The sequence below is a fragment of the Pelecanus crispus genome, chromosome Z (assembly GCF_030463565.1).
Source record: "Pelecanus crispus isolate bPelCri1 chromosome Z, bPelCri1.pri, whole genome shotgun sequence".
Lineage (NCBI taxonomy): Eukaryota > Metazoa > Chordata > Aves > Pelecaniformes > Pelecanidae > Pelecanus > Pelecanus crispus.
In genome coordinates this window covers 31,235,212-31,307,300 of record NC_134676.1, presented here as the reverse complement: position 1 = coordinate 31,307,300, position 72,089 = coordinate 31,235,212, and the positions used below count along the sequence as shown (strand labels likewise).

Genomic DNA, 72,089 nt, shown 5'->3' with positions numbered 1-72,089 from the left:
GTGGACTGAACATCGAAGAACAGGGACGATGATGAAGAAGCACCAAACCCCCTTCCTCACCAAAGAACCCAAGGCAATACAAAAAGCAACGTGGTTAATCCAAAATTAATTAAAATTGGAGATTACAGCAAGAGGTGAGGTAGGTAATGCACACATGGGAGAAGGCTTACAGTGGGAGTGAGACAGTTGTGATCCCTATGATAAGCAGTAGCCACAGCTCATCAGTTACCTCATATTTGCTGGTACTGTGGTGGGTTTTGTAGGCCTTGGGAAGAAAGCTTAATTTTAACAGGATGGGAGATGTTTAAACAGAGAGTTGCTCTCTGAACTGTTTTCCCAGTCTTTTTTTCTGAACCTTCATAGAGGTGGCTTCCAGAGCCTTTATTCTCTGTCCTGGCTCTTTCTCCATGTCTCCCCGTTGAGATAAACCAACGTGTTCACAGAGTCTGTTGGAAGCAGGACAATGCATACTAGTCATAAAGCATGCACGGCAGCTCTAAACTTGCTGCACATGCACTGGAGTGACACACTTGACTTCAAATAAAGTATTTTTCTTAGACTTAGATCACTGTTTGGCACTGTGGAGGCTCTAGCAGTTCAGATGTTCCCACTACTTTGCCACATGCTCATCATCTTGCTGCTGTCTGTCACTGGTGGCCACAGCCTCTCCCAAAGCCTGTGATGCTCCATTACAAACAGCGACTTGCATACCTTTGGGGGGACATAGGTTACCACTTGGCTACACTGGAGAATAGGAGGGAACCTGGACATACATTACAGTGTCCTGGCTTGCTGTTTTCCTTGTGCTCGGAGTTATGAACTGCAGTTTGTTTTGTTTTGCTATGAACTATGCTTCAAGGTCACCGAGGCAAAGGGCTCCAGAGCGGGTGCTCATGCCGGGGGGCACCCTTGCTAAGGTGGCAAAAAGCGCAGGGAGAAAGCTGGCAGCCCAGCCCCACACCTAGACCTGGAAAGAGTGGAAAAGGGCGAGCTGCTGACATGAGGCAGCTCTGATGCAGCGTGGGCGGGGACAGGAGTGACGGGCGGCTAAACCACCACCCCCACCCCCACCCCCCGCCAAAACCTATAAAAGCAGCCCCCAGGGAGTGCGAGCGACCAGGACCGTGTCAACCAGGATGGGCAAGCAGGGCGTGGTGCGTCAGGAGGGCACGGTGCATCAGTTTGTGCGGCAGTTCATGCAAGCAGGGTGTGCGGGGAAGGCCGAGTCCCCCTCCTAGCTCAAGAGGTAGGTTCGGCAAGTTCAGCTGGTGAGAGGGATCCTAGGCATGGCCATGGTACCCACCCGGCAGAAGGCTGTATCCTCTGCACTACCCAGAAAGGATGTATCAACCCAGACTGAGCTCCCAGGGAAACACACAGCCGTCCAGGTCTCCGGCTGCAGGGAGTGCCACCAGCTTGCACTGGGAACAGATGGCAGCGGAGTGAACAGCTGTGTGCGCTGTGACCAAGTGGATTATCTACTCGGCCTGGTGGCAGAGCTAAGGGAGGAAGTAGACAGGCTACGGAGCATCAGGGAGCCTGAGCAAGAGAGAGACTGGTGGAACTACGCTCTGAGCTCCCGGAAACCTGACCAGGGACAGCCTCCAGAAAAAGGCTGTGACCAAAGGGAGCCAGTATCCTCCCCCACCAGGATGTAGGCAGGGTCTTAGAGGGAAGCAGTGAGTGGTAATAAGTCCACAATCGGGGCAGCAAGCGAACCCTTTCCTTGCCCACCGTGACCCCCCAGGTGCCTCTGCACAATAGGTATGAGGCTCTAGATGTGGAGGACCAGTCAGTGGACAATGTGGGTGTCGATCCATCTACACCAGAGGAGTCACCAAGACCACAAAGACCTACCCCCCATATTACTACCACCTCCACAAGGAAGAAAAGATGGGTCATAGCTGTAGGAGAATTCCTCCTGAGGGGAACAGAGGGTCCAATATGCCGGGTGGACCCTCCCCATAGGGAAGTCTGCTGCCTCCCAGGAGCCCGGGTCAGAGATATCACCAGGAGACTTCCCAGCCTGGTATGGCCCTCGAACTACTGCCCCTTACTGCTCTTCCATGTGGGTGGTGACGAAGTTGCAGTGCACAGCCCAAGGGTGATTAAAAGAGACTTCAGGGCCTTGGGATGGTTAGTGAGGGAATCGGGGGCACAGGTTATCTTTTCCTCCCTCCTTCCAGTTGTGGGAGGTGACATTGATAGGAACAGGTGGATCCAATCTCTTAATACATGGCTCCATGGCTGGTGCCACCATCACAGCTTTGGGTTTTTTGAAAATGGGACGGCCTACATGGCACCAGGCTTGCTAGCATCAAATGGGAGCCACCTTTCTCAAAGGGGAAGGAGGGTCTTTGTTCAGGAGCTTGCAGGGCTCATTGACAGGGCTTTAAACTAGATGTGAAGGGGGAAGGGAAGTATATTAGGCTTGCCTGTGCCAAGCTGTGGGATGGTACGCAACAGTTAGAGGGACAGGGTGCTACTGTGAGCCCTCAACCTGTTGCCCAGAGGCATGATGGAGACGCTGCAGCACAGTTGAAGTCTTGCAGAGATGAGCTGGGGGCTCCTGAGATAGCTAGAGCTCACAAGGAAACCTTTGTGAAACACCCCAAGGGAAACAAGGGATATTCCACTAAGAAGGCGACACGGCCAACAGTGCAGATGAAATGCCTCTACACGAACGCACACAGCATGGGGAACAAACAGGAAGAGTTGGAAGCTACCATGCTGCTAGAAGGGTGCGACCTGATTGCCATAACTGAAACTTGGTGAGATGAATCCCATGACTGGAATGTGGCCATCGATGGCTACAGGCTGTTCAGAAGTGATAGGTGAGGAAGGAGGGGCAGAGACGTTGCCCTCTACGTAAAGAAATCAATACAGTGTGAAGAGCTGTCCCTGAAGAACAGCCACGAGGTCGAAAGTTTATGGGTAAGAATCAGAGACAGAGGCAACAAAGGGAACCTGGTGGCTGGTGTCTACTACAGGCTGCCTGATCAAGGGGAGCCTACTGACAAAGCCTTCTTCCTCCAGCTGCAGGAGGCTTCGTGCTTGCAGACTCCCGTCCTGCTGGGGGACTTCAACCACCCTGACATTTGCTGGAAAAGCAACACGGCGAGCTGTAGGCAATCCAGGAGATTCCTGGAATGCATAGACGACAACTTCCTAAGCCAGGTAATAGACACACCTACCTGAGGGGACGTGATACTTGATCTGATGGTCAGCAATGCAAGTGAGCTTATCGGTGATGTCAAGACTGGAGGCAGCCTGGGCTGCAGTGATCACGCATTGGTGGAGTTCACGCTCCTGAGGGATATGGAAAAAGTGAAGAGTACAGTCAGGACCCTAAATTTTAGAAAAACAAACTTCCAGCTCTTCAAGGAGTTAGTCAGAAAGACCCCCTGGGAGATGGTCCTCAGGGACAGAGGAACGGAACAGAGCTGGCAGATCTTGAAGGACGTCTTCCATAGAGCACAAGAGCTCTCAGTCCCCAGGTGTAAGAAATCAAGCAAGGAAGGCCAAGGTGAGGATGGAGCTGAATTTGGCAAGGGCCGTAAAGAATAACAGGAAGGGCTTCTACAGGTATATCAACCAGAAAAGGAAGGTTAAAGAAAATGTACCCCCCCGATGAACAAGAATGGAGACCTTGTATCAATGGATGAGGAGAAGGCTGATGTACTCAACAACTTTTTTGCCTTAGTCTTCACCGGCAACCTCTCTCCTCACCCCTCCCAAATCGATGGACCAAAAGATGGGGACCAGGGGGGTAAAGCCCCTCCCACTGTAAGGGAAGATCAGGTTTGAGACCACCTGAAGAACCTCAATGTACACAAGTCCATGGGACCTGATGAGATGCACCCCAGAGTCCTGAGAGAATTGGCTGATGTAGTTGTCAAGTCACTCTCCATGATATTTGAAAAGTCATGGCGGTCAGGTGAAGTCCCTGCTGACTGGAAGAAGGGAAATGTTGTGCCCTTTTTTAAAAAGGGAAGAAAGGAGCACCCTGGGAACTACCGACCTGTCAGCCTCACCTCTGTGCCTGGGAAGATCCTGGAGCATATCCTCCTAGAAGCTATGCTCAAGCACATGGAGGACAGGGAGGTGATTCGAGACAGCCAGCACGGCTTCACCAAGGGCAAGTCCTGCCTGACCAACCAAGGAATTGGCTGGATGGTCGCATCCAGAGGGTCATGGTCAATGACTCGATGTCCACATGGAGACCGGTGACAAGTGGAGTCCCTCAGGGGTCCATACTGGGACCAGTACTGTTTAATGTCTTCATCAGTGATATAGACAGTGGGATCGAGTGTGCCCTGAGCAAGTTTGCAGATGACACCAAGCTGAGTGGTGCAGTTGACATGCCAGGAGGACGAAATGTCATCCAAAGGGACCTGGACAAGCTGGAGAGGTGGGCCTGTGTGAACCTCATGAGGTTCAACAAGGCCAAGTCCAAGGTCCTGCACCTGGGATGAGGCAATCCCCAATATCAATACAGGCTGGGGGATGAAGAAATTGAGAACAGCCCTGCAGAGAAGGACTTGGAGGTACTGGTAGATGAAAAGCTGGACATGAGCCGCCAATGTGCGCTTGCAGCCCAGAAAGCCAAGTGAATCCTGGGCTGCATCAAAAGAAGGGTGGCCAGTAGGTCGAGGGAGGTGATTCTGCCCCTCTACTCTGCTGTGGTGAGACCTCACCTGGAGTACTGTGTCCAGCTCTGGGGTCCTCAGCACAAGAAGGACATGGAACTGTTGGAGCAGGTCCAGAGGAGGGCCACAAAAACGATCTGAGGGTTGGAGCACCTCTCCTATGAGGCCAGGCTGAGAGAGTTGGGGTTGTTCAGCCTGGAGAAGAGAAGGCTGCGAGGAGACCTTATTGTGGCCTTCCAGTATCTAAAGGGGGCTGACAGGAAAGATGGGGACAATCTTTTTAGCAAGGCCTGTTGTGACAGAACAAGGAATAATGGATTTAAACTAAAGAAGAATAGATTTAGACTAGCCATAAGAAAGAAATGTTTTACAATGAGGGTGGTCAAGTACTAGAACAGGTTGCCCAGAGAGGTAGTGGAGGCCCCATCCCTGGCAACATTCCAGGTCAGGTTGGACAGGGCTCTGAGCAACCTGATCTGGTTCAAGCTGTCCCTGCTCACTGCAGGGGGGTTGGGCTAGATGACCTCTAAACGTCCCTTCCAACCCAAAGCATTCTACAATTCTATGACTCTGTGATAAGGTAAATCTTGATCTTAAATTAACCCAGCAATACACTATTAGTGCAGGGAGTCCTTGCGCTTTCTTTTTTTTATTCTTTTTTTCTGCTTTTTTTCTCCTCAGATATGAGTAATTGAATACCCATCCTAAGCTGGCATAAGTCCAGAGGGACTAAACTGTAATGATTGCAGAAAAGACATTATAGCCAATTTGGTAAGTGAAGCAGCATACAAGGAATACCATTTACTTGACTGCAGCCTAACAGAAATTAAAGCAGCACACACATACATATAATACATTTAACAACAGATGGCATAATCAGTCCACTTAATTTAAGTGTCCAAGTTACAAGGCACTAGGGAGGGAGTTCAGAGTGCCAGGGCCTGCAGGGGCAAACAGAGGGGAACCTGCCTCCTCAGCTGCACCACTACATCCATCTCTCTCCAGCAGCAACAGCACGGGACCTGCAGCCTTCCGCTCCCCAGGGTGCAGAACCATCACGGCCCCAACCTGCACCCTGCCAGACCGCCACTCTCAGGTGTCTCTGGGAGACTGGCACCAAGTTTGGGTGGCTGTCCCTGTATCCCTGAGTACCCCTCAAGGTGGACAGAGGTAGCTCAGTCCCTAACCCAGGGTGCAAGGGGAGGACCAGCAAGCAATATGAGCCAGGTAAGCATGGGGGGAGCCAGCTAATTAATTTAGGTGCTGTGTTAGATAGTAATGGAAAGCAAGTGAGTTAGACTTGCCCTGAGCCTCAGCTGAAATTTAAGCACATAGAGTCCATCCTTGGCTAGATTTAGGCAAGCTAACACTGCTCCCCACACTCAGCTGTGGTAGAAGAAGCAAATCTTCTGCAAGCTAGATCCTCTGTCCAAATAAACTAATCTAAATCAATATGATATTGTGCATACTAGAACAGAATGCAGCTTTAGTTGCAGCTCTAATAAGTTATACTGATGGAGAATCTGGGATGATGGATTTTTAGTTCATTTAAGATGAACTGATGCCTTGATACTCAGACAGTGTAAGACATGTAGTAATAGATGTTAATAGGTCACTGATAGACAAATCCCTTTTTAGCCTTTTGCCTGCACAAGTTCCCAATGGAGTTCCACCTTAAAACCCAATGATAACAACAAAAATCCAGTGGAGGAAGGATTTAAGGATTCAGCATTGCATGTTCCCATAGCATTCTCCTTGGGAAGCTGGCAGCTCATGGCTTGGATGGGCGTACTCTTCGCTGGGTGAAAAACTGGTTGGGTGGCCAAGCCCAGAGAGTAGTGGTGAATGGAGTTAAGTCCAGTTGGTGGCTGGTCACAAGCAGTGTTCCCCAGGGCTCCATTTTGGGGCCAGCCTTGTTTAATATCTTTATCAATGATCCGGATGAGGGGATTGAGTGCACCCTCAGTAAGTTTGCAGATGACACCAAAGTGGTGTCAATCTGCTTGAGGTGTCAATCAGAGTGTCAATCTGCTTGAGGGTAGGAAGACCCTGCAGAGGGACCTGGGCAGGCTGGACCCATGGGCCGAGGCCAACTGTATGAGGTTTAACAAGGCCAAGTGCTGGGTCCTGCACTTGGGTCACAAAAACCCCATGCAATGCTACAGGCTTGGGGAAGAGTGGCTGGAAAGCTGCCTGGCAGAAAAGGACCTGGGGGTGTTGGTTGACAGCCAGCTGAACATGAGCCAGCAGTGTGCCCAGGGGGCCAAGAAGGCCAACAGCATCCTGGCTTGTATGAGGAATAGTGTGGCCAGCAGGAGCAGGGAGGTGATTGTCCCCCTGTACTTGGCACTGGTGAGGCCGCACCTGGAATACTGTGTCCAGTTTTGGGCCCCTCAATACAAGAAAGACATTGAGGTGCTGGAGTGTGCCCAGAGAAGAGCAACAAAGCTGGTGAAGGGTCTGGAGCACAGGTCTTATGAGGAGCGGCTGAGGGAACTGGGGTTGTTTAGTGTGGAGAAGAGGAGGCTGAGGGAGACGTTATTGCTCTCTACAACTACCTGAAAGGAGGTTGTAGTGAGGTGGGTGTTGTGCTCTTCTCCCATGTAGTTAGCGATAGGATGAGGGGAAATGGACTGAAGCTGCGCCAAGGAAGGTTTAGATTTGCTATTAGGAAAACTTTCTTTATGGAAAGCGTAGTCAAGCATTGGAACAGGCTGCCCAGAGAGGTGGTGGAGTCACCATCCTTGGAAGTGTTCAAAAAATGGGCAGACGTGGCACTTTGGGACATGGTTTAGTCTAATCTACCCTTAATTGGTTTAATGTGGACTTGGTAATGTTAGGTTAATGGTTGGACTGGATGATCTTAAAGGTCTTTTCCAACCTAAATGACTCTATGATTCTATGTTGTCTCCAGTATGAAGTGAGTACTATGCATTCAGACTGCAGATGCAGCACCATGGGAGCTGTAGAGGTTACTTGCATGAGCAATGCAAACAGGATCCAATGGCCTATGCATGCTGATAATGATGACTGACAAACCAAGAAGTGGTTTTTTTGTTTTTTTCCCGTTGTTTTGACTGGATGCCATGGTGATTGGAGGTATAAATAGGCAGATGGTTTAGATGGATAGAAAAGTTGGCTCGTTATGGCATAAACTGTCAGTTCAGCTGAAGAATTCTCTGCACTTCAGCATAAAGTTTGCACAGCACATTTATCTACCCGTGAGATCAGAATTTTATTTTTAATGAACCAGACTTGGTCTCCTGAGCAGGAGCAATACCTTGTGGTTTTTATAGCATTTCCAGGGACAACCCCATAATGTCAAAACCGCAATATATTTTAGGAGGGAAGGAGCTCCTAATAAGAGTCTTGAAAGAGAGAATCTCCCTCAGAGCAGTTTGGAACTGCAAGGTTTGGGGATTTGCTGACAGAATCTCAGCAAAGTGCTAGATAGAAATATTACACTTGTCATTTTTCATCAGTAATGCCCTAAAGGGAAATTCCATTTATCAGGCCTGTTCACAGGAGAGTTTATGTCCTGTGTAATGAACTGAAAAAATAGATTTGTTTCTGTGTTTTAATTTGTTGTGTTAGCTGTAAAGTTAAATTATATTAATTGTTTACCATATTTCTGAGAGCTCAAGTACTTTAGGTAATTAATCACCCTGGAGTTATTGCTGCTTTCTGTGTGATAAGTGTAATATTTAGTATGTTTATGACACCAGACACAGTCTTGCTCCCTGCCTTAGCGAATTCAGCAAGATGGTTAAAAAGTAAGACCTTGCAGTTTCCCCAGCTGCAAGCGGTATGTGAAAACACGAGTGTAAATGTGGATAGGTAGGAAACAGCCAGCTTTGGACATGACTTGGCATGGCTGAATTGCAGGGCAGGTCTGCATCTTGGCAATGTGGATGAACAAAGGCTGAGTCAGGTCACAGGGTGTGAGGCTGAGGGTGACCTGGCATATCGAGCTGAGAAATTCAAATTGCTAATCCCCTTCTCTCAGCTTCCGTGGAGAAATTCACTTCAGTGCCAGACTCCACTAAAAGCCCTGCTCACATCTGACCATAAACCCCTGTTGTCCATTGAGTGCTGATGCAGCTCTGGATTGTGCTGCCAGTCATCATGGATAGGCTAGATGGGAATGGTCTTGCTCCTGCCCACAGCTGTTGTCACCTGCCCTGCATGTTATCCCTGGGAGATAATCTGCCCTGAATGTAAGGTCCAGCCTCCTGTTCTCTTTGTGGAGCAGCTCCTTCCCACCACACATACAACAGCATGCACGCACACCCGTGTATATGTCTGTAATGGATGGGGACAGACAGACCTGATGGTTCACGCATGCCCTAACTGAGAATCTGTGCAGGCCTGAAGCAAATGAGCCTAACATTCCCCAGGCTGTTTAAATCTGGGAAGAGGCAGCTGATGTGATCTCATGTGGACCATATTGTCCACATGAAGGAATTCTGCATTTCTTGTTCCTTAGGAGTGGCTAAATTGGCAATGGCTCCCAGCCTGAGGAGGAGATGGCTGAGGTGGTGGGGTGATGGCAAGATTGTGCAAGGTGCAATGATGGTAAGTGTGGGATGCTCAGAGATTTTTTCCAGAGTTATGAGTGACAAATGACACTGCAGATGTTCGCCTTTGCACAACAGCTTGCAAGGCTGTGAAGCCCCTCACCCAAAGATGCTGCGGATGCTAAAATTTTCATGGCTTACAAAGGGAACTAGATGAATTCTTAGAAGAAAACATGAAGGACCATTGTAAAGGAAGACACTGCATTTAAGTGAGAAAGTCTTTGACCTAGCAATCATTAAAGATTGGTTGAGTATTCCGACAAAGTATTGCTATATGATGTCCTTAAATTCTCCCTAGGCACCCACAGATGGCCACTGCCAGGGACCAGACAGTGGGTTAGATGGAGCTCTGATGTGCCCTGGCACAACTGATATTTTCTCCTCGTGTGATGACCTTGTCCATCTGCTATATCTGTTGTCTGTAATCTGCCCATAGACATGAACATATGAGTGCAGAAACAGCCTTGCTGCTCTGTATTAATAAATCAAGTGGAGTGGGGTAAATGTGTGGGGTTCCTAGGTATGAGACAATACAAATAACAATGTTCAGAGAAATGGTAAGTAGCTAAGTATTGCAGCGCATGTGTTCTTCTGTAGTTGGTACTTGTGCAATGATGCCAGCTCCATTTCTGTCTTACTGACTTTCGAATGTATAGTATGCTGTGATCCCATACTCAGCAACAGTGTCTTTTTAAGGGTTATAGTTAGTGTAAACAGAAAGCGGAGCATATTTCTCTGTTAAGGAAACATTTTATAGCCTGTACAACTTAAAATTGTCCTAAGGCTGGTAGCCTGCAGCTGCTACTGGTTGAGAAATAAGAAGGTAAGGGAAGCCCTTTGCCTTTTGCCTTTTGCCTTTTGCCTTTGCCTTTGCCTGGTAAAGCTGGTTTATGCCTGAGGATTGCTCCCTGGGTCAGAAGGGATGTTTTACAGGCATGTCTGGAATGAGAACTACAGAATGTAATTGTGAGAATGCAACTTGGCCTTTTTATGGCATTTTTCACTTGTTGCACTGAGAACACAGTTCTCCCAAATGGTTTTAAAACACTTACATGATTAGGTAAAACATCTGCAGGTGTGTAAAACCTAAGCCATGCAGCAGTCCCGAAAAATGAAATGCAATGTCTTGCATTATTGTAGTGTGCCATCTTGTCAGTTACTGTGTGTACTGCTGATTCAACAGCCAGGATGAAGTACTCTCATAGGAGCTGGCTATCATGAGACTCCAGATGGCCCTTCCTCCTTCTTGCAGCACATAACCTAATTATGTAACAACTCATTCACCATCACACTGAGAATCTGTTACTAGAATGACACAATGAAATGAACTGCTGGAGAAACAAAAGACAGTTTGGGGAGTTTTGCATAATGTTCCCCTCTGAATATCAGGCTTTAAAAAAAAAAGTGTTTTACTTCAGCATGCCTCATGGTATGAAATAAGTATTTCACAGAACGATGTGCCTTGCTCTCTCTACACCTGAAAAATAACAGAGGCCATTGTCCATGAACAAAGTTTGCTCTTGAGCAAAGAACCAGCTTATCAGCCCACACTCCCACCATAAAGTCATCTTTATCCACCTAACTCTATTCAAATTATGGCTTAAAGAGCAAAATAAGCTTCAGATTTTTTTGGCTGGTGAGATATGGGAAAAAAGGCAAAAGATATTTCAAAAAGCAAAACTGAAAAAAGTAGAGTGATCAGTGCCTCAGGGTAAGAGGGAATCAGAAGTGCTTTTGATTTACCATATTTGATTTTGCTTCTGAGAGTAACAATCTGTTCAGGGACTCAAACTGTGATGGTGGAATTATGTCTGATTTTGGTTTTGTATTCATGAAGGATTTGGAGAAAAGAACAATACAATACTCACCCTAGCAGTCTACTCACAACATCCTGCTACATCTGGTTGGCACAGGATTGCAAATGCAGTAATATTGAGGTATAATGTTTCCCAATCGTAACTCATGTCTGCTTAGGCCAAAATGTGAAATTCCTCAATGTAATTTGGAATCAGGAGAGTGAATACTGACAGGACATGTAGGGCATAAAATAACCTGAAGAACCTTTATGGCTGGTAAACAATCTTCGGATAAACTGTTAACAGCTAATAATAAACTGGTTGAAGAGGATAACGATTCCAGTAAATGTTGATGTATCAGCTGGAGGAGCTCAGCTGACATCTTTTCCTCAACTCTCCTGTCCTCCAAGAAAGGAATTTTTTGGCTGTGAATAGTGTGATGGAAAGTCTTTGAATGTGTGTACATTTTTTTTTACCTCCATTGAGAACTGGATAGATGTGCAGAATTTGACATTACCAGGCTTTCTTCACTTGCAGCATCCAAGTTTGAATCAACAGTTCCATAGACAAGATGTTAGTACAGGAATTACGGCACACTTTATAACCCTTTTTCTCTCAGGGCAGCTAAATGCCTGTGAGTCGCTCAGATCTGGTTTCTGTGAAGTATAAAAATATGATGCCATTAGACCTCATTAATGAACTGCTGAGAGCCACACTCCACAGTAACCAACATCTCAGGTTTTCCAGGGAGTAAATCAGAATTACTCTGTTAAGTTTAATGGGCTCAAGCTAATTTTCACCAACTGAGGATATCATCCGGTAGACTCAGGCTCCCACAGTGCATGGATTGCTTCATTCATCACAGAATCACAGCTGTCTCCAGCTGGCAGAAAGCACCTATCCAGCTCCTTAACACTGTACAATAAAGTAGAGTAAAGCAGGAAATGAATAAGAACGTGAGGCCCTTGTGGGACTGTATAGTGCATGTACATTTTCTGAACACCATATGGAGTTTGGCCAGGGTGCTTGTGATTCAGCTTCTGCTCTTGGGGATGGGGCAAAACAGTCTAAAATCTCTGTAGGATCTTAAGTTATATATAATGCAATGGTATATCTAACATAATTATAGGACAACATAGGTACTGAGTTAGTCCAGTTGTGCAGTCTTTGAAATCTGACAGAAATTTAGCATAGAATATAAGAGATTTTAAAATGTATTATTGCAACTTTTCTGCCAGTTATAAACCTGAAATGAAGGATAATGTTAAAACTCCAGCCAAATGAGGCAGGCATTTGTCACTGGGCTTTTTGTTCGCTTGTAGCTTTTTCAGTTTTCTTAGTGGTGACTGTAATTCAGTAATATTCAGAAGAGAAACAAGGAGAAGTACAAAATTCATATAAATAGCAATTATTTCTACTGAATTAGGGTATTTCTACCTTAGATAGTATATATTTCTACTTCTCAACTACTGCCTACTAGGCAGTTCTTGGGTCAAAGAATGAAGAGGTGGAGCAGCTGGTACCTACAAAATCAAGCTTGTCAAAGGAGGGTCTAAAAGAACTTTACAGACAATAGTAGCAGGGTAGACAGAAAAGCTATAAGGAATAATACAATAAAAATAATCCAGTAAGAAAATACTATGTGGCATACAGCATCTATGACCTTAGTATATCCCCAGAAAGCTTAACAACAAATCTTAAGTTCTTAAGTCTAAGTAACACCAGTAGGTGGCCAGTCCTCAAGGGGCAAATCTATTCTAAGCTCTAGAGACTCCATCACGAATGGGAAGAGAGGATCTTGCTGCACCTGCAGGTAGGACTCTCAGCTTAAACAGCAGATCATTGTGAGACACATTCTCAAACAAGTACCCAGCCTTAGCTTATTACCAGTTCTGCTCATTAAAATACAGCTGCATCAATCCAAATATGATAAATCTGTTCTATGATTGTGCTCTGGACTTATTTGGCCTGGAGCTGAAAAATGCTTTTCCAACTTTTGTTTCTGATGCTTCCTTCTATACCATGACTGCTTTGGTTCCTGTTTTCCCTGTTACATTTTGACCAAACATATGTTAACTTATGCCTGTGTACTCTTTAAAAATTACCAGAAGTCTGCAAAACTTCAGGGGTGCTATAGTCATCATCACATTTTTTTGAAGGAAGGCAGGTTGGAGAAATCCTAACACAGATATGCAGCTCTCCCCCTCTCCCTCTCTTTTGGGAGGAAGTCTTTTAGTACTGCTCAGGGCTCTGGTTTTTGGAATGATGTCTGAAGGTTTAGTTCTGTGGCTCTAAGGATTGTGATATGCAGTCCAGTTAATAGATCTAGTCCTGAATATGGACAGCATGGTTGTTATGATAATAAAACAAGCATTTTCTTCAAGAGTGTTATGATTGTATATTTTGCCTGAATGTTATTTATGACATTACACTTGGTTCCCAATGGACTGGAACTTGTTTAGGGTAGAAATATTTTTCATGTTCCTATCCATTATTTAGTACAGTGCAGCCCTTAGTTTTATGGCAGCTTTGGGCTATGCTAAAATACCAATAACATCAAAATAAAGATTACATTCTTTTATTTACTTTTCCTGCTAATGTGCAATAGGTACCATGTTGTCAACCTGTCCTAAATACCTAATTGCCATTTCTGCATTGAAGAGAGCCCCTTCAAATTTATAGGCTTCAGATGTGCCTCAAATAAAATCATACAGTGGCCACACAGCAACATTAAAGCGACAGGATGTGCCTACAGCCAATTAAATAACAATCATTTTTATTGAGGAGGATTGTAACAATTAATGCTGAATTGCATAGGAAAAGCATCTGTGCCCTGCTACAAAGTGCACAGGGATATAACTATATAACTTCATTTTCTATGAACAGGAATTCCAGTGTGATTCTCAGCTTGGACTGAAATTTCCTCTACTTGCTGTGGGCGTAAAAGTTTAATTCTGACCCTGGTCACTGGGACAGGAGTTCCCTGCCGACTTGCCTTCTGCATGCCTTTCTCAAACATGAACTACTGATGTGAGATCTCCCATTCAGGGGCTGTTTGGACACATTATTGAACCTAATTAAAGCATAAAAGTACTGGCAGGACAGGGAAATGAAAGAGAGGAAAAAGTACATCCTCTGTTTTCCAGTTTCTGTTAGTTGGCAGTGGGAATGCAAATGGCCACCTGCTGCTCAGTGACGAGCCCATACCCCAAACAAACAGATTTTACAGCCCACAAGTTCTGTTTTAGGTTGTATCACCAAAGCAGATCTAGCCTGGACTCATGACATCAGCACCTAAAATTTCATGCAGCCACTGGTGCTCAGATTCTCACTGCTGTTTCCACCAGTTCGAACCACAGCAGTTCAACCACCACTCCTGTCCCCAGCTCTACTGCCCTTTGCAGACAGCCACCAGTGTGTGAAGACACTGGGCCTTGCCTCTCCAAGGCTACATGTGCTGGAGATGTGGCACAGATTTCCAGTCATTATTTGTTATTATTTTTACACAGCAGCAAAAGGCTGAACTCACAATGCTACACAAGAAGCCCAATAGAAATACAGATAAGTTGGATTGATTTTGGCAGGAAAGATAGGTATGGACCTCAGTAGCTATATAAGTATGTGGTAAGCAAAACTGCTCAACAACTTTAAAAATAGGTCTATACAAATGCTGTATAGTATTTCTTTGCTTTCTTTGGCAGCCACAGGCTGTGACCTTATGCTAAGAGTCAACCATAACATTCATTGGGACCCTAGATGGCCTTGCAGGTGATGCATCCATAAAACTATGTTTCAAGATCAGAACAGTTATTATTCATCACCTTTTATACCATGGTAGCACCTAGAAGAAACTCAGCTAAGGAATAGGGGCTCACTGTGCTTTCTTAACATTGATAAATCTTTAACTAGGGTTGTATCAACACATTTCAATTCCATACACAAATAGCTGTAAAATTATGATCTGCAAAGGAGGATGAACAGTTTAGAGTACTCATAAGCTTTGGAAATCTCTGGATTTTCCTTTTTTTCTGCTCTAGTTTTCACTATGGTCTATATATATATATATTTATATTTAAAATACTATTATTGCTACTATTGTGGTTTGGCCATCACTGTGAAAAACAAGTTAGCACTCTCATTTATTTTATTTATGAATGTGCTTTAACACTCCGGTGTTCATCAGAAGGCACAGTAATGGGCAGTCACAGCACAGACCCCAAAGGTCTGTCTGCCAAATCCCATCATTGGAACAATGAGATGAAGTTTGCAACAGAGGAAGTTACTAGTTTTTACAGCTACCACTTGGTTTTTTTTACCAGCCTTAAATTCCCTTCTAAGGAAAATGTCTTTTTAGACAAGAAATTATAGCCTGCAGAAAATGTCTGTTCATAAGTTGATTAATTAAAGACTACATTCCCTGAAAGCAACTGTTGTGTCAGTCAGACTGGAAATGAGAGAATATGGAAAGTATGGGTGAAAGGCTGGGGGAGAGTAGAAGTAATTAATGGTAGTAAATGTTTCTGAAAGGCCTGGACTTAAATGGACAAGCCATGGTTTAGCAATAGGCTGAAAAAGTCAGAGGCTCATCATTCTTAGTAACCTGAGGAAGTTTAATTCATTAAGACACAACCACCTTAAAAGCTGTCCTGGGTGTACAAGCATGTCAGACTTGGTGTAATTTTCCCCAGCTGACTACCTGCCAGACAGAAAGACAGAAGACCAAAGAGCCACTGAGAGCAGGTTTATTACTTCCCTGCCTGCTAAGTGGTCCTTGGGTCTAACTGAAAGAGCCATGGCAGAGGTTTTAAATCTTGCCACTTGCACTATGCTTTCTCAGGTAACCCCTGGGGACCTCTGGTTTTCCCTGAGCAGCCATAGGAAACAGAAATGCCTCTCCCAGGTCCCTTGCCTGCAGGTGGAAACAGCATGGAGAGCTCTAAGCCCTGCAGGTGCGCCTGCAGGGGAGTCACCCAGGTGGTGGCATCTCCTGCCTCTGCCTAGTGGTGTGCCAAGCTCCAAAAGCCCTTCACAGCATCTCTGTGACTTTCCAGGGTCATTTTGAAGGAACCTAATGAAGTCACCTGAAATTACATTTGCTGTGTGAAGTCAGTCATGGGAATCTATGCTTCACACCCTGTTGGGCACCACATCACTGAATGTGATGCTAACACAACCAGCGCTGCCATCATGTTTGTGTCTTTAATGGCATGCTTGGCTGGTTGTTCAGGAATTGGTCTTTTTCACCAGGTATATTAGTAAGTAAAAAATAATAATGCTGGAAGATTTATGGCTCATGCAGTTGCTAATAGTTGCAATCACTGGTTCAGACATTTCCCATCCCAGGCTGCTGCTGAAGAGCTGAGGGTCACTGAAGCCCTGAAGCTGAGGTCGTGTGTAGCCGTACTGTGATGAGCCAAAGATCTACATGTTCTCTCTAACCTTTCCCTCATGATGGCTTTATTTGGTTCTTTCTGTCTGTAGTGGAATTAGATGGATAGATCAGTCTGGACACATGTATTTCAGGTTTAAATCAGGCTTATTTTGGTTGAACCTAATTACTAGTTCAGCCTGTTTGGGGCAGGTTTAAGCACAACCAAAATAAATACCAACACCAGGGACCACAAATAGTTTTGCACCAGTTTAGCTGAACTGGCATGTTTTGTATGTGCAAACACTTCCCCACCTGCCAGGGGCCACCCACCCTGCTCCGTGAGGAGGAGAGCACAGCCACAGCCTACCTGAGGGATTCAGCTCTGCAGCAGTAGAACAGCTCATAGACTTTCTGCTTCAATGTCCTACTTGCCATCTTTGAATTATTTGAACAGGACACTTCCTGGAGAGGCTGTTATTTATTCAACATTGTGGCATGGTGTTTGGCCTCAGTCAGGACCCAAAAACTTTGTTAAACAAGTAGAATCTCAGTTTAGTGACATGACCACCTTTCAACTTGTCTAAGACAGACACATAATCACAAGAGAATTGTGATGGTACAGAATGAGAACTTGGATAAAAATCTACAAGTATAGGAACAATGGTCCTATTCTAATTAGATAAAACTATCATTTAATGCCTTTAAAACATAGTCTATAATTGAAATAGTAGAAAGTGAAATACGATTACCTCCTTATTGCAATTAGCTCTTGGAGATTCCTATGCCATAGAAACAGAGAAACAATATATAGGGAAAGAAACCCTATATATTAATTTCTTTATAGATAAAATATTTTTGAACACATGGTCGATGGTGGAAAAGGAGTTGAAAATAAACTAATAAGGATCTAGCTTCTGATGCAGAATTAAGCCTACAGCTTAATACTCAAGTGTAAGAGCTAGTTGCTCAGACAAATTATTGTAGGCTGCCCCATAGCATAAGGTGCAGCCGTGAGCCTGGGAAAAGTCATTAACATGAAAGACAATGGAAATGCTAAACTGGGAACATATTATCTCCTGATTTTCTTTCCCCTCTTTCTTAAAGAGCAAAAGAGGACATTAATTCAGTACAGAAGAACAAATTAAAATGGCACAGACTGAGAAAAACCTAGTTTGAGCTGGTCTAACAATACTAATTCACTCACTTGTATATTTGGCTCACCTTAAATGGAAAACTCAGCATTACTTCTGAGCATGACGCAACCACTCTGTGTGTGTGTGTGTCTGTGTGTGCACATGGAGAGGGTGCATAGTTAACATTTTGGAAGCAGCATCAAACAGCAATTTCTTGAATTTTTTGGCAGCTGGAACAAAACATTGCCTTTTAAGTAGATTTTCTGGCATTTAATTTGTTGGATTAACATAACTAAAATGGTGGTCATGGGCCAGAAAAAACATTGTCTCTCCGTCTTTATTTCTTTATTGGCTTGCCCTCTGAAAATATTATATTTCACTGTCTGACAGCTGGGTGACAGACTGCCTTATTGACCTTTATCGTGTTGCCCTCTGTGGTGCACACAATGACGTTTCTTAAGCAAAGCATCCCTGATGTCGTAGTTTTAGGCTCTGGTGGATGTATGGCACAGAAAATAAAAGCTGTAAACCAGTTATTTGTCTGTGCAAATTTCATTGCTCCTGCTGGTGGCTGACATTCTTATATTTATTATTTTTCTCCCATTAAATGTTTATACTCTGTTACATAACAAAAATTAATTCACATCTTTATCTTAAACCAATCACATGCTCTTCTGTTTCATGGGTCTTGATATTCAGGCATAGGGGTTTTTCTGAAGCCCTGAACTAACATTCTTTCTGCTTATTTAGCTGATATATCCTCAAAATCAGCTCATGTCTCACAATAAGACTGGATGGACAACAGTGTGTCTGAATACATCACAAGAGAAAAAGTTGCTCCCAATGACTTTTTTGATTTTTTTTTCTTTAAAGTAACATGGATGATTCTACCCAAATATTTAAAACTAGAAAGATGTCCTCTTTCACTCAAGGCAGGCTGAATCTTAGAATGCCATTATTTAAATGTCATATGTGTTTTCTTTGCATAATTGCAAAGTAAGAGAATCCCTTCTGGCATTCAATACCATGTGCTAACAGTAGATTGCTCAGCACAAAAAACAGAGGAAAACTTTTTTTTGTTTCTTAAAGGCAGATCAAAATTTCCCTCGAAGCTGAGGGATATTCTGAACTCAGGGTGTGACCTTAAAGCTTCACGGGTTTCTTAAGCTGATATAATTGTGGCAAAGCCCATCAAATCAAGAAAATTAAATTGTTATGCAATAAATACACACTCCAGAGCTTTACAGCATCTTAGACATTTCCCACTTGTGCAAAGGTGGTGGTGTATCCTGCACAGAGCACTCAACAAGCTACCTGGCAATTAAGTAAGATGGAAAATTTTGCTGTAAACTTTAACCAATTCATCTTAATAATCTCTTCATTACCATTACCATTTAAGCTATTCTGATCCTGGAGACCTCTATTCAGTACAATGTGTCCTCCTGAACTTAGCTGACTGTTACTTTCAGTCTATTGCTGTAGCTGTAAATCTGCTACTTTGAGGAAACCAGGTTCCAGCCCCAGGGTTCCAGGTTTTCTGTGAATGTCTGAGGAATCGCTGTGCTCCAGACTCTGGGCAAACATATCACACGGGTAGGGTCTCAGGCACGGAAAATGCTATACTTACGCTGTTATGGCAACATAATGGAAATGACATCTAACTCTGAAGTAGGATCCATACAAAAAAAATATTCTTAATACATTATATTTCTTTTTGTAATCTGTGACATTCCATTTTCCCCTTTATCCAGAGCAAATGACTTCACTTTGATTTTGTTAAAAACAGGGCAAGCTTTCATGAACATTCAGAAAAAAATTTTTTGTTCCACCTAAAGAGTGCACAATGCTACACACAATGATGATTGTTATGCCTGGGTACAATCATGCATATATCTTAGTGTATGTCTCTCCTTTTTTAGTTGCATGAAGTGAATTTTAATTAATTGTAGCTAGGATGGAAATGACAACAATATGGCAAAATCTGCAGCTTGTTTTACATCATGCAAGCTATTCTGTTTTGCCTCTTGTACAATCACTTGTCCGTACACGAAAGATAGAGGTTGGTCAGAGTTTAGTACTGTTTGACTACCATTTGGCTTGCCCATTAAATTACTGCACAAAACAGACAACAATGCAGATTCAAGCCCTTAGTCCTGTGTTAACTTGGCTGCATAAATGGGTCTCCAAGTTTAAAAACAGTTGAACAAAAGAGCCACCATGGAGTGATTAAGATTTATTTGGGTGCTGAAGTGCACAGCTGCTGCAGAGAGGAGGGAGGGAGACGGCACACATCCTCAGGGCTCGCCTGTGCTTGGCACAGCTCCCAGCTGTGAGGAAAGGAACTGAGCAACTGTACAACCTTTGTGCTTCTCTGCTTCCTCAGGGCTGGCCTAATCCCCCAGCACAAACTGGATCAGTCCCACAGAAGTACCACTCATCACAGGGTTTGCCAAGCTGCAGCAGCACTCTGATTAAGTGCCATCTCCTGCCCCACCACCCTCCAAATTTGTTCAGTTCTGCTGTAGGCAGATCTGTGGTCCTTTTGTGTTACTGCAGCAGGGCAAGGGGGCAGAGGTTAGGCAAGGAGTGGACTCCCAGCTTTCCGGTGAGTTTTATTTCTTCACCACAACAACTTGAATGCTCAGCACTGTTTTCCAAAGTGAAAAAAAGCCTTTGACTGCTTTGCTATTGTCAACAATACAGGGGTGACCTAGCCTCCAGCAGACGGCTGTCTCTTGCTTCCTACATTACTGATTATCCCAGACTGCTCATGTTTGCTAATGACCTAAGAAGCCTGTTGAGATGGCAGAGTAGAACTGGAGAAATTAAAAACGAAAGCATCATAAGGGCAATATTAAAACAGAAGCAAAACACTTCATTGTGACTGTTTTAAAAATGACCAATTGTGGCGGAAATGTGCCTACTCTCAGGGAGTGGGCAGTGCAGGGTTTGAATTACGATAGGCAGAATGAAAACAATTATCTTCCAAGTCAGGGAGCCATTCATATGTTCAATAGTACAGCTCTAGCACTTTTTTTAATGCCATCAGACAGTTTTCTAAGAGCAGATTTTATTCAATTGTCCACTTTTAATGCAGCAACAGATGAGCAGGCTGGTACAGTACATCCAGCTTCTACACCAGCATCCTTCGTCCTTAAGACAAAAATGGTATAGTGATACAAGTTGTGTTAATTTTATATTTGCTTTTTGTCTTTGGGGTGAATAAGCTAATTGGAACAAGACAGTTCCTTTTTTTCTCCTTCAACTTGCTCTTTTGATAAAACCTCTGCTCCTTTGGGACAAAGATGGTTTGCACTATAATAATGTGAAGGTCACAATCACAGCAATGTATCAGGATTCTGTTAAATTTAAGAGGAATCTTGATTTTTAAAAATGTTCTTACTGGCATAGTCTTACAAAACTGAATAGAAGCATCTGAAGGTCAACAACGCTACACCCTTAAGGCCTTTGCTCATTCTATTAGCTTGCTGCTTTTGAAAATGTACTTATGCCAACTATGTTAATGCATGAGAAATGCAGTAGGCATGTATATGAGACTTCAAAACAACATAGAGCAAATCCAGATTATTCTTGAACTTACCATGCAACCTGAGCAGATGAACAGATCAGTCTCGGAGCTACTGGCTGAGGCTGTGAGTTAACAGAAAACTTAAGTCTTAAGCATGTAAACATACACTCTCAAAAGCCTCACTGAGCCAGGTTCTGAAGTATATTTACTTTTATTAAAAGCATTATGTTGGTTGTGCCAAAGAATAGTATTTTCTTACTCACTTTGGTGGCTGACATTTGCATTTGGGTCCATAACTGTTTTCAAAGAACAATGTCTTGTTCTGTGTCCCTGTACTAGAAAGCCTTACTGACTCATTGCTAAAAGAAACTAACAACTTAATATGTTGATCCAGAACTGAGTAATAAAGTCTGATCTAAGTTGCAAACTCTGAGAGTCATAAAAAAAAAATCTTCAAAGTTCTTGAGGGTGTGAGTGATGCAGCCCTCCAGTAGACTGCCCCAAGGTCATGGTAAGTCCATCCCCTGGATCTTCAACACTTGCCCAGACAAGGCCCTGAGCAACCTGATGTAGCTTTGAAACAAACCCTGCTCTGAGCAGGAGGCTGTACTACATGACCTCCAAGGATTTTTCTGTGGTTCTCTATTTGAAATCTAGTTAATGACACAATAATTTCTGTTTGCTCTTCTTGTAACTTTCATATTTGCTGCTTGCATCTCAGACTAATGTAATACATCTTGCGTAATGAACATATACCCACTTAATTTACATGGTTGGCTTAAACTTCATATATATGTAATTTCTGTTTTCTCTCTCCTTAAGAACAACAACATGTTTAATGCAAAATCTTACAGATAAGAGTGAGGTAAATGTCCTTACGGTATACATGACCTACACCGCCTACTGGAAAAAACACAGCAGCAGGACACTAGAAGAGTCTCTGCTAAAATTTGGTTAAATTATGGCATTAGGCATCTTTAAGTGAAATCTGCTTATACATGTGTGCTTGTGTGTATAAGTGCATATATGTACATGCACCCATACTCTCCTAGAGCTTCACAAGCTCTAGTTAATACTCACAGTGGCCCTGTGACTTGTTACAAGTGGAAAAACTGAGGCATAGAAAAGAGATTTGCCCTAAATGAAACAGGAAACAAACAGCAGGATGAGTGGAATACACTTCCCACTTACTTACCACAATCACGGGACTGTATTGTGTAGTCATACCTCTAAGGTCCATGAAGCTTTAACAATTGAACATGATGGACTGGAGCACAGAAACTCCAGAGTGCCAGGGGATCTTGTGACAATACCACTTTGTAGCTAACTGTGTCAGCTTGTGTGCTTAAGAAGATAAATTGCTGAGCGAGGCATTTTCTTTTGTGCCAAACTGAGGATTTCTGTGACTTTTGCACATTTGTTTCCTCTCTCAAGAACATTGACAGAGTAAATTGGACTGTTTGTTGGTATGCTTGTCTGTGTACTTCTTTTAAAAGCAACCTGCAAGTTCCAAGCAAGTCAAGCTATAAATTTGTCAAGCTGAAAACAGGCAATGGTTTGGTTTCCTTCCTATTTGTACCAAAAAAAAACCCCACCAAAATGTATTAAAGCATTGGTAATGTATATTCCCTGCTACTGACTGGTTATGGCCTTCTTAATCCTCATCATTTTAGTAGCTGAGCTGTGCCTAGCTGATCTTCTGGACTTTTATTCACAGTCAAACTAGACAATGGCAATCCTTCTTTCCTCTCCTCTATGTACTTAATACAGCTCATAAAGTAACAGCCTATACCAAGAAGGATCCCCTGCAAGACAAGTTAATGTGGCAGCTTCACCTTTGACTTAAACTGATTTTATGCTCTACTCTGTAATGTACTGCTCCATTTTTATGTTCATTTCTGAAAATCTTAAATAATACAGGATGTCTTTCTGCCTGCTTATTATTCCATGTTCCTTTGTTTCAACAGATGGATGAGGCATTGTACACTGCCCTCAGAAGAGGGCTGGAGCCTTTCCATAAGCCCCAGACTCTCTGGCAGGGACTCATCCTTCAAAGAGCACCTAAGGATGTTGCTGCAGGCCTTGTGGAGGCCTCCCAGACTTTCTGTGCTTTTTTTGGTTGCCCTACCTTTTGCAACATGAGCAGTGGGGTTTCTGCATGTCTTGCTTGTGTTCTTGGATTTATCCATGCAGTTGCTTCTGACTGCTACGGATTTGGGTCAGGTTCCTTCCTGTGATCTATGGTCAACAGAAAAGAGATTGAAAGTTTATCTAAGGGTATGGGATGACAAAAACAGAACTGGGAGATAGCCCAGACCACCGTCTCACAGTGCATTCACCACTCTGCGGCTACTGCCCACAACAGGTTCTTCAACACCGGGGAACTGAGGGTTGCTCATCCTTCTTTGGTTACCTACCTTGTACTCCTCTGTCATACAGACCTTATTTCAGAGCATCAAGAGTCTTCCAAAAAAACTAAAAAGGGGAAGTGTAGGCATAAGGGAAGGTGCCACATGCCTAGGTGAACACCAGAGGCACTGGAATATTCTGTACTGACGATTAGCTTTCCCCATGCCAGACCCATGGCTCAGCTCTGTCTCCTGAGGCAGAGTGCGAAGATTCACTTCCTCCCTACGGGAAGAACAGACAAGCTCACTGAAAAGAATGAATTGACTTGCACAAGTTGTGGTTATTTCAATTCTTCACTGATCTATTAATGTGATTGTTAAGCTCTAAATGACCAGGCTGGCTGCTTGATTTCCTCCCATTCTGAAATAATTTAAAGGCAGATTCATTTTCTCTGTTGTCCCTACAGAACCATGTAAAAAAGTGCCACATAGTGTTTGTTAAATTAACTAACTGCTACTGAAGTGTCAGACAACTAGGAGAAGAACAAAATAAATGTCAGGTCTAATTATTAATGCTGATTTATTTCACAGCTGCTTGCAGAGGCCATACTCTGAAGTGGATTCTTTTAAGTGCTGAACACTAGATAAAAGTGTTGGGGTAGCTCCTAGTGAAAGTCATGTCAGAATAAACTGTGTTTATACATGGAGCACTAGACAGTATCCTGGCAGAGATTCTCGCTGGTCAACAAGGGACCTTTAGGAGGTGTCCTATAACTGGGAATGCCTGTTGCTCCCATGTGACCTTAGAATTACAAAGCCAGCTAACAAAATGTTAGTCTTCAGCAGTTGGTGTCTATTTGTATCCAGCACCTAAGATCATAAAAAATAGCTTTTTTTGAATGTTTTTTCTCTCAAATAGGTGCACTGTATCAAATATTGAAATGGAGTTCTCATGACACCACTTGAATTATGCTCTCTGTAAATAAGCAGCTTTACAGCTTTTCTCTCTCTGCGTTCACTTACATAAATTACACCAGCAGTGGAGGCTGCCAAAGAAGAAAAGGGGCTAGGAAGAGCTAGCTATTTCTCTATGTGTAGGTCATTTTACAATCTGTCTGCTATCCACTTCCATCCAAGCAATTGTTCAAACTCTGTTTCTTAGGCAAGGTAATAGGTATATTACAATTACAAAATGCCAGGCTTTACCTGGTAGCAGGAACTTTATAGTAGGGATCACAACCAACAACTTAGACATAAATTCTATGGACACTCCCCCACACCCCCCCAATTACTTTGTCCTATTCTTCAACCAAAAAAGTCAGGGAGGAGTGGGTTGAATGCTGTTTAATTAAAGAATAACCAGTTGTCCTGGTTTTGGCTGGGATAGAGTTGATTTTCTTCCTAGTAGCTGACATAGTGCTGTGTTTTGGATTTAGTTGGAGAATAACCTTGATAACACACTAATGTTTTAGCTGTTGCTAAGTACTGCTTATGCTAGTCAAGGACTTCTTCAGCTTTCCATGCTCTGCCAGGTGCACAAGAAACTGGGAGGGGGCACAACCAAGATAGCTGATCCAAACTGACCAAAGGGCTATTCCATACCATATGATGTCATGCTCAGTATATAAACTGTGGGGAGCTGGCCAGGAGGCTGTGATCGCTGCTCGGGAACTGTCTGGGTATCGGTCGGCGGGTGGTGAGCAATTGCATTGTGCATCACTTATTTTGTATATCATTATTATTATTCCTTCCTTTTCTGTCCTATTAAACTGTCTTTATGTCAACCCACAAATTTTACTTTTTTTTTTTCCTGATTCTCTCCCCCATCCCACTGGGGAGGGGGATAGAGAACAAACAGCTGTGTGGTGTTCAGCTGCCTGCCGAGTTAAACACCACCACCAATGTTTCTTCCTGCAAAACCAGAATGACCAAGTTGCTGCTGCATCAATAATTGCACATGTAATTTGAATTTTTATACTGAGGCTTTATTAAGTGTCATTATTTGGAAAAGGTTCATGGGGTGAACTTGTTTTACCACTAGAGGCACAACCTGGAAGTTAGAAACTTACAGTATTTGTCACTTACACAGTGGGAATGCTTTCACCAGGGGGTAAACAAGTTCCAAGCTTCATTTCACTTGCAGGCTGCAAGAGCCTAAAGCAGAAATACATACTGAAGTATGAAGTTCTTGAGCTATTCAGTTCAGCTGGAATTGGAAAAAAATACTTTGTTATTCATCTGATTCTTCTAATTCTCTGCAGAGGTTGTATCTTCCAGTGACATTACACCAGGCAACATCAGTTGTCATCTTAAGAGGGCAAATCAAGTTCCTTGAGGATCAGGTCTTTTAGCCATTGAGAAGCCATGCTTCTACCTTGGTACAGGTTTCTTTACCTGGCCAGTTAGCACTGCAAAAACAGATTTGAAGGATCACAAGGGAAACCCCACTGACACAAGTGGACTAGTGCCAGCCAACATAGATAACCAAGAGGCAGAAAACTGCATCACGTGATAGGGATGAACTTAAACTTGCTGCCAACAATCGGAGTACTCAAATGACTGGGCCTAGACTATTCTCTGCAAAGGTGGTTTGAATGTTTGCTACTGCCTGCCCTCCATTTTATCCACCACAGGAACTCTCATCTACAGGAATAATACTGACCTCCATTTTAAGAAAAATGTATATTTATTGTCAGAAGAGCAACATTTTGTAAGGTTGATCAATTCATTTATTTCCTCAATATTCAAACAAATCACAGAATCATAGGATCCTGTTCAGACTCGTAGGGACCTGGGGAGGTCTCCAGTCATAGTCCCTGCCCACAGCAGGCTCAGCCTTGAGCTTGGATTGTGCTGCTCAGGGCTTCACCCAGTTGGGGTCTGAAACTCCTCAGGCTGGAGAAGGCCCAGCCTCCCTGGGCCCCATCCCCACCACCGGGCTGTCCTCATGGGGAAAAGGCTTCTCCTTATCTCCAGACTGCGCCTCTCATGTTCCAGCTTGTGTCACTGCCTCTTGCCTGCACACCACTGTGAAAAGTCCAGCTGAGTCTTCTCCACCCTCCTGCTGGGTGCCCCCAAAGCTCTCTCTTCTCCCAGCTGAACCAGCCCTGGTCCCACAGCCTCTCCTCCCAGGCCAATGGCTCCAGCCAAGGACTGTCTTGCTGGCTATTTGCTGAACTTGTCCATGTTTATCAACATCCTTCCTTTGCTGGAGGCCCAAAACCATAGAATCATGGAATCATTTAGGCTGGAAAAGACCTTTAAGATCATAAAGTCCAACCATCAACCTAACACTACCAAGTCCACCACTAAACCAATTAAAGGTAGAATAATAAATTTCATGTTTCCTGGCTTAGTGGCTGGATTATTTTTTAATGAAAGTAAAACTAGAATAGAATCATTAAGGTTGGAAAGGACCTCCAAGATCATCACTCCAACCGTCAACCCAACACCACCATGCCTACTAAACCACGTCCCTAAGCACCACATCTACGCATCTTTTAAACAACTCCAGGGATGGGGACTCAACAACTTCCCTGGGCAGCCTGTTCCAATGCTTCACAACCCTTTCAGTGAAGAAATTTTTCCTAATACCCAATCTAAACTTCCCCTGGCACAACCTGAGACCGTTTCTTCTTCTCCTATCGCTAACTACTTGGGAGAAGAGACTGACACCCACCTCGCTACAGACTCCTTTCAGGTAGTTGTAGAGAGTGATAAGGTCTCTCCTCAGCCTCCTTTTGTCCAGGCTAAACAACCCCAGTTCCCTCAGCCACTCCTCATAGACATGTTCTCCAGACCCTTCACCAGCTTTGTTGCCCTTCTCTGGACATGCTGCAGCAACTCAAATTCCTTCTGGTACTGAGGGGCCCAAAACTGAACACAGTACTCAAGGTGCAGCCTCACCAGTGCCGAGTACAACAGGACAATCACTTCCCTGCTCCTGCTGGCCACACTATTCCTGATACAATGCAGGAAACCAGAATTCCTGATACAAACCAGATGCAATGACCAGATGTAGTCTGATAAGCATTAAGCAGAAGTGACAGTACCTACCCTCCCCTGCTTTTTGGGTCCACGTCCTGCTCACACCACCACCATGGGCACTGCTGGCCCTTGTTGCTGCCTGACTCAAGCCTGCATCCCTGCAGGGCTCTGCCTTCCTAGTGCAGCACTTGGCCTTTGCCCTTGCTGAATTTCATTTGGTCCCTGTCAGTCCCTTCCTCCCACCTGTGCAAGTCCCCCCAAGACAGCAGCTCTGCCTTTAAGTGTATTCAGTGGTTCTGCCCCCACCACCTATTTGGTGTCCTCTATGTGCTTCTCAGGGTTCTTGATAAAGAAGTTGAACAGAACTCATCCCAGGATAATATCTGTGGTAGCCCACTTGTAACCCACCTCCAGGTATAGAACAATCCCTTGAGCACAACCTCAGACCCCAAGCATCCAACCAGTTTTTACGCATCTAGTTGTCATCCCATGCAGGCTGTAATGCCCCAGTTTGGACAGAAAAATATCATGAAAGACAGTGTTGAAAGCCTAAAGGGAAGCAGGTTGGTAGGGCATGAGGAAACCCTTGTTAACTCTATGCAGACTGTTTCTGATGTGTCCATCACTGTGTGTGGAGTTGCTTTGTATGATTGAATATATCCATCAAATTTTACCACAGCAATATAACTACCTTGGCATAGGGAGATGAGTAGCTAAAGCCCAAATTAAGAACACCAAACCTTTTCCTTAACCATCCCTTACCAAATAAGTTATTTATATTTCTAAGTCTCCATGACACACAGCCTTTTAAGCACCTTTTCAGTCCAGGCCTGGGAGGAGCAAACAACCTCTTAACACACATACTTTATTGCTGAGTTAATAAGCTAAAAACTGCAACCACAATACATTATGCAACTACCAAATCACCAGTTAACTTGAATTAGAAAGTCTAAGTCTTAATTTAAATGGATAGGTGAGGGTTTTTTAGATTTAAGGGCCAAAAAAAGGAATAAGCAATAAATTGTCCAAACAAAACCACCACTTCTCACTTTCACACATCCACAAAAGGGACCTTAGAGCAGGCAGCACAGCTTCTAGATTGTTATGGCATTTGCTGTATTCAATGATCAGCCTTTCTAAGAGACCTTTCAACAATAAATACTTTCCACTGGAGGGAAACAACTGCTCTGAATGTTAAGTTAATCCTTTCAGGTTGCTATCCAACTACTTGAACTTTAAATCTGTTCACTGACAGTACAGTAAAACCTTTCCATTTCCATGTATTTTGAAGTTTGACTCCAAGAAAGCATGTCTAGGGAAGGTGGGGAAACAGGACCTGAAAATTGCTTAGTTTTTCTACAGAGGACATCTGCATAGCAAAAAAAAATATTTCTACTAAATATTAGGTTTTACTAGTCAATTGTCTTGATTAAGTGCTTAGTATTTCCTATGTTCAAGCAATTCATTATTGACCAAAGAGTGTCTTAGTTAAGTCAACCTACAGCAGTCTGTTCAGGTTGTGGTACTTGTTTTTTTTCCCCCCAGTGTATGGTATGAAGCATTTTCCATTACTTGACAGAAGCATGTAAGTGTCCTGACCAGGGCTGTGCAAGGGAGAATTAAGACCATCATCCTTTCCACAGGCAGTCTTTATTTTGGATGTTCAACAACCTAGATAGTCAGCAGCCTAACTGTAATTTCACAGCCTCTGTCCCTCCCCCGCTCTTGAGACTTTTTAATTTGATATGGGCAAGTTGTGAAGCTTTCTCAGGAAGAAAAAAGTGAAAGCCAGCAAGCCAGGAATATATTAAGTTAGCTTCTGGACTTCAACAGAGCAGACCTCTTCAAGCACCTTCTTCCAGTAAGTGACAATACCAAGCATTATTGTGAGCCAGCTCAAAGGAGGAATAGGAGCACGTTTCTTCACAGACATGCTATGGCATATCTACAGAAAGTACTGGCAGGCCTTCACTTGCATCCAAGTTTATGGAGTGAAGAGTGCTTCTGTAGCTGTAAGCTTTTTTCCTTTATCTGAGGGCTCCTATACTTTTCTTCCAGCCTGAGCCCTGCCTCTGTCCCTCTTCCCTAATCTAGCAAGATTCAGCACTTACATAAAAATAGATAAATGGATCTTCACTGTTTCAGCAAAGATCTGATGGGGTGGGGGGGGGGTGGGAAGGAAAGGTATGCCCATTAAAAATGTAAACAAATACAAGTTGGGTTGGGAAAAGGCACATTGCAGCTATATGTAGAGGAATGAGGTGCAGAAGAAGTGAGTCACATGAGAGGCTTCAATTCCCTTTATATTCATTTCCTCTGTTTTTGCTGGCATTGTAGATATTTTACATTATTGTTCAAAGGCAGATCAAATAGGAGACAGAAAAGAATGTGGGAGCAGAGGGACAGTATGAATATTTGGACAGGAGAGAAAAAGCCAGTTTCAAAACCAGCTTTGCACTTGCACTGGCTAGCAGACACTGAACAGAAATAAGCAGTATTTAGAACCAGAGGGCTTTGCATTCAGCTGGGAAACAAAAATATGCCATTACCTTGAATACTACTTCAATAACCTGCTAAAGCCTTATTTATGTACCTGTTAGCAGCAAGTTCTTCAAGAGGAATACAAAGCCAGCTTAACAGTGAAACCTGACCAAACAGGTTATTAATGTCCCATTGCTCTGGGAGCCCATGAGACTGCAGCAGAGGAGCTGAGACAAGGATGATCTCAGAGTTCAGTTAGTACCCACCAGCACAGCCACAGGCTGCTGCCGCAGGAGTGCTCAGTACAGCTATACCACCTTCATTAGATGCCAAGAGAGTCACATGACAGAGCAATAAAACAGAGTCAAACACTTGCAGATGGCAGGGGAAAAAAATTGTTCAAAGACAGTAATGCATTTGTCTATGCAAGTGAGAACTGTTTTTACAGAAGGAATCCCTGACTACTCTCCAAGCCTGCTGTGGAAGTAAACAACCATTTCATAATACAAAAATGAAGACAGGCAGGGCAAAATAAACCTAGTGAGATTAAAAGACAAACATCTGCAACTAAGTACAGGCCATCTTATATCATCTACTACTGCCTGATATTCTCCAATCCTCCACCCTCCTGCTATTTGAAGGCATTGAAGTTACCTAGTAGAGTTAAGCCTCCTATAGACTACAGAAACTATTTTTGTGTGCAAAGGTACTATTCTGACAACCTTGTTCAGCACATTGGACTAAAGTCAGAAAATAAGTTTACCAAGCCCACAGCTTCTTAAGAACTAACTCTGGTTCCCAAAATAGATTTAAGTTTCTACTTCAACTGTTAAAATTAGAAAGAAGTGTCTACTTCATATGCCATTTGGTATGATAGTGGTGACAGTGACAAACTTTAGCAAAAAAGTAGAGCTGTTCATCTTCTGCACAAAGACTAAAAAGGCAGAGCATTTTCCCTCTATTTAGCTACCATGCAAATTTATAATGAACAAGCTGAGAATTACAATTTAGGTTTTGTCACATTTCAACACAAATACTTGGTAGTATCCCAAGTTTGACATCTAACTGAAAAAGTTGAATTCTATCCATTAACTAATAATCCTTACATAGTAGGCTGATATGAAAGGCATTTTATCACAGAAAGTACTCAGCAAAATAGATAGAGTATTCTTGGCCAGAAACGTTAGAGATCTCCTTACATCCTAATCTTTGCAAGACATTTTGGTCCACATGTATTCCAGATACTGAAAACCACCTACAGACAGATGAGAGTTGCCAGGGATAGCTGGCTAGAAGCTTCAACTCCCCAAGGAGTAGAGAGCTTGCTAGAAACAACTTATTTTAAATCTGCAGAAGTTGGCAGTTGTCCTCATCTGTCAAGAAAGGAGTCCCCAATACACAGAAGACCATTAGCAGATCAGACCCCAGCTGTAACTGCAATGAGAACAGGCATTAGAACCAAGCCCAGGAACTGATCCAAGTTCTGACTCGATGATTTTTATTGTTACCATTTTAGAGGCATGAATGATTGGGAATGATTTAACAAGTCATGATTGAAGAATAGCCAGGAGATTTTTGCTTCTTCCAAACTATGTCTTAGCCTTGAACTTGCATCCAATCAGAAGTATTTCTTAAACCTTGAAAGGGGAAGGATTAACAACAGTGAAGTAGCACTTCCTGCTACAGTAGTCATGGGGTGGCAATTCAAGGCCAAGATCCTGCAGTGTCAGGGGAGAAACCATGACTTTATCCAGAAAAATAATTTGTCATTAAGGAAACTACTAGTGGCTAGGGAAGCTACCTTTTACTCAGTTGGAGACTACCAAGTAGTTATGCCATAAATATCAAAAGCCTCCTCTCTCTTTACTCCAAACTTGATCACAGAGCAAAATGGCTGAAGACTACAGAACCTGCATGTTAATTCAGTCTTAATCCTTCTCTATTTCATGAATGAACTATACATATACAATGGATAAGGAACATACCTGGTGCTACTAAAATTAGCATTCAAGTAGTATGGTACTAAACAGTTATCATTGAGATGAATATCCCCTTCCAGGACCCAGAATAGTTGTACAATTTGTTTTTCACTCCTATGGTCACCCAAGAGAAAGGCTCCAGCAATTCAAGTGATCAGTATCTTAGAGCCATTACAATTAATTGAGCTCCAACAGGGAAGGGGACATTAGCTCACTGATGCTCATTGCAGGGGACTTCTGTCATTACACATGTAGCAACAGAGGTTTTTCAGCACTGAGACTCCAGGAGCAGGCCACCATGATTAGCTGCCAAGTTACAGCTCTGCTATTGCTTTGTACAGGTGCAGCAGCTATCAAGATCCAACTTCAGCTGGCACTACCATGAGGAACAACTGCTAACAGCTTGACACCACTGTAAGCTTGTGTATAACACCCTTTGCAAGGACCTTATACTTACCTGGCAGACAATGCTTTGACCTGTCTCCACATCACATCTCTGTCAATGTTACCTCTTAAGAGCTTGCAATGGTAGTTGATTATTTTTGGCCACTGTCAATCCTAACTTAGGATTAGTCCAGATGGACTGCTATGAAAGGAAACTCATTCAGCCCAGTACCCTGCGGAGTATTAGGCTCAAGTACAAACCTCAGTCACCCAGCAGGTCAGTACTGTCTTAGCAGTCTGGGGTACTGCTGAAATAACTTAAGAAATATCTCATGTTCTGGCTGGCAGTATTAGTGTAGTCCACTAAAGCTTCCACTTAGGAGATACTCTATTTTACTTCAGTGCTAACATAATAATGGAGACCAATACTTTAACTGCTTCTTTTTTTTTTTTATTTTATCCCCTCCTCTGCATTTAAGATTTACAGTGGTTTCTTAAAGAGCATTCATACCTGTATACCTCAGAGGTAACAGACAAGATTGTTTCAATCGTACATACAAAATTACTTAACGTTTACAAATTTTTGGCAATCATAGTAACCCGTTTTTTCCTATTGCCATTGCCCCAATCATTGAAAAAGAGAGTGTACAATAATTTACATTTGAAGTATTTCAAAGTGCTTGATAGTGATTTTCCAAGAATAATATTTACAAGTGGCCTATACACATATGTACAGGTGTTACAAGTTGTGGCTGGAATATGGCTTTCTATGGAAAGTGCTTTATATTTGGTCAGTGGTGTTACTGACTGACCAATCCAAGCGGTTACTGATAAAACAGTAACCACTAAAAGCTGAATTGTGGTGGACAGGTATTTACAGAGTTTGTTGTTAAGCTGTATAAAATAGCTATTTACATAAGTGTTCCATACATACAGAAAGTATCTTCTTTCTTCCAAGAATGGAGGAAGTCTTTCAGCCACAAACCTGGTTACTATCCCCAAAGAGTGTAAAACACAAGTAAACTGGAAGTGATTGCTGATCCAGTGCTCACGCCATATCATCATCTGTGCTTACAACAGATATCTGTACAAAATAAGTACAAGTTAGCTACAATTGTACTAATAAAATATACAAAACAATGCATATCATCACTACATGGCAGTTTGAAACAGGGGCTAGTTCTGCAGGCTAGCGACCACATCCAGCACTGATTACTCCATCCCTGGTATAGGACAGTAGTTGCCTATGACAACTTTAAGCTTGATTAAAAGGACAAGTTCTCAGCTGATTCAACCCAATGGTTTGGATGCCACTAGCAGCTTTCAAGAGCAGAGACCTCTCCTAAACTCAAGTCAGATATCATTTGGCAGTCTATGTCTACTCTGAGGATTAACCTGGAGCGTCAGACATGTCAATAGGTTTACTTACTGCAGGGTAGGTGTGTCCTACTGAACCACTGTGTCTTCCAATATCAATTGTGAGATCTTCTTCTGTAGTCTTCAGGTAGACAGGATTATCAAAATTCATGCTCTTCATGTTCTTGTGCTGCCAGTTACGCCACATGAAGTAGCCAGCTGCTGCAGCCATCACCAGCAGTACTTTAGGGAGAGAAACAAATTGCAAGTACAGAGTAGGGTCAAGTCAAGCTCCTGACAAGCGTAGCTTGTCCCACCACAAGGGGTCCCAAAGGCTAGTGAATACTGTACTCACAGACAGGAAGAACAGTCCAAGCTGCTGATGCTCCTCTAGCTGCAGCTACTTCAGATGTTGTACCACTGATGTTGAGTCCTGCACACAAATTTGAAGTAGTGAGCTTGCTTACTGACAGGCTGGCAGACTGTCAGATGCAAGCACTTCCCAAGCCCAGAAGCTGCTATCACATATTAGCTTCTCAGCAACACACTGCAAGAACAGCCTAACAGGTTTCATCCTGTATTAGTAGAAAGCTTTTATTATTGCTTGCCTTCTCTGAGCACTCCTGGGATTTCATGGAACCTATAGGTTCCACACTGTTGTAAGTGAACTACTTCCTTTATCACATGCTCCAGCTGTTGTGCTACACATGACCTGGCCTGTGTTCTCTACTTGCATGCAAAGGAGAAAACTTCAAGTAGGCTAGTGGGTCAGTTTGCATTTCTCTAGTGTTTAGCAGTCTGAGTTATTAGGACCAGTACCTCCAGGAACTAGTCCAACAGTTGGAGATTTTTCTGTTGTGCTGGTATCTTTAGCCTCAGTGTAAGCCACAGTTGTTCCAGTACCTGAAACTAATTATAGATCAAGAACCCAGTTAATCCTGAAGTTCTGCAATGGCTTAGCTATGAAAGCCATGGTAGTGAGTGTTTAGCAGATGGCAAAATGATCATGCAGCTTGTTAGCTTTATTGGAAACACTGACATTAGTTATTTCACTAGCACACCCTCAGCTGAGGGTTTTTGATCAAAAATAATCCCCCAAACAAGGCTAGACAGTTAATCAGGCACAAATTACAGGTATTTAGAGTCATGACAACAGTAAGCCACCCCATCCCTCACTTCAGGTTTTCCAAGTGAGATTTTAGTTCCACAGGTTTACTGGTTAGGTACAGTCTTTGATACCTATAGCAACCCTTTAGAGCAGCCAACTGAAGACAGTGTCCCTGCATTCAGTGATCTAACTGTGGCAGTCAGAGTCAATATGCAATATAGTAAGTGGCACCTTGGAGTTTCTAGTTCCACTCCACTGGGCAAACAAGCCTGCCATGTAGTCAGTGCTCAGGGTAGTAGCAACAGCATGTTTGTTTGGACCATAAAAGGAGATCCAAACAAACTTCCTTGGCCAGCAAGACTAGCCTATCAGCTTTTCAATACTGTATTTATACACTGTAGAGCCATGTTAGTTTATATGCCTTGTTTTAGAAGAAAGGTTCTCAGTATGTTTTGTGCATGTGCTTGCTGTCTGCAGAAAGCCATGGAGGTACAATGTCTTGTTGCAAATGATGGTGATGCATAAGCCAAGCATGGACTTTGAAGAACACCTACTGACTTTGAGGGCCAGCTTAACACATGCTAGAAGACTACCCCCTCCAAGATTAATTACATCAGATTAACTCATGCAAGACTGTCAGCCTATACTGCCATATTTGCCTCCAACAGCTTCAGTACACTTATTCCTTCCCCATCCATCCTGGAAAAGATTTCAGTCATGTTACCATACCTGCACACCTCAGACCATCCTCCTGCAAGAAGTACCCAACAGGACATGCACAGGTGTACTTTGGAGAGTGCTCATTTATCTGAGGAGCAGGCAGGCACATGTAGCTACAGCCTCCATTTGCCATGTTCTCTTCACACCAGTTCCTGCCTGTTGGTACAGCAATTGACAGGAGTGAGCCTTCATACTCCAGGCATATAAAAATTATTTGATCAGTAATTGCTCTAGTAGAGTTACTTGTCTCTGCAGGTTATAGATTTGTACCTGCTCTACCTAAGAAAGAGCAATTGCAACTAGACCTTCTCTCAACCTCAGTGCAGGTGCCTATGTTAGAAGCTCCAAGCACTCTAAGTAGATGTGGATGGCTGTACAAGGGAGGGATACCATTTGCCACCACCCAAGCAGGGCAGGCTTCTTACAAGTATACAATGACATACCTGAAGGCTGAACAAGTTCATGATACACAATGATGTCCTGTGCATCATTGAGGTTGTTCACTAGGGTAACCAATTCAGATCCAGTAAATTTGTTGGCACCATAGACTGCCTCATTCTCTCCATCAATCCAGTACACACGGTCCTAGAAGACAGAGTCATTGCATCCTATTACCTGTGTGCTGCTATCAGCACCATAATTGCTAGCCACATACTAGCAAGGAGAGAATCTTTGACAATTACTACAGGAAGTCATTCTTACCTCAAATATTGTTAGAGCAAGAGGATGAGGAAGGAACATGTGAGACTTCAGCACAATTCTACGGTCCTGGCCATTCAAGTCCACACTTGACAGCATATGTAGTTTAGAATCAAGCCAGTACAGACGACTTTTTACAAGATCTGTGCCGAAAAAAATCCAGAACATATTTACTATCTACATGGAGAAAATCTCCAAAGCCTCCTGCAAAAGTTAAAACACCTGTAGGTTCAAAAATAGTTGCAGTGTTGCCCTAGTTTCTTACCATATCAGGATGCAGAAGTCTGCTGCAGTGCTGCCTAAGCAGCCTGTGCCTCAACTATAACACAGAGCAGTGCAAGAGAAGTTACCATTTCAGTATCTGAGAAGTGCTATCTGTGCCTGTTGCAGTGTCTCCAGGCATGCAGGAACTTCCCATTCTCAGAAGCTGAAAATAGTTCTCTGAAAGATGACCTTGAGTTTTGTAGCAAATAAATTGCTAAAGTTCCAGAATACCTCTGGCACAGAGACGAGTTCAACATACCTAGAGCAATTCCATTAGGCCACTGGATTTCTGTTGTCACAAGCTGCTGTCTGTCAAATCCATTCATTCCTGCTTTTTCAATTTTTGCTGGCTCACCCCAGTCTGACCAGTACATAAAGCTGTGAAGCAGAATTTATGTTATATGATGAACATACTGTGTAGTATCACTCTTAATTATGACCAATAGCTAACAAAGGCTACCTAAGTCAGTTATCAGGACATGGAGTAGCTGGTAGGTCTGCACTTTTAAGAGATCCAGGACAAATACTCACCCAGAGAGAGGATCTACAGCAATAGAAGCTGGCTCTCTCAACTCTGAGAGAAACAAAACCTTTCTTTTTGTGCCATCTAGGCTAGCCACTGAAATGGTCTTTGCAGTTGAGTCAGACCAGTAGATGTTCTTATAAACCCAGTCAACAGCAATTCCTGCAGGGCTGTGTATGTTGTCCAGGATTCTGACGTGTGCTCCAACTTTATCACGGGTATCAATAGAGGCACTGGAAGACAAGAATTACTTGCTGTCAACCCCTTTCTCCACAGATACTACTACTAGGCATGCCTCATTGCACATGGATCTCAGGCAGACAATGTAGAAGAGGCACTTGTGACTTCCCACAGAGTGCCTTTTTTTACAGTTGTAGCAGCAGTTACTAGGAAGTGCAAGAGGCATACACATTGCTAGTTGTGGGAACTTGCATCAAAGGTACTTTGTCTTTAGGACATCAGAAATCTAGTTCTCATCATCAGACCCTAGAGAATTGTCTTTGTTAAAATGTGGGGTGGTTTAGGGGAGCACGAGTCCATTTACCTGAAGATAGCTTTTTGGCTGAAGTCAGCCCAGTAAAGCTTTTGCTCAGCAATATCAGCATCTAGAGCTACAGTGTTTCTTAGCTGCTCTACTAACTGAATGTATTCTTTCCTCTCAAGGCCGATCTTCCTGATATCCCGGCGGTTGGTGAATATTAGACATGGTTCTTTCCCTGTGAAAAGAGTGTAAATGTTACCTGTAATTCTAGACATGCAGTCATATACTGTTCTTATGACAAGTTCTAAGCGTCACCATATTTAGTATTTGACATTCCACACTTGCTAGTGGATGCTAACAGGGGTCTTGGCTGTACCACACCTCACCCTTTTCTCCCTCCACAACTTGATGGGCAGGGTCCTCCTGCCCAGGGAGCAGACATAAGCAGTTTTTGTCAGGTAGCTTTAAATACTGCATCATGGTATCATTCAAAGTGTTAGGAGTGTTCAGGTCTGTACAAGTTACATGGATAACAGCACAACAACTAGTGTCAAAACCACAATAGCATAAACAGTACATCACCTGCTACCTCATTTTAAAGTGGGAATATAGAAGTCTTATGCCAATACTCACCCACTGCCTTGCACACCCCAGTAGCAAGATCCATCTGATAGCCACGGCTACATTCACATTTGTAGCCCCCTTTCAGGTTGATACAGATTTGACTACAGATACCAGGGTTCTGGCATTCATCGATATCTGTAAAAACAACAATTTAATTTGTTCCCATCTCCAATACCATCAGTAGGGTCCATGTTAACCTACTTGATACTTGCCTCCACAGGTTCTCCTGTCTATAAGCTCAAACCCAGCTGGACAGTCACATTCATAGCCAATAACAAGATCTCTGCAGATATGAGAGCATCTGCCATTGTTCACCAGACATTCGTTTACATCTAGAAGAGAAGAATTGGCCACTTCGAGACAGCACACATATTTAGTCTTAAGTCTTAGTCACAGAGTGCTTTACCAGATACCCACCCATTTTCTAATGATGCCTGCAACATCTGATAAACCACTCTAGCACTTGAAGTCACATGCAAGAGACCTTCCTCAAATTCATATGTGCTAAGCTATCAGCAAATTACTTGTGTTACAAGTAGGCAGCAACAGACAAAGATTGAGGGTCCTGGAAGTTTCAGAGTTTCTAATGCCTTCAAGTGCGTTCTGGCCATGGAGAAGTCATCCCAATAGCCAGTTTGGCTAGGATAAAACTAGCCTATTGATTAGGTTGCTCTTGGTTATTTTTTTTCCACCAATGAAGTGAAGAAGGGCATTCCAGACTGACATCTGACAGCTCAGTGGCTGTATCCAACTATGTCTAGTGGTCAGCATTGTGTAATGAGTTTGTTCACTTACTACACTCCTTGAGGGGCTCATCACTCCAGTCCTTGCAGTCTCTCTCCTGGTTACACACTTTACTGACATCTATGCATTCTCCACTTCTGCACTTGAATTTGCCAGGTCCAGAGCACTGAATAACTGAGATAGTGAAGATTGTGAGGGCAATTATCAGCTTCAACAGATATTCTGCAAAGACTTTATTCTTGCTTAGTTCCACGCTTACCATTGTTACAGCTTGCTTCATCAGTACCATCAAGACAGTCTCTCACACCATTGCACTGTCTACTCCCATGGATGCAGTTCCCATCTTCACATCTGAACTGGTCTGGTCTGCAGGTCCGAGAAGCTGAGGACACAGCCATTACAGACTTAAACTCCTGAGGTCTGCTGAAGGAAAGAAAATAAAACAGGAGCCAACCAGCACCTCCTAGACAAGGACCAAGTTAACTTACGGCAGTTGACTTCATCACTTCCATCCTTGCAGTCAGGATCTCCATCACAACGCCACTTTTTGTGGATACATTCACCTGAGCCACATTGCACCTCACTGGCAGAGCACTTCACAGGAGGTGCAGGCTGGCGGCCACATTGCTCTAGAGATTCATCTGAGCGGTCAGAGCAGTCAGCATCATCATCACACACCCAGCTGATGGGGATGCAAGTGGAGCTCTTGCACTGGAACTCATGAACTCCACAGGTAGGAGGTGCACACTCCAGCTCATCACTGCCATCGCTGCAGTCATCTTGACCATTGCAGACAAAGCTCTTTGAAATACACTGCCCACTGCTGCATGTGAACTCTGCAGGACTACAAGTCACATTGCCTGGAGTAACAGGAGTAAGAGAAATTAGCACATTATCACAAGAAGGCAGACTTTTGTATGAAGGTGTTTTGCTTTGCAGGTTCTTCATCAGCTGTTAGCTGACAGAAGATCAGCATCCCGCATAAGGCTCTAGGAAAACCTGACTGACCGCCTACAGAACACTTGGGCCCCACACAGACTGTCCTCCTTGCCTTTGGATGTTACGAGTGAGAGGCATCAGTTTTGAGCTCCTGAGTGAAAATAACCTCCTTCTGAAGCAGCTAGGCTGTCCTGCTTCAGAGTGCAAGCCTTTTGGAAAACAGGCTCAAACCCTGTGAACCAGAGACAGAAGGTAAGAGAATTGCTAACTCTAGATTACAGACTAAGATTAAGGTAGCCAGATGGTCAGCATGCACTGTAGTTTGAAATTGAAGTGTTTTGTGCTGGTCCCCAGGACAGCAGTGGCCCATTTACCTGGACCACTGGGGATAACAGATCAAGATCTTGCACCAGTTGATCCTGTGGTATTAAGCACACCCACACAACTTATGCCAGTACAAATTATGCTGGTTTAATAGCAATGTAGCTAGCAGCTCAGTATGCCTAGGCTGACAGTTTTATCAGCTTCATTAGAAATACTGTCTGTAGATTTACTTGTCAGATTAAGGCATTTGCTTGCTGAGTAATGCAGCAACTCTACCGACACGTAGCAGAAGTCTGGAGATCTGTGTCTCATTAGCCCATCCAGGTAAAGTGGCTCTGATGGAAGCCAACCCCATAGCTTTGGTTACAGCATATTTGTCTCAGAACACCTCAGACAACTCATACATACACAAGTTCATTAGAACAAGCCAGGAATGCTGCACTCTAAAAATGACAGTGGCAGCTTCACTTGTGTACTGGCCTGAAGTTGCTTCCCAATACCTGAAACCTACCTCCCCTAGTTTGCACTTTCAGACAAGCACATAGAATACTCCAGGATAGGGCTATAAAGCAGATCAGCTGTGCCCTTGGCTGTGAGTCACTGCTACACTTTTAGGAGACCATTTGTTAATGTAAGCAGCAACTAGAGTTACCTGTTGAGAAACTCTGCTGAGAACAAGTTCTGATGGTTTGCCTGACATGTGACTAAGCCTATGGTCTCTGGCCAATTTTGGTAATAGCCAAAGATAGACGCTGAATAGCTTATATTGCTGTAGTTCTTAACTTAGCAGGATAGAGGATTGTTAGAACAAGTCCACTTTGTTAAGCAAGCTGCAACACAAGACGAATGTAGGTTTAAGGAGATATTGATACTACCAGAACTTTATCTTCCCAGGTATACTGCCCAGCTAGCTCCTTTCCAGACAAGTCAATTTCAAATAGAGTTATGCAGCCACCAGTTCTTCCCTTACCACAATTCTCTTCATCTTCTCCACTGTCACAGTCTTTTTCACCATCACATTTCCAGGACACTGGGATACACTGGGTTGACTGAGGACCACAGCTGATTTCATTTACCCGGCATGTTCTCATATCTATTGAAAAAAGTTTAAGTTCAATTTAAGAGTTCTGAAATTTAAGAGCTAGTGATTTTGGGTTTTAGCAGTTGTCCTGAAAGTTGAGACTGAAAGGCTTCAGCTCTGGACAAAGTTGCAGTTAATTAGATGCCAGCATCCATCTAAGTTGATGGCTCCGTCATGGAAGAGGTTACTCTAGTTTGTCGTGTTCAGTAAAAAAAAACTTGCTTCCAGCTCCTAATAGATTAGTATTTTAAGAGTATCTTTGTAGTGGTAGTTTTGTGATTGCACACCAGTTACACTGTAGAAGCTTGAGCTATAACATGTGGTAGTAGGCAGGAGTAATGCCAAAGTGCAGTAGGACTTGGGGCTGAAGTATTCCTCAGTGTGGATCTTATTGAAACAGAGAAATGAAGCTTCACGGAGCTATATTCCTTAATTAGTTACCACACTTAAGACTGGGGTTGCTAACTGCGAGACCTCACAGTCAAGCCTCTGCACTTCTACTTCCCACCCCGCAACATGTAGTCAGTCGCTCAGTTCCTCCACTAGCCCTGGTTATCTTGCCAAGTAGTTGTCTTGGAGGACAGTAATCACTTGGTGAACGAGCCACAGTAATGGTCAGGCCTGCCATGTTGTGCTTGCTGCTTCTGACTGTCAGTAAAACCTTGTACTTGCTATCTGTTACCAGGTACAAGCGCAGAGTACAACTGCAGAGTCCCCACTCGGTTCTGCATCTTTTTAAGTAGTAAAAAGTCTTGACAAGACCCTGGTGTGGCCAAAGCCAAGCTAGCACTTAGGAAGGTGCTCTCCAAAACAAACAAGTTCATCCTTCCTTTAGGAGGAGAGCCAGGCTGCAAGCAGGCAAGACGTCAAAACGCTACTCCCTGCAGGCTTGCCTGCACCAACAAGCCAGGCTCACTTACGGCACAGTTCAGCACTCTCATCTGACCCATCCTCGCAGTCCGGATCTCCATCACACTGCCATCTGTTAGGCACACACTGACCGCTGATGCACACAAAGTCAGATTCAGCACATGTCTTCTTCACTGCAAGGGAGAAGGACAGCCACTTGTTCAGAGACCAGAGCTTAGCTTGTTTGTTGCAGCTAGACATAAGCTGCCTTGCCCTAGGAAAGTGATGCAATATCATTAGTTCTTGGATGTCTGGTGTCGTCCTCCACCAGTCTAATGACAGCACTGTTTAACACTTCCTAGAGAGTTATGCTGTGCACAGAGAAACATTTATCTTCCTGTAAGCAGGCACTGAAAGACTGCTATTGTTAAGGGAGACTATGCTGCTAGAATAGCTGCTGCTTTGAACACGCTTGAGTTGAAGTAAGGTCTATTGATATTAATATTCAGATTTTGAACTCTGAGTTTATTACCAAGGCATTTGATTTGTCATTACAAAAGCATGGTACTGTGTAACCCTAAGGTAACAGTTTAGGTCTGCTTGAGCAGACTGGCAGTTCAACCTTACAGTGTTGGATACTGAGTCCATTTTGCCTCATCTCTAAGTACATCTAGTTATCCATCTTGGCCTCTATGTTTGCCTAAAGCAAGAACTGGCAGCCAAAGCTAGACTTAGTGTTTATAGAAGACTCAGCAGAATCTTTCACACATAAAACAGGGCATTTGACCATGGAATAGCCAACAGCTAAGTGCTATTAGCAAATAGTTTCTATGTCTTCAAGCAACAACTAAGAAGAGGCTTGCATTCTGTTCTTGACAGTCACCACCCATACAAATAAGGAGTTTTGGTGACTGAGAGAAAAGCTCATGACCAATTCCAGGAGACTTTCACAGGACTCAGGAAAATTCAGCTGCCTCGAATACAAGGCATCAAGATAATCCCCCAGTTGTTCTAGGGAATTTGTCCTCTGCTCTGTATTCTGACTGTCAGAAGTGCTGGAGGGGATAAGCATCTCTCCAGCTATCCACTGTTAAGCCCCCACTACCAACTAGCAAGTAGTACTACAGAGGTATTATTTATTTTGATTGCTTACCACAAGCACTCTCATCACTGCCGTCTGAACAGTCTTCATCACCATCACATTTCCAGAGTAAAGGAATACAGCGTCCATTACTGCATGGAAATTGGGATTCTTCACATTTTGCTCTTGCACCTTCAATGAAAAAAAGGAAGGTAAGCCCCGATATTGTTTAGGAATACTTTCTTGCTTTCCCCCACTGCTGATCAAGAAGTTACCCAGCTTAATAGACAGCATAACATCAGCACGAAACCAGATCTGAGCTCCAAATCTTTGTAGGCACCTTATTCAATCGCAAAAGTATAGCCAGAAGTTTTCCTTCACAGTACAAGTGCAGAACTTGAGCACTATGACAGTCCACCTGCCAGACAACAGTAAACCAGCCTCAGTGTTCTTCTTACAGAGTTTTCTTTTCAAGACAGGGTCAAGTTTGCAAGGCAGAGGGATGCGTGCACACAATGAACTGCTGTCTAGCACCTAGCATTGCATTCTCAAAACTCTTCAAACTTTAAGCAAACTGGGTTTAAACTTGACTAATGTCAAGCTAGATTAACATTTCAGTACTCTGCTGCTAACACATTACAGCAGAATCCCCAAGACATCTTAAAGATAGCTTAGATATCTGCTCTGTAGTTGAACAACAGGTTTTCATGATTTAAGTTACTCCCCAAACAAGGGCACCCAGAGTCATGCCTCAGTATACATGAAAAGAAGTGTGATTACTTATCTGGATCTTGCTTATTAAAGCTAGATCAAGTGTGATGCTAAGAGAGCACTTCCTTCTGGAATCAAGTCTGTTGTCTCCTAACTGACTACAGTCTTTGTTATCTAAGAGATTTATTAGTACACTTGAGTAAGGTACTGCTTTCTGCACAATGCTTAGAGTAAGAGTGCATTTTCCAGAGTATCTTCAGCTCTAAAACTGTATGACCCCATCCCTCAAGGGAACCTACTTTGTCTTGAAGCACTGTTATAACTATCACTAAAAGCAGCACCCTGCTTCTTCAGCAGCTAAGCCAGAGTTGTTCCATGTAATGCATGCAGGCAAGTGCGTGAGCTTATGCAGTAGTATTGGTTGCACATCTACTGCATGATGCAAGACTCCTGATCCTCCTTGGTTTATTGCATCATTTAGTGGAGGTGCTTTGTCTTGGCATTCCAGGGCTCAAAAAGGGCATTAAGTTTTAGTAGAATGTTACTTGTTATTTTATATCTTCCGTGTATGACATGCAAAATGCAAGACAGTTGCCAAGTAGAAGGAAGCTATTCAGCCATTTGACTTTATATTGGCCAGCTATCAGGTACGAGGCAGTGGCAAAACCTGGACAGAGTACAAGCAGGACAACATGGGCAATTTTACCTGCTGAGTGTCTCATGTCAATTCATGCTATTAGTAAAGGATTTGAAACAGCAGGTTATTGAGCTCTGCTAATGTTTTAGCAGTCTTACTGGCTGAGTAAAACACTAACTCACTTATCAGAGTAAAGCCGTAACAACTTGTTTTATGGGAACCGCATTCAAAGAGTGCCAAAAAACTGAACATCAGCTCTGGTGCTCTGTATTTCCATTCCTCCTTTCCTTTTCAGGATGGGAGTTACACTAGCATACACTTTTTAACAGCACGGTTTTGTAAAGCTACTACTGTTTGGTGAAGAGCTGTCGAACAAGTAGCTTGCCTTGTGCTAGAAGGCACCCCCCAGCCAGCTTAGAGAGGGTACAGAAGCCACAGCTATCAGCTTGCTCTAAGCCTAACATCACCTTTTTGTCCAGTAACCTCTAATAGAAGTTGGCTTTGGTTTGCAAGCCCTGGGCACACATTATTCCAGTTATTACTGTACTACCACCCAAAATATGCAATGAGCGACTCCTACTAGTTTTGAGACATTCTCATCCAGGCTTTCAGAGTGACAACAGTCAACCTTTCCCAAAATAGCATACTAGAGATATTAGACTAAGCCTGCCACTCAGGAGATCCCAAAATAACTCCACAGTCCTTAGTTACTCTACTTCAAGCTAGAATAACCAGAAAAGGCTTGCTAAGACTGCCTACTACATTGCAACTTAGAATACCACTTTGACCAAATGCTACAGGGAAGCTACACACAAGGGTAAATGAAACAGTAACTGAGCTTGGAGTAACAGCTGTAACTTGACAATTACAACCCTTAAAACAAGCCATTCCAAGAAAGTATCAGCTGCAGAAGTGATGATACCAAGTGAAATGTCAGAGCAACCATTTTGGTAGCCCACAAACAAGTAAAGAACTGACAGCACCTGACACCCACACAGATGCACAAAGGTAAAGGTCTGTTACTACTCCTGAAAATGTCTGTCAAACTCTAAAAGCTGCTTGGAGTGAGCTCCAGTTAAGGCAAAGGTTAGTTCCAGGCAGTAACTAACTGCGGTCCCCTGTCTTACAACAAGCACAGTTCTGCAATGCCAAATAACCATTTATTTGTGATACTACCAGTCTAATCCACTGTTATTTGAAGCAAGTCATACCTCAGTTGCAGCTTCATCGACTGGACACTTAATTTTTAGATCACCACCAACTAGCCACTAATTCAAAGCTTTTCTTCATGTGCTACTCATACACCAGAAGTACCTTCACACCTTTTCTCCTCCTTGGGATAAGGCTTAGGCAAAAGATACAGACAACCAGTAACTTCACAGCCTGTGATTGCTAGCACATATTGTTTAACTGTTCCCCAGGTAACTACTTACTAGAAGCTGGCTCATAAGCAGCAACGTGTGCAGAGTGGAGGAGCACAGTTGCAATGACTACCCAAGTTAAACTAGCTTTCTCCATACCTCTGCAGTCACTATCTCAGATCCCTAAGCAAGTTATCAGATTACTTGTCTGAGCAGCCTCAAACATGTGACACTTGTGTGCTGTCATCTGACACCAGAAAAGCTTGCAACAGTGATTGGGAAACCTTGTGAGAGCTGATACAGGAACTAGCTTAGACTCCCCCCAGACCCTAGCAACTGCAACTAGTAGTGGAGGAGAGCTGTTAGGGCCACTAACTCAAATTAAGGGAAGAATCAGACTAACTTGGTGTACTAGTGTTGCCGCCCACTGCATATCTCATTACAATTTCTGACTACAGTGCACTAACAGTTTCAGTGACAGACAGCTTAGTCCTTCATACTACAGCTGTCTAATCATGTCTGTTGTAGACCAGTCATGGGAGCAGTCTACATGCCTGGGAATTGAGGAGTGACTAAGCAGACATTTCCCCTGTTCCTCATTGCATGAGGACTGGAAGCAACAATCCCTTGGCTGGGCTCTACCTGACAGACCCAGCGTCTGAACTACTGCACACAGGACTAGAAGGTCCAACTACCTTTAAGCATACTTTGCCAACACAGCCACAGCTCGACACTTAGGCCTACTTTAGAGCACTAGTCAGGAGATTGACAGCCATACAACAACACAGCCATCAGTTGCCCACCTCCCACCTAGAAGAGCAGCCTGGACCTCAGTTCCTGAGGGAAGAAAGGAGTCAGCCAATTGATTACTACCTCCACTCAAGAGGAAGATACTTTTAACTGACCATCCAATTGGCTTAACGTGCACGTCCCTCTGCCATAGGGGTAACAGCCTCTACGCTGGGAGGCAACCCTGGAGCTCGCCACCAGCAGCGCTACCAGCGAGCGCCCAGCCCGCAGGAGGGGATCCGGCGCTGGCAAGGCTCAACCTTGCCACCAGGTGGAGATCCCTTATGATGGTTACCGTCGGCCCTGAGCCAGAGCCATGCCAATGCTCCTGGATGCCACAAAGCCAAAGTTGCACAGTAGTTTGACAGCGCCTTTAACGCCGCAGGCTTTCCAAGGGCTCCTCTTCCTTCCTCCGTGACAAAGCCCCAATCCTCCCCGACTCCCCCCCGCCCCGCTAAGCCCCAGGCACGCAGACGGTCCCCTCAGGACCCGGCATCGCGCAGCAAATCAAACCCTCCGGCGGCACCCGGGGTGCTCCCCGGGGTGGGGAAGGGCCGGCCGGGCAGGGGGTCCGGCCCGCCCTCACCGGCTCTGGGCGCCGCCCGGGGCCCGGCGGGGAAGGCGGCGCCTCCCGCTAAAAGAGGGGGCGGCGGGGCAGACCCCGGCGGCAGCCCCCCCCCCGCTTCCCCGTCCCCCCGGGAGCCCAGGCCCGCCCCGGCGGCCCCTCCGCGGAGCCCCGCTCCCCGCGGCGCAGCGGGCAAGCAGCCTGGGAGGCTGAGGGAGGAGGGCAGAGGCGGGGGGGTGTTTAAAAAAAAAAAAAAAAGAAAAGAAGAAAGGGTGGTGGGAGAGGAAATTATTTCGGGGGGCGGCGGCGGGAGCAGCCCCGGCGCTGCGCGCCCCAGCGCCCCCCCCCCCCCGCCCCCCCGGGCCCCGCACTCACCGTCGGCAGCGGCGCGCAGGCAGCTGAGGGCGAGCAGCAGGCACAGCGCCCAGCAGCCCGGGGCCGCCCGCCGCCCCGCACCGCGCCCGGGGCCGGGGCCGCCGCTGGCCGCGGTGACCGGCTCTCCGCGCTGCCGGTCCGACCGCATCGCTGCGCCGGGGCTGGAGAGAGGGAAGGAGGGCGGAGAGGCGGGGAGAGAGGGCGGGCGGGCAGGCGCCGCGGTCGGAGAGGCGAGGAGAGGAGGGAGACGGAGACATGCACAGGGGGAGGGTGTCCCCGCGGCGCTCTTATAGCAGCCGCCGGCCGCCCTGCGCGGCCGCTGGTGACTCACGGCGCCGCGCCGGGCCGCGGTTGGCTCGCCAGCGCCGCCCGCCCCCGCTTCCTCCTCCGCGGCACCTGCGGCCGCCGCGGCGCGCCCGCACACCGGCTCGGCTCGGCTCGGCTCGGCTCGGCTCGGCTCGGCTCGGCTCGGCGCGGCGCGGCGGGGCGCGGTGAGTGGCGCTGCGGCGGGGGGACGCGGTACCGTGCGGTGCCGCGCCGCGGGCAGAGCCCCCCCACGCTCCCCCCTCCCGGCCTGCCCTCTGCGGGGCGGGGGGCGGTGCGACCCCGCCGCCAGCCCCTGCACCCGGGGCGGCGGTGTGGGGCAGCCCCGGCGGGGGGCAGCTCCGGTGGCGGCGGGGGGGGCGCGGGGCGGGGTGCGGCGGCGGCGACAGCGGCTTTGTTTCTCCTGCTTCCCCGAAACGCCGATGCCGCCCTGCGCGTTGCGGGGTCGCCCGTCGTGGGCGGCACAGCAAGGCGTGCCGAAATCTGCGTTGCGGGACGGCTTTCTCCAAAGAAGCGTTTCTTCCATGGGGTGCCCCCCCCCCCCCCCCGCCCGCCGCCCCACGCGCACATGCCGGCGTGCCTGTGGGTTTTCTTCCTCCCTCCGTAGCAGAACTTGACTGGAAACGAAGCAGGCGCAGCTCCTGAGGAAGAAAATCATTACTTCTGCATTCTCCGGTCAGGGATCGTAGTTAATTAGTAATTGCACAAAATGATGTGCCAAAGTAGTATAATTACAAGCTTAACCTTTTATTTCAAGGAGGAGGATTGGTAGTTTTATTCCACGTTTGTAGTGTTTCGAACATCCAATTATGTCTTGGTGAAATAAAGAAAAGAAAGGTTGGTAAAATGCAAATTTGGTTTTGTTCACCGCACTTTTAGAATTTGTAATTGAGGTTTAGTGATCCTCTGCTTTTCTTCACTTATTTTCATAGACTTGCTGTTTTATGGTAATATTGTGTGCTGTGCTATTCATATTGTAGTGGAGACATAAACCTCAGCAAGCTGCCTCATCCAAAAATGACAAAAAAGCTGTTTGCTGTTTCTTCCCTTGGAAATGAAGTCTTGAATTATTAGTCTAATATTTGAGTCTTTTTCAGTAATGTGGATGATTCCTCCATTGAAGCGAGTGTCTGTGAGACTCCCTATTTCCTAAATGTTGTAACATATTTCTTTATATGTTATTTGCAGAGTGAAGCCCTTTTTGAATCGCATCCAGTTGCGTCATGACTCGATAAAGACAAACCATACCACTGCATGAATAACTTCAGAGTGGATTATCTCTTGCAATTCATGTAACAAATGAGTGTCCAGGTTGTCATCCAAATGGGCAAATAGTTGATGTATCAGAGACTTGTTAAAGAAATCAAGATTCAATTTCATGTAACTGAAATACATCTGGGAACAGTATTTCTGGTATGTGTGTAAATGTTCCTAGTGTTTGCCTCCCTACAGCCCCTCTACCTCAAGGCCTCAGAGGCAGCAGGAGAAAGACTCTGCTTTCCCAGCCTGCCTGGTATGTGGCATTAGATGCTGCAGCATTGTTCTTGCAAACATATGCTGCTTCAAGCAAGAAAAATCTATTGTGTACAAGGGGGTGACCGGGTCCTCAGGAAGATGGCTTAGTGTAAGCAGTATGCTGAAAACATCGTTCCCCTTGCAGATCTTCAGCATGACATACTGCCTTCAGCTGGGTGCTCACTGTTGCATGGTCTGCTGTGTTTTGGACTGAACAACATTTTCACAAATGTCCTGTTATCATTACAGAAATATTTTATAAGCTATACACTGAGTGCAGCAATACACAAGAAGACTCCAGTCGTGCAGAAATACAGGGCTGGACATAACTTAGTGTATGCTGGTAAGTTGATGGTCTTCCTTGTTTGTCTATGGAAGGTACAGACTTACTGGAGGGAGGAGAAGTAGTCTTTGTCCCCTGCATTATCGCTGCTCCGTAAGCACCTGCACCTGGCTCTGTGTTGGGGAAGCAACCTCCTGTCTGGGAGGCACCTAGCTCTTTGCGCACCTGAGGGTTTGGACTCCAAACTACAGAAACTGGACTACAGAAATTGCTGTAAAATAATTTTTGCTGTTTCAACTAAGTTAAAATGCATGAGTAAGTAGGTGCATGAGTCTGATTATCCGCACGCTCTGGTGGAATCTCCAGAAAAGCATCTCAGACAGAAAAGGTCTTTTCCTTCCTTAGCACCATCCTTGCAGGAGCTCTGTTTAAGAAAAGGGCAAGTAGCCTGCCAGCCCCTATGAGCAGATCTGTGAGATCCATGGGAGCTGGGAGCCATCTGCACTGAGGTTTCGTGCCTCTGTGGCAGCCATAGTCTCGCAAAGGCTTGCTTCATGTGGGAGTGGGAAGGTGTCTGGGGGGATCTGCAGCGTGTGTAATGAATTGTAGTGTCACTTCGTTCATACACACAAGGATACAAGCCAGAATAGACCTATACAGGAGAACTGGAAGAAAATTGTGGGTTTCTGTTTGAAATATGCACGCTTAGGAGAATAGCAGTCCTACTGTGCTAGTGATAACGTAGGAGCAAAGAGCCCAGAGGGGTCTAAGGTTTGGGAAGGGTGCTGAATTTTGTAGGGAATGTGAGCTGGCTTTTGTAACTGTAAGTCCTTTCATCATCAGTCAGGGAAATACATTAACATTTGCTTTGTTTCTATGGGTGATCTTCAGTCTCCTTTGGTTTTTGCCACGTATGTTTGAGTTGAACTTCTTCAGCTGTCGGGAAGTCAGGAAACTGCAGACAGGTGGATGAGAAAGTGGGCAACCTCAGGGAGTGCAGAGAAGGAGTGTGAGAGGAGAACTGGCACTGCCACCTTAGTTAAGCAAGTTCCCATAGTCAAGAACAATCTCAAAGGGTGTTCCACTCCTGTACTGCTCCCAGAACCGGTCTAGGTCCATCTTCTGTTATTATTTGCATTAATATATGCTTGTAGTAATGTTATTAAATATGCACTATAAATATATATGTTGTGCAGAGTACAGGGTTAATGTTTGCAAAACCACTTAGGCATTATTGTTAGGTTAATGGTTGGACTGGATGATCTTAAAGGTCTCTTCCAACCTAAATGATTCTATGATTATGCAGGAGAACTAACCAGACTGGCTGAGACACCAGAGAAAAGCATTCCTAAACAATTTTTCTAACAGTGGCTTCTTCTACTGTACTGAGCAGACACTTGGATTCAGTGGAGTTTCACTGGATATGAAGGTTTGTTGCAGATTTCTCATTTGTGATAATAGGACGTCATCTTCATGGCAATATTCTACAGAATATGTTTGTGTGTGCGCAAAGAACTGTAAAATGTCAAGTGGTATATGGTATTAAATATTATGCATAATAGTTTCATTACTGCTAATTGTTTTTAGAGAAGTCTCCAAGTCTCCATCCTGCTTTCTGACCCATAACTGGTGAATATTCTTGAATGTCTTGTGATGTTCCCTTGAAAAAAGCTGGAAAACATTGCGAAGAAGTGAAGCGAAACACTTAGGCATTGCCTTTGCCTTAAAAAATGACCCAAGTAACAAGAAATGACATCGTATTACCTTTCCTGTTGGGAATTGTGGTGGATATTGGGGCCCCAGAGACTTTCCAACATCAATTCACCTGATAATGCATTTGGACTTATAATAGGTTTGGATCCTTTGGGATAACTAATTTACCCTGTTGGGTACAGAGTGTAAAGTCAACTTACAAGAGAAAATAAAGAAAAGAAAGGACCTTCTGGAGTATACGTAATATTAATTCAGTGTGCTTTGTGTTCCTTTCTCTTTTCGTCTTAAAGACCCTATAGCCTCCATTTCTAAATGAGTTCCTGAAGCACTGGGATTACTAATTCACCCTCAGGTCTTAAATCAACTTTTGCCTCCAGCTTCTCTGGTGAAGGAGATGAAGTGAGGATATGTCTACAGTATGCAACCTAATCTAGTAAAGAAAAGGGAAGTCTCATGGGTAGAAAAAGCAGCAGCTACATATCATGGGATAGCATCCTGCCTTAGGATCACTTGCAAAAATATTTTCTTCATAGTGCGCTGCCATCAAAGACATTAACCACTCATAAGACCATTGCAGGCTTGAACTGACAGTAATCAAAGGAGGTGTATTCATGGCTGTATTTTGGAAAGTGCAGACCCAGGATCAGTATTACTGACGTCAGAGGAGTTGTACAGAGCATGAGAGAGACAGAATGCATCCTTTGGGAATAATTTAAAATAGGTATGTGCATGAATCCTTCTGATGCATGGGATTGGGCGGGGGTATCTAAGGGACAAATTGGTTTTGTGTTTTTTTTTTTTTTTTGCAAGGCTTCTCTGCAAATTATGTGAATGTTTATACTGTTGTTAAAAGTGCTACTCACATCCGTGTTCTGTGTTTTGTCTGCAGCTTTAGGGAAAAAAGGAGAAAAAACAAACAAGCAACTTGCACTAATAAAGCACCTTTCCTGTGTTGTTCTCAGGATACCTAATAAACAGTAAATTAAGACTCATTTTGTGAAGTCCCCCTTACCCTTCCCATCATCATCATCCAAGATGTAAAAATGAGGCAGAGAGAACTGATACATTGATGGCGATTCTAATACAAATTTTTACAATTTTTTTTCCTATCATTAGTGGTACGAGAAACATGGATAGTTCATCTCTGAAGGAGGTTAGAAAATACTTGCCTCTTTTGGATGTATTCTTCACAATGGAAAAAACATTGGATACAACTCTTGACCTGCCAACATCAATTGGAATTTGCCCCTGGTTTTTGTGAGGACAGGATTTCCTCCTCTGTGCTACAAATTAGTCATTTTTTTTCTTTATATAGTCACTTACTAATGGGTTTCCCTTGTCTGTGAGATCTAGCATGCGTGATACGAGCACAAATGCATTTTATGTAGTGTTACAGTACCAGAAGACATCACAACAGTTAAAGTCATGTTAGGATCAGAACCTGGAAGTATTTTAATTTGTTTTCAAAACCCAAATCCATGTTTCATTGGTGGTACTGTGCATGCAGTACATAAACTTGAAAATGAGAGAGTTGTAAGTCATGTACTAGAACCAAAACTTCCACTATGGGGTTTGTTTTTTTTTTCAGTACTACATGATAAAACTTTAGTTTTGTGGTGGAAAAAGAGCTTTCATTTCTGTCAGATGTGGGACAGAATGTGGCTTCAAAATACAGCCTCAACCATTTTGCAGCTGTGTGGCTACTTCCACTTTTTTATGTTTATCTTTAGAAATGAGATACTCTTTAGAATATCATACCCTCATGTGACATCAATTCTATATGTTTAGTAATAAACCAAATATAAATTGATCTTGCTGATACCGCAAGATTTATTTTCAGTATACATAGGCTGGAGTATATTCTGATGAGTTTTTCCCATGTGACTTACATCTGTTAATATAAACATTTATTAAAATTCCTCCAGAAGTACACGTTTGTAACGTTTTCCAGTGGAAAAAGAGGAATTTGACATTTGTTTGCCTTTTTTTTTAATGTACACTCATGATTACGTGTATATGTTCACCTTTATGGACTTATACATGCATATTGGGAAATCTGACATTTGTGTTCCAAAAACTCTGTATATTAAGTGGAGGAGGATATTAATATTTTTGTTTGCCTTTGCGAAGGATGAAAAATGGCGGTATGTTAAAATAAGGAATATGATTAATTAAACAGGTTAAAACTTCAGATTGTGGTGTTGTGCCTGTAGAGCATAGGAAATAGGATGGGGAACAAAAAGAAACATTACTGGAAAGCTTGGAGTGGGCCATAATGTTCTTGCATGCTAGCAGAAAAGTTTTTAATCAGGTATTGAAATGACGAGGGTGTCACTGCAGATGTGTGAAAAGAAATACTACTTTTCCTTCACATGAACATGTGAGCAGATGATCTGGAACATTTTGGGAATGTTCAGATTTGGATGATAACACAGAAACAGAATACAGTGTATTAGCCTGAATATAGAAATTTCTGAATATGTTCTTGATTTGCAAAAAAGGTAACAAATGTGGCAGAAAAGTGTACCTCTGTAGAAGAGTAAGCAGCAGAGAACCATGCTGGGGGAGTTCTCCCTGTTGTGGGCAGAGAGGCTGTGGCGCTTGGTGGGCAAAAAAAGAATAAACTAAGGACATGGCGAGAGAGCTGCCCTGGGCTCGTTGGTTATTTGGAGTAAGAGTGGGTTGTGTTTTCCACGTCCCACTGTTGCTGCAAAAACGATCTGTTGTCACACGCTGCATTGCCTACTCATATTTTAAATGCAAATTTCATTTTTCATCCCTAAGGGTGTTGTAAACTCTTGCCATTTTCATGAACTAGCCCTTCCTCTTTCCCATATGTTTGAGTTTCACAGTCTTTTTTTGGATGCTGTCATTTGGTAGGAGGTGGAATATTCGACAGGCAAATGGTCAAGCTCCTCTCTGCTGCAGGTGGTGTTTTGGAAGAAGTGGTAGACAGTTTTACAAACTGAGGAAATGCAATATAACAGCACTTCCTTTAAACTTTAAATTACATTGAAATTGATCAGTACTGATGCCTTCGCATTTATATGCAAGATAATATTGTTCTGCATGCTGACATGTTGTTAGATTTTGCTTACAAGGAAGTTGCTTCTGTGAAGTGAAATGACACCATGAAATACAGTTTCTGTATCTATTTCAAGAATATAATATTAATGTGTCTGTCTATAGCAATATAGAATCCAACTGTCATTCTGCTGATGATATCAGCTTTCTTAGGCTTGGGCTATCTTAGGACATACCTGGATAGAATAGATATAAATATGTTTCATTCTTGCAAGGTCAATTATTTCCTCGGTATGACTGTTTTCAAAAGGAAAAGTATCTTTTTATAATAATGAACAGAAGACTGGAAGGGAAGGCTAAGCCTAGTCTAGTCTCGTGCCGTGGAAAGCTGTCATAAGTAAACCATAAATTATGCCTCATATTGCAATCCTTTAGAAGGTTGTTTGTTTGTGGAGGGTTTCTTGATTTTTTTTTTTTCCTTTTTCTTTTTGCAATGGCATCTACTGTAAACCTTATCAAGAGTACCCTGATGTCTTGTGCCTGGCATACCTAGTTATCTTCTAATTTCCACACAGAATTTCTTTCTGTTAATTTTATTTCTATTTCTGTTCAGTTTGTTTCTACTTCTTCTGAGACTGATGTTCACTTTCAGTGAGTGTGCCTGACATTCTTCCCTGTCCTCTCTCAGCCCCCTTTTTCCCCAGCTAAACTAGCCAAACTCTTTTGGGCACTTTACTGGTGATAGACCATCCCTCTAACCATTGTGCTTGGGTTCATCAGCCCCTCTCCCACCTTGAATCCACCTGGGCTTGACTGAAAAGAAAGGTAGGTAGTGCTCCAGGGTTTGAAGAGCTCCACAGGAGGTCTCATCCCAACCTCCTATCCTTCATTAAGCTGACATTAACACTTTCCTTGCTGGAAATACCTTGACTGACACCCTGTGTTCCCTTTTTCCAGCTGCATCAGATGGTGTGGTGGTCTCTGTTGTAAGTATCCACCTACCCTAAGTACCTAACTTGAGGTGCAAGGTTACCTGTATAATCAAATGGGAGAGAAGGACATTTCTGCACAGCCATTCACAGACATTTAGGCAATTTCTGTTATTTAGTTCAATATGCCAGTTGTCTATTAAGAGTGCTGTCCAACTTCATGTCCTTAATTTTCAACTTCATGGCCTTCCTAATTTCTGTGGCTAAATTGTTGGTGATGATATTAGATATGACTGGTCCCATGGCCGATCACAGATGAACTCTCTTAGTAACCTCCTTTATCCTAATGTTTTCTTTTCAGCATTACTCCTCATGTTCCCTTTAAGGTATCTGTTACCCATCTGGCAACTCTTGTACAAATTGGCAGCTGCTTAACCAATAGTTTCCTGTGGTGGATTTGGTCAGATGCATTACTGAGTCCCATGTGGACTTGGTCTAAATAGTTTGTCAAAAAATTCAGATGACTTATGGAAAGAAGGACTCAAGTTAGCTGGGCACAATCTAATTCTGGTAAATCCACGTTGTGTTTTCTCCCATTTTCCAAGACATTGAAGTTTATGGTGCCTTCTCTTCCATATTTGTCCTAAAACTTAGTATATTATTGAAGTCAGGCTAGAGGTCTGACTGGATAAGCAGTTTGAGAACTTCTCCCCTTTTCTTCCTTAAATACAAACAATGTTCATTCTGCTTTCCTGTAGCCTATGTCCTAGGATAGAGACCGTCTACTCCACTGCAGGATCTTTGGAGTTTCACCTGTATTTCATTTTGATAATTCTTGTTCTGTATTCTTCTTTCCTTTAACCATCCTACTCTTGACTGTATAGTCATTGCTTCTGTTGAAAAGTGAATCAAGTATTAATTCAGTTATAGAGTTATACTTAGAGGACCTTTAATCTTAGTATCATATGCAATACATATGCAATGCACTTTCTTTTTTCTTTATTAATACATTTGATGAGCATTTGAAGGAATTCCAAACTCTTAACCTCTGAATTTTTAAAATTTGATCTTTTACAATAGAGAACTTAATTCTGTGTATCATTTCATTTGAAGTGAGTTGGCCCATGATCATTCCGGTCAGATGTCACCAGATCCAATATGGAAAACTTAATGGAAAACAAACTTAAAACCCACAGTAGTATGGATTCATTGGCTAGCTGGTGAAGATACACCCATCATTCATGTTCGGAGGTAGCCAGAACTGACAGCTATCAGTAGTATTTGTTCTCTGTATATGGGAAGTTCAGGTCTTCTCTAATAATACACCATCCTGACACATCTTTTTTGCTTGTAACACTGCAGAGCTGTGCCTGTCTGTTGCCATATCTGGTGGCCCGTAGCAGATTCCAACTCTATCCCATTAAAGCCCTCCTTTTCCAGACTGATTTTGACTTTTTTTCCTGGTCTATCACATCATTAATATACAAAACTACTACACTGTCATAACCATTATTTCATTTTACTGAATGCTTTAAAATATAGGCAAGTACCCTTTCAAAGCTGTGTTTTTGTCATGATTGCTACTCCACCATATCTCTCTTATTCCTTGGAGATCCATTTTATCATGATCTCTGTAGTTAGCATTAGTCATTTCAGCGCCAATACAGCATAGCATCTCCTGATACAAGAAGATAAATCTTATTTGCATATAATGAGTGATTCCTTAGGCTTTTCAAGTTCAGCTACCTTGTCTGTTTTTTCTTAAGAATATTGCTGTGAAGATACTGAACAGCAGCTCAGGAGATCTCAGTTCAATTTATGGCTTGGCTTTGTTGAATTTTTCTCAAATATTCTTGTACAGCTCCATTTTTCTATACCTTTTCCCAGTAAAATGGAGATAAAAATGTTTCCCTGTGTCAGAAGACATTTCCAGGGTGTATACTTATTAATGATTGGCAAATGCTCAAGTAATTTAGTGGCAAATACTATGGAACTGAAGACAATCTATGGCCTGCAATACATCTTCAAGTGACTTGGTGGTTGAATCTTCAGAACAGCAGTTAATAGATCATCAGATTTTTTTTAAATGAAAATTTAGGAATATTTTAAAATACACCAACAATTTTGTACAATAAACTGTATCCACGCCTTAGGAAACAACAAGTCTTTCTTACTTATTGTTATTGGAGCTTTTGGCCTTTTTTTCAGGGAAATATGCTCCATTATTTAAATTTTAAATTTATATTGATTTATGTAAAAGGGAATCGCTGTCACTTAGATTAAAGGTTTTGTTAATAGTTTCTATTATGAGATCCTGCTTTCAGACTGAAGTTCTCATTGTTATTTATTAATTTAACAAGGGTTGTTTGCGCTTGTGTTTCTTAGTGCATGGTTGAAGAAAACTGCAATATTTTGGACATGCTGAGGATACTCAGAGCTTTGCTCTTTACACTTCTGAGTTCAGGTTGTGTGATTTGCCATTTGAAAATGAGGTTGCCTTTTGAATCTATCTTTCACTGTCACATAAAACACACCCAGCTTTTCCCAGGTGATTGTATTAAAATAATGAGACTCTTATTCATATAGCTGTGATTTTGCTACATTTGGAATCGTGAATGCAATTGAGTCCCCATAACGTAAAAATTATTTTAAAATAAAGAAGATACAAAGCCAGTAATGGATAATGATAGAAAAGTAAGACATACTGCAGAAAAAGACACTGAAAGAACTGTATTAAATGGGGGACTCGGGAGATTTACTGTTACAGACTATAAATAATTGCAGAGATAATAGTATAAATGAAAGAGGGGAATTTTCCACATTCTCGGAAGAAGGAAAGACAAGGTGCAATGGCCTGAAGCTGAAACAGGAAAATCTGAAGTTATTAAGAAAGGGTTTCTTACAATGAGAATAATTGGGCAATGAATGAGAGGGCGTTGCAGCATTGCTGGAGATGGGCTACTGAGGATGTGGCCATTCCTGCAAAGTGGAGCTGGACAGATTAGGTGATGTAGATGAGCTTCTCCAGCTGCTAGTGATTTCAAGAAGTTACAAAAGTCAGTCTGTTTCTCTACATCATTGTTATAAAATCCCACATACATCTACAGCTTCCAGTCACATTCTTCCAATAGGATATCATGCTGAAATTTGTCTTTGCAGCCAGGATCATGAGTCCCAGTGGCTTCAGTGAGATGAGGGTCAATCTCATTGTATTTTTCCATTGAAATTAAATGTGTTTTCTGCTCTGGTTCTCCCAGCATGTCCCATCCCTCTCTGACTGATGTTTACTCAGCTCTTTGTGAGCAGGTTCTCATTATCTTCTTTATTGTTGTGTTCAAGTGCACTGTTTATCTTATGTGTAAGCATCACTCGTGCTGGTGGCAAGTTGCCCAAAGACCCCCTTCAGTTAAGAAAGAGATGAAGTGAAAGTTATGTCTTGTTCTGATATGTCAGCTATAGGCAGTGGTTGAAGCCAGCATGCAAAAAAGGTCCAGTATGACCCTATTCTGTTTCTTCTTCCTATGTGTGTCACTCTGTTTGTTGCTATGTTAGTGACACCATCTTTTTATGAGTAATTCCAGCAAGCGTATACAGCTATGGGGTTTATATAGGCTTTAATTGGGTTATTTGGAGAAGAAAACAATGAGGGTCGTGGCCTACTTGCATTTGGCTTGGATATGGCAGAAGTCCTTGTGGTGGTGTAACATTCCAAGGAAAAAAAAAAAAAAAAAGGGAAAATTCCTGTATCCTTTGTCCTCTCTTGTTAGGAATTAGAAATGTGTAACAGCTTTTCTAGGTCCTCATTAGTGCAAATAACCAAGAACAACCACCCCTACTTTATCTTTGGTGTTTTTGCTAGGTAGTCATTCCTGTGATGGGAAAAAGCCAGGAAATGCATGTTTCAATGTGTGTGAGTTCCCAGGGTGTCATATGTCATGCACTGGTCTCCATGCTGTCCTGGGGTGTCACAAAGAGACTGGTAGTTGATCATTTGCTCTTGTTCTTCATGGTTGTTGCACTGGTCTGAACGAGTAACAAGCAGTGAGACTTCTTGCTTTTAACCTGAAAGTTAGCTCAGAGATACTGTAAGGCTCGAAATAAGCAGCCCCAGTGAAAATCTACAATGGGGGAATGTGACTGTTTAACTACAAAATGGGAATGTGACCAGCTTTGGTGCTGCATGCTGCTCTACAGCTGGAGCTGGAAGGCCCATCTGCAGGGTTAAGGTCAGAGCAAGATTCAGCCCTTTGTCAGCAGGCTGTTAGCGGCTGTGCGATCTGCTCTGTTTCTTATTTATTCTGCAGGGAGAGAGTTCTTTGGTACCCACTGACAGGCTGTGCTCCACAGATATCAATAATTCAAGCTTTGCGACAGTTCTGTGAAAGAACTCGTGCAGATGAGCCTGGGGGACAGCCACAGGACTGGTTCAGCAGGAAGGCAATTGCCACTTACCTGTCCTGGTTGTTTACCCACTTCTTGCTGCCTCACTGCTCCATGGAGTCCCTAGCGCTCTTTTATTTGTTTCCACTTCTGAATGCAGTTATTGTCTCAAAAGGTGGTTCTGGATGAGGGATCCCCAGGAGATGTGCATCTGAAGGAGAAAGCCTTGGGGCTAAAAAAGAAATGGGCTTTAGTATAAGCACCCAAATCTTCCCAGGCACCCTGAGGCTTGTCAAACTGGAGCTTCTCTATGTTTCAGGGACCAACCCCCCCACTCTGGGCAGTGAAGGGAAGAGTGGTGAAGTTCTCTTGTGCCAGCTGGAATGACACTTTCTAACTGAGGTCCTATCTAAGCTTTGCCTGGATCTGAGTTTCAGCCTTTTTAAATAAATGTCAATATGCTTATTTTCTATGCAGTTTCAGGTGTGCTTTTTCCCATTAGTTCAATTTGAATCCAAATTCTTCAATAAAATCAATAATTTTATATACCTGTGCTTAATGTCAGGGCCCAGATTCTACATCTGGACCTTGAGTAGAAGCATCTTGCTGCGCACTCTGAAAGTCAAGGAGTTTTATGTGTCTACCTGTAGGTGTCTGGTTCAGTAAATGTGTTTTTTGCTTTCCACCCCTGTGTAACTGTGAGCAGTAACAATTTTCAGAGCAGTATCTTGCCAAAGGCATGCCTGGCAGCTTCCTGGGTATAGCTAGCTGCTGTGGTTCTGCTTTAGTATGGATATAAATGAAACAGCGGACTTTCTTCCCAGGCTTCAATTTTGGCCAAGCGTATTATATTATTTAGCTTTGCATTAGCAGCTGGGGAAGTACTTATATGGTCACTTTGCTAATTAGTTTCACTCTTATTTTTGAAGAGTTTACTAATATTTCAGTCCATTACTTAAAAGGCATTTATAATATCCATGAATTGAAACATTGTGTTGGTGTTGCAAACACATGTTGGTAAGTAACTATATATCTGCCTGTGTATGGGAAGTATATAACACTCTGAGTGTGTTGGATAATCTGGAGATGGATCATCCCAAGTGAAAAGAAAGCTTCAAAAAAGAAATATTTGTAAAGGTACAGTGTAGCTGTTCCTTAGAAACCTAAAGTATAATGATTTAAATGGGCAGAGAATTGCCTTACCACTATGACAGAGTTAACTCTTATTATTTGTTATTATTTTATAGCTGTTTTCATCATTATTAATTATTAATCATTAATACTGATGGTAGTAGTAAATAAAATCATAAAGTCTTCACCTAATTTTTTTATGGGTTCCAGTGAGACTCTTGTCGGACTTGGGAGTGAGCAAAGACTGACGTTAGCATTTGTCTTTGTAAGTTGGCATCTGGCTAAGTGCAGCTGGAGGTAAGTAGTTTAAGGCAAACCTCCAGAAAAACTGGGCTAGAAGGGCCCCTCCAGAGTCATCTGATCCCGCTCTTGCCTCTAGGGAAGGCTCAGATATTCCTATGTCACTCTTGACAGGTGTTTGTCTAACATGTTTTTAAAGCCCTCCAACAATGGAGACTCCAGGCCTTTTTCTGCAACAGCAAGATGTTTTTGACTTCTCAGTTTTTTATCAACAAGTTTTCCTCCCGATATTTAAGATGCATTAAGCTTTATTGGGAGGAATTTAACAGTATGCTAAGGATGCTACATTTGTCTTATGATTTGGACAAGAATGAGAGGACGTGGGTGTATCTTTGCAGACTTAAATTACATAGTTTTATTCTTGGTTAAACAAGCCAGATGCTTAGAGAGCATGCTTATCTAATGTGTGAAGAAATTTTCAAGGACACTTAGCAGAGGTGAAAACTTCAGTTACAGCTGTTCTGTGAGGCAGAAGTAGTCCTAGGATTATGCACAAATTCACCTTATGAATTGATGCGAATATAACTAGGCAAAAATGTCACACCGGAAATCAAAGGATCTGAGTCCTGTGAATAAAATGCCCAGTGTACACACTGCCGACTGGCCTCCTTGCACGTACAAGTCACAGCACAGGTGGGTGATGAAATCTACCCTCTGCTAGACAGAGGGCAGAAGGCAGAGAGCGGGATGGCAGCCAGCAGCTTGCTCCCTTTCCTGCGTGCTCAGGCGGTGAGGCTCATCTTCACGCTTGCACCCACTCCAGCACCCGACTCTGCTGTAGGGGAAAGAGCTGGACCCCTCCCATGCTTCTGCCCCGCCTCGTGTGTTTCCAAGGCAGTTTTGCATGAAATGATACTTTTGCACTTGCAGATTACAGAGCAATAACAAAGTCAAATGACAGCTAGCCGTGTACTGTGGACCTCTGCAAGCTCTAGATGATTATTTTCAAGTGTTTGATTCATGTGGTAGCAGATACAGTCCTGTACTGCAAGTCTCCACTGCACCGGGTCACAGGGCAGTGAGCTGACATGGTATACAAATGTCTCTCTTCCTGCTCAGTCCCACCTCTTCCAGGTAGTAGCTCCAGCAAGTTCATGTGGGAAGACAAGATTTGTGTCACTGAAATGTGAGCATCCCAAACTGTGTGTGCAGGGGCAATGTGGTAATACTGCATTCACATCCGAATTCACTTCTGGGTAAAAGTATCCCGTTCTCTTTTCCAGTGGTGAGCCTCACACCTCCCAGTTTGAAAGGCCTGACTGGGTAGGTTTTCATAGAGTTTGCCTCACGAAAAAGATGCCTGAGATTGTTGTCTTCACTGTTAATGTAAGAAGGAAATACGTATCTGAGCACTTGTTGTTTTAAAGGGTATCGTTTCTTTACACTCACATTCATTAGATGGCTTGACATAAAGGTATAGCATTCTCCTTCTACCTAAATTTCCTGATTTGAATTGTTATCAGCAGCAGAATTGCACAGAAAGGTACATGGTAGGAGAACAATTGCTCTATTGTGACCTACTAACATTGTAATCTACTTTGAGTTTAAAAAAGGACCTACATATTAACATCCAGCACAGTAGGATAGCTGAATGCATTTTTATAGTACAGAAACAGTGATCTGTGACAGTTTTTAAAGGAATTTGTGTTTCAGTGTTTAGATTGCCATTTCTAACTGCTATAGCATTTCAATTGAATTAGTGTTTCTCACCTGTACTGCTTAGCCAAGCTTTGTTTTATTTTGATTTTTTTTGTTGTTATTTAAATGTTAAAAAGTTTGAAAATCATACGATGTTGAAAACAGCTTGTTAATTAAGGAATAGTTCCCCACTGTTGTTTCTTGAAGCACTGAAAACACAGAAGAGCCTTAATTTACTCATAATGGCCTAGATTAAGGATAATGGTGTAAGTGCAGTGATCAGTCATGGCCTATATCACAAGCTGAGCTGCTCACAGTCTCTAATGTATCTCCCATCAGGGCAGCAATGGGAGGTGGGATGTGCTACCTCAGCTTTACAGGCTGAGGGATCTCAAGGCACAAGAGATTAAACAACCTTCCCAATGTCATGGCAGGATCTCCGTGGCAGAGCAAAGAGTTTAGGTAGCAGCAGTTAAGATCTTTTCTCTCTGTGTGATACAGCAAGAACCCTATAAAGAGCTGGTGCACATTCCCATATGGGCCAGATTAACTGTACTGCATATTAAAAACATGGCCACAAGCTATTTTTTGCTAATGCAGTATGCTGCACTGGTATAACCAAAGTTACATTAGCATGAATTTCTTACCATCAAATGCAGCAAAACTGTGCAAGTCTTGCAAAAACAATAAAGGTTGCTTATGTGTATGTTTAGGCCCAGCTCTTCACCTCCTTGGAGGTGGTGGAAATCCCTCCATTTATATAGTGGGCTCTTCATTGTTCTTGGATTTCACTGTGTTCTTGTTGAAGACATCTCCTGTGGGCATATTTAAGTGAGTTAGCGTAAAGGTACCCAGGGGGAGTTTAAAGGATCGAGTTTAGCTTGCTTGTTTAACTCTCACTACAAGCACTTATGTTCCTGAGTCACATAGGCAGTTTATAAACACTCCTTACTCATTCTAATGATAATCTGAATACTGGTCCTTGAGACAGATTTCTGTCTGTATATACAGTGTGGCAGCTGGTACTTGCTTCCATTCCCAGAGGGGGAAAATATTGACTGTTTCATTTTTGCTATTGGATTCTGGGTAACTGAGCTGTTTCCTTTACTGCAGGCAAACTGCGTTCAGCCATTAACTTCAGTTGCTTAATTAAATAATTTGAAATTTTCTCATTTCATTGTGCCAGTTGATAGGCTTAAATACATTTTTTTGTTCCAGTGGAGTTTTTCCAGGTGTTTAAAGACACATCAATATTGGTACCTTTTGCTTTCAGTGTCCAGCTTATGAATCACACTTCCTAATTCAATTTTAAATAAGCTATTATTAATACTGAGAAGGCTGCAAGATATGTAGTGACAAGTAATAGAGACAATTTCAAAAAGAAAGAGGCAACTGCTCGTCACCAAGTAGGTATGAAATTAAATAGGTCCTAGCATTGTATATTAAAGCTGGCCTATCTTAATGTTAGGTAGATGTTACACAGTAAAGGCACAGAATTATTTCATAACTTAGTCAGAAAAGTCTTTGAATTTCTTTTTGAGATATTTTATGTGTTAGTTGTACATACTCACTTCTCAAAGGAAAAATTCAACATTCATCTAGAATGCAGATATTTGCCAGACACACCTAAGTTGTCAGAATACCTGCCTAACGTACATGGTGTGCCTATACCCCACTTGAAATACCGCATTTTGATTTCTGACTTACACAATAGTGGGCCTAATACTCCCTCCCCCTCCTGTGCTGATGTTTAGATTTCTCTTTCCTGCCGTAAGTACTTTCTAACATCTAATAACAGATAACAGCTGTCATTTTCTGCTCTGTACTTTGTATACTGTATTATTCTTATGTATAGATAGAGCATAGTCTTGCTTTTCAATTTGTTTTTCTACACTTATTTTGCTTTCTGTTTGCATAACCTTACATGTTTTCAGAGATATGGAGCATTAGGACATCCAGCTTTGTCAATAGTCTTAGAGGGGAGAGGAAAAGAGGGGGAGAGAGAGAGAGTGAAAGCGTGGAGTTAAGTTCCAATTGTATACATAAAACAATGCAAGTAATAAAAATACTCGCTTTCCTGTGTGATGTGGGAAATAATTACAACAGCCCAGCTGAAGTACCCAGTAGGAACTGAGTAAACCCAATAATAGCCAAGCTAGAAAATATATTAGCCTTTATTTGTGCTGAACTGTGACTGAAGTAATGTGAACTAAAACACTTGTTAACTATGTTATGTGGTCAAAATATTTACAGGTTTATTGATGTCTTAAAAAGGCAAGTTTAACTGAACTTCCATAGTGCATAGGTTTCTTGAACAAGAAACATGGCCAAATTTAGCTTTGTGAGACATGGCAGTTACAAAACTGGAAGACATATAATGGTGTCTCATATGCCTTGCAAAATGAAGGCAATTACAGGAATATTCCTCAAACCATATAGAAATGGGTTGTTCCTGCAACAAGAGACAGGCAAATCGATCCTAGAATTTATTAGGAATAAACAATGCCAGAAGATGACTGGATGACTTGTATAATGCAAAAGGTTTCCACTGGCACAGAAGGGAAGGTTAAGTGAAAGTGCATATGCATTGAAATCTAGAATAGAGGCTTTGCAGATATTCAGATCTTCTGGAGAGAAGCTGTAGCCTTCAGTCTGATGATACTGTGCAAATGTGTACATGGTTGGTTGCACTCATGCATGAATTCCCTCTGCATGTGTGTTCAGCTGCCTGGACACAAGCCAGCTCCAGTTCAAAAGCATGTTTGTGAAGCCCAGCCCAGATCGCTCTGCCTCTGAGCACGGCTTATTAGCTCGGGCACAGTGTCACCCTAACAAGGTCACAAGGGTTTTCAGTTTGGAGCTGGCTGGGGGCCCATTAGATTGGAGTGCAGGCAAAGGGAGCTCATATCTGCTTGTCGAGGCTTGTTTATGTGCATCCCATAAGAGCTTACGGGGTCCCAGGACTGGATAGGCATCCATTGTAACACTAACGTTAAGGGAATAGCATGCTTTGGAGTTCTTTTAAACAAAAGTGATTTAATTAAGCAAGCTTGTAAGTTACTTGTGGACTGGGTCATTCAAAAAGGAAGGTTAAAGGCTTTTACTTAAATGCAGGTTAAGACGTACTTAAGGTACTGCTATGCCAACCTTGTCCAGCGTAGGGCTTGCAGGCACACCTGACCTGCAGGACAGTTTTACCCACTTGCAGCTCTCTGGCTGCTTAATCAGCTGCAGGCCAGGCTGCTCCTAAAAGGATGGCACTGTGCCTGCCACCATGCATGGCCACTCACCCCCATGGCTTCCCATTGCAAGTATGAGTTTTGCACAGCCACATGGAGAACTCAGCTGGTGGATGAACCTGGCTAAAATCCAGTCATTTCACTGTTGCTAGCTTTCAGCTGAGATGCTTCCTGGATCCAGTCCACTGTGTAGCCACATGAGTGACTGCACTGGCACAAGAGGGCAAGTAGCTGTGGGCAGGGAGAAGCGGGTGAGACCACTCCTTCCAGTTGCAGCACCAGTTTTGCTGTGCTGCCTCTACAACCATCCCCACGCACTGCCTACCACCCTTTGAGTATGCCTCAACATCAAATTACTAAGCCCCTCCTGAGGCACATCATAGCTCAGGTGTTGTGGGCACTGCTTCTGAGTCCCAGTCTAGCTCACACTGGATTCAGGCATTGATTTGCAACAATTAGGAGTAACTGAAATCTAAGCTTAAGTACCACCACAGTTTATCTTGACAATATCTCTGTGTTACTTTTTTTTCCTTACTATATATACTTAATTTTATGAAACAGATGTGTAACTTTTTTTTTTTTTTGCTGTCTGTTACTTTTCCTGTATTGAAGCCCTGAAAGCTGTATTAGACCCATCATAGAAATGGAACCTGGAGTAACATGGTATCAGAGAGTGAAATCTTTTGAATGGAAATGACCTTGATATTTCCCAGATGTGTTAGCAGGAAAGGTTTTTTTCTCAGATCATCTTAAAAAAATAAAAAAGTGGAGTGTATCAAAGAATCGACTTTTAACATAAGACATTGCAGGAGAGGATGGAAAACTGACTAATGGGAAGCAGCTCCACATTTTCCATCTTTCATGCCTCACCAGTGCCTTTTCTGATAGCCTTAAACTTTGACAAACACTGATTGGTGGAAGTCAAAGATGAGGAAGTATAAAATAATTTGATTATGTTTTGAGGGATGGTCTGTCAAAACCAGGCACAACCTTAATGACGAGCTGTGATTATGGTATCTTAGTAGCTAGGAAAAAAAGTCCATTCTCCAATGTAGGTTAATCTGCTAAACATGCTATGATGGGCATTTTAGGCACAATGTATGGTTACTTTCACAGTTGCTACTGTGGAATAGCACTTAGTTCTTCAGTAAGAAGTATCCCTTGAGGAGTAGAAGGTGAAGCAAGACTAGAATTCACATAGTTTTAAGTTACACGTTTTTCTATAAATAGAGTGCCTATTAAAATGAAAAAATAGAGCACCTATTAAATCTGCCATGGATTTCAGTGGGAACAGAAGTGGGTCATAGGTCTGCACAGAAACTCAAAAAAATAATGAAATTTTACGCATGGCAGTGCCAGCACAATGCCCCAGATTCTCCATCAGGTTTTGTGCTGTTCTTTTTCCACATAGATTTGAGTTCCTGCAGTGACTCTTGATCTAATAGTGTTCGTATTTGTAATATGTTTCAACAAAAAGGCATGATTAGCCTTGTGTTCTGGATATTGGCTTGTCTCTGTGGACAACTTTTTTCGGCTCTTAGTATTTATGTCTTACCCACAAGCATAGAGGTTGCGTAGTAACCAGCCCTCACTGGCAAGAAGATTACCTTATATCACTGTGGCATAGGAAAGGTGGCAAAAGATGCATTTAAGTCCTGTCAGATTATGTTTACAGTTTTTACATTATCAAGGTCCTTTATGTTGCCAGCGCAGTATAGAAGGGCCATGGAGTGATGGAGGACTTATGCCTACACCTGCATCAGTGGAGAAGGAACAGGATTAACAGCTGACCATGGTAACTAAGATATTGAATAAACAAAGACCCAGATGTTAGGCAGACACACATCAAATCCAGGCAACCTCTATCTGACAGTGAGCCAGGCTTCCAGCGTTTTCCATGTGCCACACTCTGGCAGAGGTATCTTTCATAAAGCAAAATGTAATGCCCAGCTCTGCACAGAGTCCAGTTTTACTGCTAATTTAGCTGAGTTTTTATCATTAATTCTGGACCAATAAATCATCAATAAATACTATGTGTTGCAACCAGAAGCACAGGTTCTGTTTCTTGTGCATTCAGCCTACAAACAAAATAAAATGTATTAAGGGCTGGAACAATGACATACTCTTAACTAAGAATGTTCAGCTTTGGTTCAGACTGTCGGAAGTCATGAAAACCTATTATGAAATCTGAAAATATTCTAGTTCCTATAGATTTTTAAAAAAATTTACATGGTTCTGGAGATCACATACAGGTGTGACTGCTGTGGCGGCTTGGTAGAAAAAGGCTATTTATAACTAAAGTAATATATACCTAAAATTTTAGATTACCAAAAGGCCTCACAGAAAAATTATTATTTCTGAATTAGTACATAGGGTATAATATTGTAAGCATAAAGATGTGAGCATCATTAAAAGGTAGTGTTGCCTTGGAAATAAAAGACCACATGGCTTGGCACTCCAGATCCGATTATTGATTCCAGTCATCATTAGCAGTTATAATCAATATTTTAGTTTTAAAAGACAGCATCTAACCAATTGTACAACAGGTACATCACAGACCAGATTCCTTCCATGACTGATTGATCCATTTATGCCAATAAATGAGATTTTATTATCATTATCTTGCTGCTTGAGTGAACAATTTGAAGTTTTCAGTTTTCTTTTTTCTCTTCTGAATAAGAGAGACATGCTGACTGAAACACTTGATAGGAGAAAAATAAATTAAATGTAAACTAACCTATCTTAAGTGCTGTTGTTTAATATCTAGATATGAATAGGAACACCTCCTGACAAATGTGTGGGGCCTATTTCGGTTATATCTAATGCCACTGGAAGACTTTTCATCAATATGTGAAATCTCCCATCCGGCTCCTCAGCATATTGAACAGAGGAGCCAAGAGGTTAACAGAACAGTGACCCTCTCCCTAACGTTTGTAAGCATTCATGAACATAGGAATATAAAATATTTTCTCATTTAGACTTCTAAGTTCACAATTCTCTTGTGTTTCCTTTGCTGCAGGCAATTTCCTAGTGATTTTTAATGGCTCAGAACTGTGAGTATTTTAGCAAAGTTCATCTATAGGCCAGTTGTACCAGACATTCCAGTTGGTTTCTCTAACCACAGAAATGTAGTAGACTAGGAAAAAAATGTGGAAAAGTAATGATGGAAACAAGGGAATGGAAACTCTCCTTTGCATTTGAAGGTGCAATGTGCTACCTGCTTGGCAGCATGTAGCCTGTTATTTGATGGCTTAGCTTAATTCAAGTCTGAAATACTTCCATCTCCTGTATCCCATATTTCAATTCTCTGTGATTTTTGATTTTGCTAAGTTCTGACAGGCAGAATTTTGCAGAGTTAGCTGCAATGTAGGTTGTCCCTTTGACCACAGAGTTTTCTTGCTGTGCACTCTGTCAGTGAAGAACCTTCTGCCTGCTCTCACAGGGCTGGCATGCCTCCTCTGCTAGATGCAAAGTGATGACAATCTCAAAAACCCCCATGTGCTTCAGAGGAGGGAAAAGTGTTTACCGTCCTTGTTCAGGTTCCCATCAAAAGCCACAAAGAAGCTTCCCTGGATCCCATTTGTCATCAAGTGAGGGACTTCTTTGTTGTACTGTAGGATCTAGGATATGTTCTCAAGGCAGTCATATAATTTCTATTGATCTAGCAACATTATCTATGTGTATTGTCACTTCAGTAGCTGATAATTCGGTGCACTGCTCCATGTCTGGCTGGCATGGAGCTCCTAGCATCCCATATAGTGCTGTGCTTCACATTTGTGGCTAGGCAGGGTTGATAACACACCAGTGATACCACTCAGTGTTTGGCTATTGCTGAGCATTGCTTGCACAGTGTCAAGGCTTTCTCTCCAAACCACTGCTCCATCCCCAATGCCAATAGGTTGGGGGTGGGCAAGAGGTTGGGAGGGGACCCAGCCGGGACAGCTGACCCAAACTGACCAAAGGGACATTCCATGCCATATGATGTCATGCTTAGCAATAAAAGCTGAGGGAAAAGAGGAGGATGCAGGGACATTCCTTGTTATAGCATTTGTCTTCCCGAGCAATCATTATGGGTGTTGAGGCTCTGCTTTCCAGGAAGTGGCTGGACATCTGCCTGCTGATGTAGTGAGCAAATTCCTCTTCTTGCTTTGCTTGCACACACAGCTTTTGCTTTTCGTATTAAACTGCCTTTATGTTAGCCCAGAAGCCTTTCCATCTTACTTTTGCCCTCTGTCCTGTTGAGGAGGGGGAGTGAGAGAGCAACTGGGTGGGTGTCTGGCAGCCAGCCAAGATCAACCCACCACAATTGTCTTACATACGACTATATTTTAAGGTGGGACTAATCTGACCAATCTCAGTGAACATATTTGGCACACTTGGTTGTACAAAGTTCAGATCATCCTCCTGATGTAGGTATTCGGGCATTAGGGTAGCTTTTGTTCACTCAGATAATCAGTCAGGACTAGGATTATCTCAATGTGAAGCCCATCTGCATAGAATGTATTTACAAAGAAATGCTACTTTTTCAATAGATGTGATCCATGGTTTGCAAAATAAAAGATTAAGGATTTGACATACATTTAAGACGGTATCATTATTCAGGCTTTCCCTTTTTCTCTTCCACAGATCATGTCTTCACAGTGACTCAAAGGCCCAGGAATTGTTAACACAGTAGATAAACAAGAGGGTTGCTCAGTCTGCTACCAGTAGGTGAGATTATGTCAATATGAAACTCAGCTTCAGATTTTATTTCCTGCAAAGGATAGAAGTAGGGAACTGTGGAAGTCCACATAAGAAGGGTATGGAGAACCACACAGAAGGAAAAATTATTTGAGGTAAGAACCGTTTCTCTCATTTGTGGCAGGGAGGACAATACGTGAGAAAGCAAGGTAAAATATTGGTGGATGTTATGAATAAATGCAACTCTCCAGACAGCCCTTTCTTGAACAGTACAGTCCCAATTCACACAACCATATAAAATTATAATTAGTCATGTCTCAAACTCAGCACAGACTTGCTGAATAGGCTGTTTATATAAGATCCCTGTAACAGACTTAAGAGTCATGGCATAAGAAATGAATGCTAGTATAAAAAAATCAAACAGTTTCTCCCATAAGAAGCTGTAGCACAGCTAAAGTCTTGAGGCCAAAACCAGCAGTATGTAGAAGCAAGAGTCATATGCTATTTCAGGCTAGAACTCAATTTCTGCAGGTGAATATGACATCAGTGCACCCTGTACAAAAGCTGCTGCACTGGATTGACCAAAAGATGCAGCATGAAATCCTAGCCTGACAGAAATGAGTGGAAGCCTTGCCATGCGTTTGACAGGATCATAACTTTATTAATCACTATGGCTAGAAGATGCTGGTGGAGCAAAGGAGTACGATCACTTTGGGATCAGCCTACAGGGTATGAGTACACACCCAACCAACTTTTGCAGGATGCCACAAACAGCGATATGCAGTTTCTTCTTGTAATAATGACAGCAAGCAACCTCCTGCTTTATGATGAACAGTGGTAAAATTTTGTAGCTCAATGTTTGTGAGTCTCCAAATTGGGGCGTGAAAACTTTGCCAGTAAAAAGCACATTTTGGAGCTTTTTCCCAGAGTCTGCTAAGTAACAGAGCTGGATATTTAGCTGGAAACAGACTTCTTGCTTAGAAGTGTTCTTTGACATTTTTTGAGGAAATTTGCATTAGAGACATTTAAAAACCAAAGCATTCAAGCAAGGGGCTTAACTTTTTTCCTGACTGAATGAGTAATTCAAGCATGCAAAGCCATGCTCATGTCTACAGTCATGAATCTTCCTATTCTGCTTTTACAGAGCACCTTGCACTGGGAACCATGTGCAGGAGTAGAGCTGATGTGTGTTATGATAATATAAATAGTAAATACAGGAATAATCAGCAGCAGATGGGATCCTCATGCAGCTTTTGCTGAGGAGTCTGTAGGAACATCACCCCAGTGCAGCAGGCCACACAACAAGGGAAGAGGGAGCAGTCAGGATTCTTATAATTGAAATTAACTGTATGTTGTTTCAATTAATTGTTCCAATTAGTCTCTCTGTCTTTTCAGTTATGCTGTTCTGTAACAGTGTCATCTGGGATGCTGTAAGAAATGGAAAATGCCCTAATGGTCAGATGCTCAT

At 43.0% G+C, this 72,089-nt stretch overlaps 1 protein-coding gene across 1 annotated transcript; it reads right to left on the bottom strand.

The window, feature by feature from the left end:
• Positions 1-33,282: 33,282 nt before the first annotated feature.
• On the bottom strand, positions 33,283-47,613 carry VLDLR (very low density lipoprotein receptor). The gene is made up of 18 exons (XM_075725891.1): positions 47,466-47,613; positions 43,100-43,219; positions 42,018-42,140; positions 40,987-41,109; positions 39,242-39,613; positions 39,013-39,135; positions 38,805-38,927; positions 38,222-38,341; positions 38,019-38,144; positions 37,449-37,620; positions 36,913-37,137; positions 36,641-36,759; positions 36,121-36,260; positions 35,862-36,003; positions 35,428-35,574; positions 33,946-34,023; positions 33,664-33,833; positions 33,283-33,318 (listed from the first exon to the last, which is right to left on the bottom strand). Exons 1-18 carry the CDS (start codon positions 47,611-47,613, stop codon positions 33,283-33,285), a joined length of 2,607 nt encoding a protein of 868 aa, XP_075582006.1.
• Positions 47,614-72,089: the final 24,476 nt, after the last annotated feature.

Excerpts from the sequence above, each read along its gene's own strand:
- VLDLR (XM_075725891.1), bottom strand. The coding sequence starts at position 47,613 with ATGCGGTCGGACCGGCAGCGCGGAGAGCCGGTCACCGCGGCCAGCGGC. Across the intron at positions 43,220-47,465 it reads CCTGCGCGCCGCTGCCGACG|GTGCAAGAGCAAAATGTGAA; the intron begins GTGAGTGCGGGG and ends TTTTCATTGAAG. Across the intron at positions 37,138-37,448 it reads AGCCAAAAAGCTATCTTCAG|TGCCTCTATTGATACCCGTG; the intron begins GTAAATGGACTC and ends CTTGTCTTCCAG.